This window comes from Medicago sativa, chromosome 1 (assembly GCF_051527215.1).
Source record: "Medicago sativa cultivar Bolivia chromosome 1, Bolivia_mono, whole genome shotgun sequence".
NCBI classification, from domain to species: domain Eukaryota; kingdom Viridiplantae; phylum Streptophyta; class Magnoliopsida; order Fabales; family Fabaceae; genus Medicago; species Medicago sativa.
In genome coordinates, this window is record NC_140749.1 from 61,098,232 (window position 1) to 61,170,320 (window position 72,089).

The window sequence follows — 72,089 nt, forward strand, 5'->3', positions numbered from 1 at the left end:
TTAGATAAGTTCCCAAGTGTTTTAACTTCTAGACTCATCTGAAAATCTCTATATAGCAGTTGAAATCAAGAACTCCAATCATTCTCTCCTTCAACTTCACTTAGAATATGATTTAGTGAAAAAGGAAAGAATAGAAAAGGTTACATCATTTTTTCACACTTAGAAAAAAAAAATGGAAGTCAGATGTATCTCACTATAATTTATGTGTGATCATCGTTAGAAATCATTTTCACCATCTTCCAATTGATCTCTTTCTCTCACAATGTATAAATGATCGGTGTCGCTGTGCCAAGGGTTGGCCACCACGGTCTCTCTCTCTTCAATGTTGTTGTTGTTGAAAACCCAAAGTTGTTCCCTATTCACAATGAAGAAGTTAACTATGAATAGTAATCAATGTTCATAAGGATCAATATATACATGGAAATGAGTAAATGAACAACCCTTGCAAAGCAAGAAATCAAAGAGAAGGCAATATGAACATGAAGTGGGGTAAAATGTAGCTAATTGATAAAAGAAAGTTTTATTTCTGAAAGCAATAATAAATTAAATCAACGTGACTTTGTAACAAAAAAAAAATATGTGATCAAGAGATGTAATGATCATTGCAGTTCAGAAAGGCACTAATTTAAAGGTATATTTGCGCACACCAAGTTAGTCAATGAAATATGGTAAGGAATGGCTATTAAATGTATTAGCATGTATAAAGCGTCGATATACACACGGAGACACTAACATGTGAACAGCGACAATTATTTGAGAAATAACACAATTAAATGTAATCATATGTATCTATATCATGTCGAATATGGGGACGTTTCGGACACCAGACACACATATGATGATAAGCGATGATGCTACATAAATTAGCATTGCAATTCACTAAATGAAAATTACATTCACTTCAACTGACATGAAGGACGACACGATAATATCTTCAATTCCCATGTGATCCCAACCTTCACCTCTTCAAGACTAATGCTTTGTTTGGTAACACAAATAAGCTAGCTTATAAACTTGTTTTTGATAGGATGAGACATGTTTAGTAAAAACTTTTTATATAAAAAAATTAACAGACACTAATAAAAACAAATAAGAACATAAAAAAAATGTAATCCAAACAAAAATATTTACATATTGAAAGAAGAGTAGTATATACCTTTCCTGAAATAGGGAAGAAAGAACAGGAAAGTTTTCTCATCTCTACGTTAGCATAGCACCGCCGCCATCTCCCGGTTAAAAACTTGTCCCCCACTGCACCGACTACTTTGTGACTTCTTCAAAGCCACCAAAATGTCTCGACTTCTCTATCAATAAAGTGGCTGATGAAAAATGTGGCCTTGATGCCCCACTCCTTTCCTATTTCTTCATCTTTTCTCTGTCTCTACAAAACCAAGTGTAAAAAAGATCACTTGGTAAGGATGAAATTGGAATGATAAAAATCGAAATCAAAGGTCCACATCCTTTTTTTAGTGTATGGATAAAGATATAGATTAAAATGACTTAATATGAAAAACTAATTCTCTCAAAAACATAAAATATGAAAAACATACTTGAAGGGAACGATATATGTCCATTGTAAATTAGAAAATATATGATTGTCAAATCTAAAAAAAGAAATATCATGAAGAATAAAAACTGCTAATTTTATACTTTGAATTATAACTGGTCATATTATAACTCAATGATGAGTATAGTGGTGACGAGAGAGAGAGAGAGAGAGGGAGGGAGGGAGGGAGAGGAAAATATTGTGAAAAAGGGGCAACGAGAAGTACGTCTAATTATGTTTTTTGTGTCGTTTGATCATGAGAACGTTGGTTGAATTGGTTATGTAGTCATGGTGACTTGCATTTTAAACGGTCATGGTTAATTTTTTTTGTTTGTTTTGTTATTCAGATATTTTCCCAACCGTTCACTATTCTAATGGCATGGGTGTTCAATTTCATTTCTTTTGTTGAATTCACATTCATGGATGGAGTAGATTGAATCACTAACCTTCAATTAATTTGAGGATTAAACACGGCCACCATCTAGAATAAATTTTTCAGCAAGTCCTTTATTAAGAGTTTATAGTTGGATTTACATCTTAAATTGGACAAAATTCATGTTACATGATTTCTATCTTGCCATTTTTTGTAATGGTCCGATCCGTTGTACGAATTTTTGTACCGAGGGTTCGAATCCAAACTTTGACAAAATTTTAAGCAAGAGTTAATAATTGGATACTTGGATTTACATCTTAAATTGCAAAGTCCCTTTTTTATTTGATTACCTTTTTGTATGTTTTATATATCACTGCAACTTATTCACAACAAAAATAGAGCGTGGAGATGTGAATTTTTATACTTATTCTTAAGTCAATAACAATAGTGCAAGGTATTGAAATTATTTATCAACTCTATTAATTTGATAGATAAAAAAAATTAATTTCAAAGAATTTCACAAATCATTATTCTTGACCAATACTGATAGTGTTCTTTACAAGTACGGAGAATGTAATCAATGGATAACAAAGACCCAGTTGAGAAAGACAATATGAAAGTCAAGAGTAAAGGAAAAGCGATGTGTTGTTAACATTTTCAGAAAAGAAGAGGCATGTGATACGTTGTGGTTACATGATCGGGATGCACATACAAAGAGTTTACGCTCTAAAGCACAGAAGGGCAGCAAAGCAACCGAAAAAACTAGCGGTAAGAGGTGTTTTCTACTGCACTAATTTTGCAATAATTATATCTGATTTTTGTTTAAAAAACTGTCAATTGCTACTTTGAGCTATTCTATCTTGATGGATTCTCATACTTATATTTGCTATCTTTTTTCAGTATCAACACACAACAAAATGTATAAGCATCTAACCTAAACTATAATAATATGAACAATTACTTTTTCACCAGTACTAATATGATTGTTCTTGCTTTTTACAAATATTTTTATTTTACAAATATTTTTCACCAGTACTCTCATACTTATATTTGCTACCACTTTTTGTTTCAATCATCTTTATTTTACAAATATTTTAATACTTTAATTCTAAAAGTAAATGTATATTGTGTCCAATTGCAACAATAATAGTCATGTATATACCCGAAAATGTAAATTTACTTGGGTGTAAGGTGGAAGGATTAATATTTCATTTGTTCATTCCAAGTCAAATAGAGCGACAATGTGTTTATCCTCTTAATGTGGTGGCTTTGTTTTAATCTAAGTGAATGTAGTGGGAAAACAAGAACAAGCATTAATTAAAGCAAATGAAGTAGCCTATAAAAAAGAAGAAATGAAGTGAAGTACGAGGACGAGAACGAACCCCTTCAAGAGTCTGAATGGTGCCAATCTTTTTAAGTTTATTGGTTGTTTGTTTTATTTGCAATCAAATTGTATTTCGTTCATGTCTAAGAGTACGATCACAATTCTAAGCAGTGATTGATGTAATCTATACCTATTAATAAAGCCACCAGACATGAATCAATGGGGGAAGTAGTTGTTTAAGCAACCTTGAAAAAGAAGGCACTAGATAGATCAAAGTACCAAGAGATGGTGCAAACAATATGGAAACAAAGCCACATAGTGGGATGAAAAGGCCAAGTAGTACAGGGATGAATATATACATGCTCAAGTATTATGACACACAATTTGGAATAGTCCCAAAATTATGGCTATTTTTGTTTGTTTAAGTCACTCGAGAAATTTGTAGCCTTCATGGTCTTTATCTGGTGTTGTTTACGGGTGTGTTTGGTAAAAATAAGCTATAAGCTAGCTGGTAGCTGATAAGCTAGTTGGTAGCTGAAAAGCTAGCTTATAGCTGGTGACTATTAGCTGATGACTTATAGCTGAAAAGCTAGCTTATTAAAATTAAAAGTGTTTGGTAAAATTAGCTGTTGAAGTGACTGATAAATATAAAATGACGTAAAAGGACGTGTTTGTTTAATTTTTAATATAATCACATATATAATTTTTATTACTTAACATATTTCTTTTTAAAGATTTAAATCTATTTCAAATTATTTTTATTTCTAAAATGATAAATGTATATATGAATTAATTCTCAAAAAAAAAAATATATGTGAATTAAATCGATATTTTTTATTAAATAAAACTTTTTTTTTATGAATTTTATTTAACTAAACTTCTTTCACTATTTATTGTAAATTTCATATAAAATTATTTATTATATGAACTATTAGTAACATGTCTTTGTTTTATATTCTTTAAAAAAAATGTCTTTGTTTTATAAAATTTCTGGGCGCAATATTGGACGATGCATAGTTGATTTTTAAGGAACGTGTTTTAAAGCTACTACTGGCCGAGGTTGCTATTATACTGATCCTCTTTGTCCAGGGCATGAGGATGCATGACAACATGGGTAAACGTGGACAGTTTGTACCACAAGAATGTGGGTGGTTTTTTAATTATAAAAAATAAAATAAAATAAATAAAAGGTTAAAATTGGAAGAAAATATAAAAAGCTAAAAGCTCAAAAGCTACTTGAAATAGCTTTTCAAAAAACGCTATAAGCTAGTGGAAAAAGCTTTTTACCAAACATATTTTATTTTATCAAAACAAGCTTATAAGCTAGTCCAACAAGCTATAAGCTAGCTTTTTTGTGTTACCAAACACAGCCGTAGTCATCACTACATCCTTTCTATACCTATTAATAAAGGCAAAACTATTTTTGGTGTAGCCTTTTTTTTAAATCCCAAAATGCCCTTACTTGATGGAAGTTATTGAAAAAAAAAAAAAAACAGCCTTACCCACTAATAATCAGACACACGGTGGCAATTGTTAAAGAAAATATCTACCTTACCCACTAATCAGACACCAAAAAATAACTTCCCTTCGGTTTTATTTTTGATATTTACAACTTACAAAAACTGTAATAGAGCACCAACAGTGCCATGTGTAGAGTATTTATTTCTCATCTTTTCTACTGGCCTTTGTTTTACGTTAGATTGTAGAGGAGAGTAAGGGAAAAAGTCTGATAATAATATGACAGAAAAGATGGAGAAGGCTGAAGGCTTCAATTTTTATCATTGCAACATGGTAATTTGCATTATTCTTTTCTCTAAAATTTATTTTCATTTTTCAAATATTTTATTGTTCCTCAAGCACTTTTTTATAATTCATCTGCTAATTATTTTTGAAAGACAAGGTGACTTTTCATCTGCTAATGTTTTTTTTTTTTGAAAGATTTCATCTGCTAATGTTAATACTTAACTAAGCATTGTTGTCATTGATATTAATTCATCTTATTTTTCACATGTTAGGTTAATAATTAATTCTAGAAATAAAATGTATTTCGGTGCATGAATTCTTCTATAATTTAAGTTTTTGGAGTAAAAAATTCTTTATGGATGATAATTTTACTTCCAAGTGGAATTGTCTGTTCTTTACATATGAATGTGATATTGACACTTGCTCAAAGGGTTTGCTCAAAATTTGTCATAAATCTACAACAATAGATAAAGGTAATGAGTGTTTTTTTGTTTGGCATTTTTTTCATGAAAAATTTACTCTTCTAACTTATGTGTTGCACTAGGGGGATTATGAGAATGGGTATTCGAAGGAAAAGTCTTTAGAAGAACATCGGGGAGATAATGATAGGTAAACATAATTATTAGGCATTGAATATGTTAGGGCATTGTTTATTAAACACATTTGTTTTCTTTATTATTTTGACATTTTTAATGGTATGTCTCTTCTCTGTACGTTCACAAGATTAATTTCCTCTAATCTCCTCTACATCTTTAAGAGATTGGTATCTTACATAACCAGGGCCGTCCCTAGGTAATTGGACCGCCTAATAAAATAAAAACATTTTTTTAAATAGCAATTATCCATTTTAATTGAAAATAAGATCGTTAAAGACTAAAAAAAGGTGTTTATTGTAACTAAAACATAAAAGATCAATATTCTAATCAATAATATAAAAATACAATTCAAGCGAATATCTTTATCAATCTTCTAGGTTATATTTTTCCTTAGTTTGTACAAAGCCAAAAATAAAAGGTTTATAATATTTTTTTTAGAGAATAATTATAATGTTTGTTCTTTCAAATAAAAAAAAAAAATATAATATTTGTTGTTAGAGTTTAACTATCTTATACAATAAGCATGGGCCAAAAATTACAAGAAGTGTTCTAACAAAATAAAAAGAAAAAAAAATTATATTATGTTTTCATTTGTGAATATATAATATGTTAAGAAGAATTTGGCTAAATTGAAGAGATTATAGATGAACTTCAAATCCATAAAAAAATAATGGCTAAGTCAAAGCCTTGTCATACTAAAAATATTAATTATAGAAGCAAAAAGGAAAGAAAAGGAAGAAAAATGAAATCTGAGTGTTGAACCCATGACCCAAGCATTACCAGATTGCAACTGTACCACTAGGCCGCTTCAGCTAACTTGAAACATAACTAACGCTTAATATATTTATTATTATTTACTTGGCTATAAATTTTTATATGAGGCCCATACCTTGGGGAGGCCCAGCTCCATTGAGCTGTTTGCACCCCCCAAGGGCCGGGCCTGTACATAACATACCTCTACCACCGGCACAATGGGTGACCACAATGGTGAGAGAAACACCATAGGGGCCTCATATATATATATATATATATATATATATATATATATATATATATATATATATATATATATATATATATATATATATATATATATATATATATATATATATATGAGACAGGATCCGTTGACACCAGGTGTAAGTCTAATGACTTACACCAAATCTCAACCATTAATTCCAATCAATCAAGTGGCTAATAGTTCACAATATATCCAATTAAAAAAACCCAAAAACTGTGGCACATGTGATCCGTCTCCTTCATCTTCTCTAATTTTATTCGCAGCCTACCAAACTTGTTCCCTTGAATAAATATTTTCCAGAACAACATCAGCTCACCGTCTTATAAGTCAATGGTAGAAATTCAATTTGAATTTATCTTATGATGATGCCAAATTAAAAAGAATTATCCCCAATTTTGGAAGAAGAAGAAAATCAAGATTTGAGGGTTATTTGTATCATCGTAACAAGAAATTGCAAGTCTCAGGTGTAATCAAACAAAAGGAATTTATTTCCATTAGTGTTGAGATTCAGAAATTAACACCTTAATCTATTTATAATTTTATCTCAATGATTGATGATTGATGGTTCAACACTAGTAATTGAGATTCAATAAACCACAAAAATTGCAGATCGTAAAAATAAATGAATTTAGGTAGAAGGTCTTTGAAAAAATAGCATGTAAAGAAAAACTATCTAAATGATCACATAAAATAAAGGGAATGGCTGACATCGATCAATGAACGATAACCTGAAAGAGATGAAGGAGACAGATTGTATGTGCCACTGTTTTTGGGGTTTTTTTAATTGGATATATTGTGAGTTATTAGCCACTTGATTGATTGGAATTAATGGTTGAGATTTGGTGTAAGTCATTAGACTTACACCTGGTGTCAACGGATCCTACCTCTATATGAGAATATATATATATATTGGAATAATTCTTCCTTTTTTGTTAGGAAAATGCTTTGTTTTACGATAGAAATTGTTGCACGAGAAACGACGAATGTTTTACTACCCTTGGATGTTAATATTTCCATTAACTAATTAAATTCTCTCTCCATGTTTTCCTTTCCACCCCTTGATTTCCACAATTGCCGGTCGTTGGCTTTCGTCTCGCACTAAATAGCACGTCTGTTTTTGTTATGCTGATGTATCTCATAGTTTGGTCCTCATTCTCTTCATTTGTTCCAAGGACCGGCATGTGGTTGAGGAGTCACATAGGCCATGAAGGTATCCTTCAATTATATTATTCACTTTTTCTATTTTACCAACTCATTATATCATAAATGTTTCTCTTTATTTTATTATTATTTTTATTTTCATTGTTTGTTTATGTATATCATGCATGCTTTAAATATTTTATTTGTTTTGTAAAATGGTTGTCAATCAGAGAAGGAGGGGGTACGTTATTCGCGGTTGACGTATATCTCACTATCAAAGATGAACGGAGGATGACATTTTAATGCTAAGGACATAACATTCAGTGGTTGGGGTAGAACACTTGACGCCATAATGGAAATGGACGATTGTCCGCATTTTGTAACCTTTGCGCTGGCTCATGGTCACAACAATAATGCTTGGTGAACGAGGCATTTACAATTAGGTTTTCATTCTTTTTCTCTCATGGACACAACAATAATGCTTGGTCTTTTTATTTACAATTAGATTTGTAAACTTTGTTGAAAGTATTTTGTGTAGTTTGTTGAGATATTTCTGTTACATAAAATATTAGAAATTCAATAAAAATTTAAAGAAAATATTGAGTGGATAAGATCAAAATGTTGAGATATTTATGTTAAATAAAATAGAGTTAATTAAGTTTTTAGTCCCTATAAATATTCACAGTTTTGTTTTTAGTCCCTATAAAATAAAATCAAACTTTTTAGTCCCTGTGACATTTTCCTTAAGCATTTTAGGGACCAAAAATGTTGATGAAAATTTTTTATAGGGACTAAAAATGCTAATGGAAAATTTTTATTGGGACTAAAAATGCTGATGGAAAATTTTATAAAGACTAAAAAGTGTGATTTTATTTTATAGGGACTAAAAACAAAATTTTGAATATTTACAGGGACAATTTACTTAATTAACCCAATAAAATATTGATTTTTTAAAAATAGAAAAAATAATAAAAATATCGAGAATGAATGTGGAAGTGACACGTGGCATAAAAAACCTTACTATATATATATATATATACTATTGATTTTAAAAAAAAATACATATAAAAGATATAATAATGAAATATTTAAATAGTTAAAATGGTAAATTTTGAAGAAAAAACCTTTAAAAAGTATATGAGAAGCTACAGAGATATAATCAGTAAGCGCCGTCAATATAAGAAAATTACTGTGCTCAGTGCTCACAAAAAAAAATATAATTTTAGTTTAATCGTCAAATTATCAAAAAATTTAAATTTAATCGAAATTATTTTTAAAATCGGATTTATCGTGATTGTTTGAGAAATAAAAGTTAAACTCTTATAAATTTTCTATGGAGATGGTGTTTCAAGCTTCAAATATTTTCTATAACAAAGTAGGTGAGAAAACAATCCTCAAATTTGATAAATATACATATATAATATTGTTGATGGAGCAAGAACTTAGCAAAGGGTTTGATCGATGTCTTTAATTTGATTTTCTTTTCTTAAGTGATTAACGTTGAAGAAAAAACTTTGTCCCTCATGTCTAAGTTCCTTAATTGCTCTAGCAGAGTGTTAAGTAAGGTTATTTTGGTTTTTGAGCTACTAGACTATGAAATGTATTAGAAAAAGATATATAAAGACAAATTGATAAATAGATATAAATATGGAAAATAGTTTTGTGTTTGATTGTATATGTCCTGTTACGATTTACCAAATAAGTATTTATAGGTAAAAATTATCCATATTAGTCAAACGACGTGGTCTACAATGTCCAACATTTGCTCGGCTAATTTTGTGGGTAATGCGTTGGTTTCCCTTATTAATGAGATTGTGGTACCCCACATTCGGCTCTTACTTTTATCCTTTATGACATGATCTATTGATAAGGTCATTGGTGTGTTACCCCACTTATGTGCTTCCTCTCTCACTTCCTTTGCAGGTAGTGGTGCTATAAATATTGAGTGTGAGTTTTAAGCATCATTGTCCAATCCAATTAAGCTTTGTCCTACTCTTCGTCTAACCTTCTATCGTTAAGAGGTTACCTCGCTTAAACTTTAACTGCCTAACAGGATAATCATTTTTAGATGTATTGAATGTATATATGTGTGTGTTTTTCCAAAAGTAACAATCACTATTTATCAAATATTTTTCAGTACAAATTTGCCCTTTTAAGCTACTAATTTATTTACCATTGCAGAGTCAACTAAAGCGATGATATTTTTAACCTATTTTTAATGATCAAGAGTTAATGCAAATTTTGACTCGAAGGTAAATAAAGTTTGTTGAATAATCATTTCGGTCAAAGATTGATTTTATATCATAACTGAAATTCAGAACCACTTAAACTAAACTATAGCACTTGGTTAACTTCATTATAGTAATATTTTTTGTTGACGTGAAATTCATGATAATATTGAAACAAGTTTAATAAGAACTCCTCTCAAAAAAGTTTAATAAGGAACTTTTATCTTCTTGTTTTTTTTAGGGGAAGGAACTTTTATCTTTTAATTAATTAATTATTTTAATTTTAATATATCGGTTTCCATTTCTATTGTGCATACGAATGACGGCATGCAAAATAAGTTCATGTGAAATTCACGAGAACAATCCATGAAAAAAGGAAGGTCGGTCACAACAAAGATGATAGGTTCACATTTTTCGTTGATATATGTATCATCATTCATTAAGGTAACAGGCATGCTCCAAGTTCCAACTTTTCATAATTTGAGTCTTCTTCTTTTGTCAAGTAGTAAATAAGAATCCTAACATCTACCTATTATACAATGCTCCTGAGCTAAACTCGCATGAACATGTTTTCAATCACTTCAAATATCATTTTATAACATTTTATTTTGCAAACTTTTGACTAATTGTTTGTAATCATGAGTTAATTATTTCAAAAACACCGGTAGATTAATTATTAATATGTTGCGAGAAGATGTTTATTATAATTAGTGATATGCTAGTAAAAGTCATTTCTTATTTACGTGAAATCAAGAAAATGAAATACATTTAATTACCATCTTACTACGTGTGAAAGTAAGTATTTTTGTTGAGTGGAGGAGGAGTGTAGTATATGTATATATAATACCAAACTCTTTTGCAATTTTGTATATAATAACTTCCTCTCATCTCAAACACTATGGCTCACCAAAAGCACCAAGTTACAGAAATGATATCACAAGATGCAGATGATGATAGAAGATTATATGAATGTGCTAGGAAGTATCAAATCATTGTGAAACAGGTATCAACCTATTGTTTGATGTTCAAGTGAAATGTCAACAATTAAATTGTAATCATTTTAGGCTAAAAAATTCAAAATTTCGTTCCTTACTATAACTTGTGATTCCACTGTATGGTTTCAGTTTGATGAACTAATAGGAATGATGGACAATTTCACCTCAATTCCCAATTGGCAAAAGGTAACTTTTTTATCATATTCAATCTAATGGCAATCTATAGTGTATGATCTTATTCAACTCTTACTATAAAAAATAAATAAATAAATAAATAATTAGACAAAAGAAAATTAAATTAAAAGTGAAGACTCATTTTGGTCTATATAAAAAATGTGAGATCCAATTTAATCTCCCAAAAAAAAATGATTTTTAAGAAAAATAATTTGGGACAAGGAACAACTTAGTCCTTGTCATAATTTTTTAAGAAGATAAGAACTAAGTTGTCTTGATTTAACTTTCTCAAAGTTGCTTTTATTATTTTTCTGAACGATCAAATTAGGTCTGATCACATTTTTTATTTTTGTCATAATCTAAAATAAGTCTCCACTCTAAAATTAATCTTCAAAGCCTGTGTCTTTAAGAATTTATCTTAATATTTTTTCTGTTAAACAAAAAATCTAATTTTCAATTAATTAGTATATTATACGTATATATCTTCATTCTGATATCTCACACTGTAAATAGAGTCCAAGAGATAATGCTTCTAATGCAAAAGCAGTTGGTTCCTCAAGCCAGCCAAAGAGCAATGAAGAAATTGTGAAGACACTAACAAGATTTTTACATGAATTGGGAGCTAACCCTACAGATTCTGAGTGCTCAAAAGGCACATAAGGTGTATGCATATGTGGTGTAAAGAATAAGAATAAGGAAAATATTAGCTAGTATCTATAAGGCATTGCCTAAATAATTAAAAGAAGTATCTGCTGTATATATAATGTGTGATTTCTATAAGAGGTGTTTGACTTGAATTTTCATGACAAATATTTTTTTTTTATGTATTCCTTAAATAATGTTATGAGAGTACTTGTTAGCATGACTATAGAACCGTCCAAAAAATTAACTGTTGAGGGTAAAAGCGTGACATGTGTTGACTGAATCCATCATGTGATAATTGGGACCATCATGCATAACAACATTTAACATTTCATTTGTTCAAAAAAACATTTAACATTTCATCATTATATTAATTAATAATAAAATTTAAAACAACTTGACCAAAATTTTTTTTTAAAACAATATTTAAAAAAATCGAGGTAAAACAATCAAATAAAACCAGATACAAAGTTTTAAAGTAGTCTTCATAAAACTGATTTGAACAAGGAGAAAAAAAAAAAAAAGAGTTTGAAACAATGTAGATAAAATCAAATAAAACCAAATACAATCAAATCGGAGACCAAATTATAGTTTTCCTCCCATTTTTGTCCCACAAGGTTCAAGAGATTATTCTCTATAGTTTTGGGGAAGGATGACAACAAAAAAGACATCAAAGGAAAATAATTTCTGATAAAAAAAACCATTCAAAACACCTTTAAATCAGATTTAATTTTTTAAAATCATAATTTTTCTAAAAATATTTAACTAAAAACATAAAACTCCTAAAAAAATTAAGAAAACAATGGGTCTATTTTAGTTGAGCTTATGAGCTATCACATTAGGTACAGAAACCTAATACATTTTCCAAGTTTTTATCTCAAGAAATGGTTTACGATTTAGTGATAAGTAATTTCTATGTCAATGGCCAATGGATATTTATTTTCAATCAGCAGTGGAACATATGATACCAACCACTAACCACCTATATTAATTTTGGTTTAAATTCACGATTGGACTAATAAACCACGTAATACAAATATTTTAAACCAAACAAAGACTTGAAACTTGAATTGGTGGGGTGCGTCAGCCAATGCTATAGTGCAACGCATAAGCGACACATGAGAGACCTAGTAGCAAGCTACTATGATGGCCTCTCCCCATTAAAAAAGTAATTTAATATCGTGTGACACATTAGGTCACATATCAGATATTAAACTGATAAAAACAGATACTACACTTGATCTTAGCCAAAAGGCCGAGAAAGGTATGATTTCAAAGACGGGTTCGCATCTGCTTTTATATTCAACACCCACTCACTTGTTCTCTAGACTTCTCGATGTGGGACTATTGTGCAACAACTATTGGAACTCGCTGGTTATTGTACTCATGGCCAACAGAGACAAAATTTCCAAGCAAAGGATACGTGATTTGAGCTTCCAACAAGGAGAAAAAACTGATTCATGAAGTGTAATATCACTACAGTTGGAGTTAAATATCAGAACTCAAACTATATAGTACCTTAACCGGAATCATCATACTGCTCTTAAGCCAGCCACAAATATTACTACAATTTTACTTTTGTTTAATGATGCTCGAAAAATTCACAATCAGGATTGTCTTATTAGCTGTGAGTCTTAATATATAGACAACAAATATCTTCACTCCTAAACATAATCATCTCATCAGAGTCAGTACCAAAGAGTCAAAGTGTTAATTAGAGGGATTTTAGTAAAAGGAATATTTGAGAAGTGCAAATTGTGCAAACCATTGGTTGCTCAAACTATAAAAACATATTCAAACCAACGTGTTGATCCCTTAAATCCTTCGCATGAACCTAAAGTCCATATATACACACATTCATGAAAATATATGAAAGCCTAAAGAAGAACCTCCAAAATATGTCAAAAACAAAAATTACATAACAGGGCAGGAAGACTACACACCACTTTTTTGTAACCATACTTTCATCAACTCTTCCAAGTTCTAGCATCCTTAAATTCAAGAAAAAGGGGATGCTGTGTATAATATTGCACAAATATTGATATGTAAAGTCACTATATGTTTCAGAAAAAAGAAATACAACGCTTATGTGTTGAATCGTGCTTTAGATCCAAATATCTTTAACAAAATCATGATTAGCGTCTCATGTATGCGTACTACTATGACTGACACCCAAAGCTTGGGAAATCATGGAAAAAATTATCCTGTTAGGAATTCAAATTTAAGATTTAACAAGACCAGTAAAGATAGAGCTGTATAGATTTATAGCCTGTACAATGTTGAAGCTTAATTGTGCGCCAGGGGTCTATGTTAAATGCATATATAATCAATTGTAAATTCTATTTATGTAGCTTGATTACATTGATCCAAATAATAGATATCTTACTATTGAGAGCTAAGAAGCAAGCTACACAAAAGCTTCACAAATGATATCAAGCATGCAATTTTCTTCTTGTGTTCGTCTTCATAACAGTTGCAAACAATCATGCACACGCGAGGAAGCAGATGAACTGGTTAGGAATCCTAACAGAAGATGGGCATGAGCAGCGTAGAGAGGGTTAACTTCTTGAGTTCGTCTGCATATCAGTCGCAGACAATCATACGTACATGAGGAAGCATATGAACTAGTTAGGAGCCCTGGCAGAAGATAGGCACGAACAGCGGAGAGAGGCAGGTGCAGGGGAGAGTGGAAGAGACAGATGAGAGTTAAAGAAGATGCATTACAGAAAGGAGAATGAAATCAGAGAGAGCGAAAGTTAAGACAAGAGACTACCGATAGAGCAGGGTCTCTGAATTTGAATTTCGAAATTTGAATTAAAGAGAATAAAAAATGAGTAAGTGTTGTGCTGAAGAAGCCATGTGTTGAGGTTGAAACATAGACACAATTCCTCTAACACTACCTTACAATTTCATATAGATGGATTAACATTTGCCAACCTAACCCCACAAATAATATAAAAGTACCAAACATGCTGCATGCTCCAGATTTTATATTATATGATATCATAACATTGACTAAAAATCCTGGATATATATTACCAGAGATATGCTGCATTTACAGGATACAAGCCTACAATACAATCAAGACATACAGAGGACGGCTGTGTCTGTTCTTTAACTAAGGTAAACAATGTAACCTAATAGACATCCCAGGAGATAAAGAAACAGCATACTTGTTTATAATAAATTGTACCTAAAAAATATAACGGGGGAGAGGGGATGATAAGTCTGACTCATGTATTTCCCAGGATGCCAGTGTCTCTAAGGTGAAAATTTGAGACCATGAACCATCCAATCAAAATTCTTCCATGGTTAAAAACTGATATACCACAAATATCTGAGCTTAGACATGGAACAGTTGAGGACAAAGTGACAAATAATTCACTCTGCGTCAATGCTTTCATGATTAGTTCAATTATTGTGAATTGCACTTCAGCTTTTCCTCTTCAAGCTGTCGTTTTAATGTTTCCACCCTTTCAAGTAAGATTGCATTCTCCTGGAATATAAAGTTGAAGGTCATTAGAACACACATAATGTTACGAAAACAAATTATCCATGCCAAAAGAATGCCAAAAATAATTTCCACCAAAATCAAAATGGTAGAAAATCAGAATTACAGATAAAGTAGTAGTATTGACTTGAGCAAAATCAGCGGGTTCGGCAATAAATTTAATTTTTAAAATTTGGGACTGATTATAAGTTGGATCTGCATTGTGTCTTTGACAAAATTAACAGTTCATAGTGTGGTTATCCTTTAACAATTTTATCCTTGTTTCCCTAAGATGGCTAGGGAATAGAAACACTATAATAGCGAAGCAGAATGAAGTTTGATTGATAATTTGTCAAAATTATGAAGACATACCTTTTGTAGTATTGCAAATTTATGGTTAATACCAGGAGCATCTTTGGCTATCTGAGACGAGTTCTGAAACTGCCACACAAAAGATTTTACAGGAAAGACAAAGGGGACAGCTTGTTCTTTTATTGTTAGAAAATGTAAATGTTGATTTCTATAAGTCAGTTTCATGATTTCATCATGTACCAATTTTATCTTGGTACAAATATATGAAACCCCATTCACACAGATTGTGAATTTGTGATTAAGGCGGCTAGGTGTGAAGTACTACGAACCACAATGGTATAATACTTGAACCTTAACCTTTCTAGTCATTCACTTTGGAAGGTAGAAAGTGAAAATCGTAAGAGAATACATACCACTTGAAGTTCCTTTAAGCACCCATTCACCCTATCCACCTCCTTATCATACTTTAGCCTCCACTCAGCAGATTCATCCATTGCCTCCCTATTAGCAATATCAAACTGTCTCCTACATATAGTTGAGTGGACCAAGCATCGTTATATTATAATCTATAGTAAACGATGGAAAAAACTAACACTATACTCTATGAATCACAGACACGGACACCACACAGGACACTGACACCGAACAGAACACTAACATGTATCCAGTGACTAATTTAAGAAAATTGAAGTTATTCAATGATATGTTGTTAATCTCAGATAGTGGCGTGTAGCACTGACCCCCAAAGATGCTCTAGCGGTATAGCGGATAGCAGGATGGGCACTATTGTGAAGACTAAAAAACAATGTACAAAGTAAACATAAATTCCAACAAGATATATAAATACTCAAAAATAGAAAAACACATAATATTAAAGGGACAATCATACTTAATAACTATAATCAACTTTGTCATTTCCCCCTCTCCAAAAAAAAAAAAAAATATTGTCATTTCCCATCAAAATAAGTTCTAAATGTAATCAAAATGGCATCCTAACAAAATCAAGTTCTAAATGTAATCAAGATGAACGAGGGCATGATGAAAGAGAGCGGCCATAATCAAACAATCAAACACGAGGCTTACAATATTAGGTCACTTAAATGGTTAAACCGCTACGGCATGGCAATTGCCCTGCTTTTCTACCACTATTCATTCGCAACCGCTAACACACACTACTCTTAAAGATGCTTTGCGGGCCTATGCTGTGACAGTGGGGACACTACACTACACCGCAATAGCGGCACTATAGTGCACTATTGACAACTTCAATTTGAATTTAACTAGATTTTTCGGCATCGTGTCAGTATCAAACAAAGGCAGTGGTGGACACCAGACAGACCTTCAATCTGAAATGTCAGTGTTACATTCATAGACTAAGGCAGTCATTATAATTATAATTATAATTGAAATACAAACTGAAGCATCCCATCAATCATAAAACGAAACTTTCTCTTATCAGTATTAATTCAAATCAGTAGAATTCTAAAGCATAATGATTTCAGCATAAAGATATGGGAACTCAAAAGATCACAATTGTGTGTCAAATCAATTTGTGTTTCAAATCAAATGTTGCAGAAGAGGAACGTACCTTATGAGCTCAGAATCATCGATTGAAATGTTGTAATCAATAGCCCAAAGTCTGAAATAAACAGCAATACCCATGAACATTAGAAAAGCCAAACCCACTAACGTTGATCTTCTTTTCACTACAACCATTCCCTTTCAATTTGATTCTTCTTCTTCTTCTTCTTCTTCTTCTTCTTCTTAATAACGTTGTTGTTGGGGGTTCTCAGTGACTGTGTCCGAAAGTCACATACATTAAAGTTTCAACTATGCTTCTTGTTGAATTTCGTTGATCTAACCTCTTTTTTCGTTTGGTAATTAATATTACTTGTGCTTCTTTAACTTCTGTGTTTGATTTGGTTGGGTAAACCATTCATTTACTATGATTATAACTGTATGGGTCATGTTAACTCGTGCCCCCAGGACATTGGTTAAGGAAGCCAAAAGAAGAAATTGCAAGTCAAAAAAGACACTTTTTAAACTTTTTATGCATTCATTACATAACTTTCAATGCAAGCATTGGTTAACATTTCCCTAACTTTATTCATTACGTCAGCCAGTGTAACCTGTCTAGGCTTTTTGGAGTTAAAATTGCTATTTTGCCCCTTTCATTACTCTTGTAAGAGACCATCCGGAGGGGAGGCATGGTAAACCAAATCATTATCTAAGGAGGTTTCAAGCTTGACCAAGAAATCCACGCATTGATTTTCCTTTCTGAAAGTGTGATAAACAATAATATTACTTTGTTCCATCAAACCATTCACGTCTTGAATCAAAACTACGTAAACATGAAAACTAAGAGTTGGGTCTTTGAGGAGGTTAACACAAAGTAAAGAGTCAAAGTAACAAATAAGCTCTTCAGTCCCCATTTTTTTTTTGCCAATAAGAGACCCTGATAAATAGGGAATGATTTGAGGATTTTGTTTTCTTCATAAAACAAAGTCCCACTCATTTAAGGAACTAAAAAAATTATATTAAAGGAGCGTTTCGAGGGTATGGATAAATTTTTCAAATTCAATATATGTTGTTATAATGCTTGCAAAGTTAAAAGTACATTAATCATATGTATTCATTTATCATTCACTACATAAACACTTTGGGCCATTTAATCATATGTACATCAATCATGTGTATCAAGAGTACATTTTTGGCCAAAAAAACTCACTTCATTCGATTCTTGATCTTCAACAAATCAACGTTAAAAAAATCGTATTCGTTGTTATATTTTTTCTACAACCCAACAAGTGTGAACATCTCTCATTTTATTTTATTTTTTTATGTCTTTCTTTTGAATTTTAGGGTTGTTTATGTTGTTGATGAAATATAAATTGTCTAGGTTTTTTTTATTGGAGTATTAGTATAACCAATGATTTATGAATTGTTTCATAAAAAAAATGAAATTCATGTTCTCTTGAACGATTCGTTTTAAAGTAAATCTCATCAACCATGTGAGTCAAATCATTTGGTTGATTATACTTTTGAAGGGAATAATAGTTATAATTTATGTTACATTATCATGTTTATATTTTCTTTTTGCCACACCATATTCTGAACATTATAGTCGAGTAATTGGAAAGTTGGGCTTCAATGTAAAAGCCCATTTAGATAACCCAAGCCCACAAAACCAAGCACGACCAAAACCCTAATTTATATTCCTCCTTCATCTTCGTTCCATTTCTTCCACCACCGCAAAACCCTACTTTCATTTCCACAACCAAAAAACCACACCCTCTTCCATAACCTCACAATGCCTCCAAAGCTCGACCCATCACAGATCGTCGAAGTCTACGTCCGCGTCACCGGTGGAGAAGTCGGCGCCGCCAGTTCCCTCGCTCCCAAGATCGGTCCCCTCGGTCTCTCTCCAAAGAAGATCGGAGAAGACATCGCCAAAGAAACCGCAAAAGACTGGAAGGGTCTCCGTGTCACAGTCAAGCTCACAGTCCAGAATCGTCAAGCGAAGGTTGCGGTTGTTCCCTCCGCGGCGGCGCTTGTGATCAAGGCGTTGAAGGAACCAGAGAGAGATAGGAAGAAGACGAAGAATATTAAGCATAATGGGAATATCTCACTTGATGATGTTATTGAGATTGCGAAGATTATGAAGCCGAGATCCATGGCGAAGGAGCTTGCGGGTACTGTGAAGGAGATTCTTGGAACTTGTGTTTCTGTTGGGTGTACTGTTGATGGGAAAGATCCCAAGGATTTGCAACAAGAGATTGATGATGGTGATGTTGAGATTCCTTTAGAATAATTTTTATGTTGTTTTGTTTCAGGAATTTGGTTTTGGTTTGTTTTGTATGTTTTATCTGGCAATTTTGCTGAATGAAGTGTTTTGGAATTCATAGAATGGAATTGAAAATGTTATCCTTTCGAAGTATGAATGATTGTTTTGGTTTTATAGTTTTCATGTAGGTGTGTGATTGTTTATTTGGTAAATTAGATATGAATCTGAGCTTGCTGCAACGTGAATTTAGATAAGATAGGGACAGTGACAATAATTTGAAGAATGAACCTTCTATCAGAAGTGTATGTGCTTCTGATGTTAGTGGACATTCAGGACACTGACAAGTGTTTAATGCTCTAGAAGTTAGGGACACTGACAATAATTTGAATAATGACATAATAATCAAACTTCTTGGTGCTGTATGGGTGTTGGCTACTGGTGCCGTTAAAACCTTCAATTCATGAAATTGAAAATTGTTTAATGCCCTATAAGTTTAAGGTCTTCTTCGACCTTGTGATACAATCACTGGCTTCGACAAAAACAAACTTGTGCTTAGGATATACTTGTTTCTGACCTGCAATGAAGAAGGCTTGGAACTTCTACTTATCGTTTTTTAAGTAATGAATTACCATAGAGTTTTTTTAAAGGAACTACAGCTGAACTTACAGCATATTATTATTGAGATTGTTAATATTTGCAAGTTACTCTGTTGATTTTTTGTTAAGGATTGTGACATTGCATGAAGTAATATAGCTGAGATTAGAAAAGTAATCTGACGTTTCATCAATATTTATAGCTGAGACTAGAAGAGTAACCTGACATTGGCTAGGGTTGATTATGTGTTGGATTGGATTTAACCACCTGTCTCGGTGAGCAGGGTTTGCAGTTGTATCAGCCTTGTTCTGGTTTATTTTTGACATCATCTTTTTGATCAAGATGCATTCTTTGATGTTTTTTCCTCCCCTTTGTTTTTTCAAGCATCAGAAACCTCCCCTTCCATTAATCGTTTGAAGAAAAAACGTTCTATTTTGATACTTCGTAACATTTTTTGTTTACAAATTTTATAACACATCCCCAACACGAAACCTTTTCATTCTTGCTATACATTATCTTCCTGGTCATTGCTATGCTATACATTCTCTTCTTGATCACTTTGTTGGTGTCCATGCTCGTCATGTTGTAACTGGTTGTCTGTCACTTGTCACTCGTCATTGCTTGTTGATTTTCACATTCTTGATTTTGCCGTTGCTTTTGTCAGTTTTTGCACCATCATTCTCCTTGTTTGTGTCGTCACTTCCGGATGTCCGTCGTTCTTGTTGCTTGTGTGCCGTTTGCGTCATTGCGATCCGCTGTTCTCACTTCTCATGGAGTTGGAAATTATTGCTACTATACATAGCTATTGTCATTGAAATGTAACTACGGTTTTGTTTATGCAGATTTTAGATATAATTGATTTATTGCTAGCTTTGGCTTAATTTAGATACCCAGTATACATGCATACTGGTTTATATTTGGGAGAACTAACTAGTGTTAGACTTGTAATATACAATACATATATTTACTGTTTAAAAAAGATGCATATATGGTCATTAGTAAATATATGTTGGCCAAACTTCAGTGGGTTATTTGTTCCAAAATTAACTGGTTATGCAGTTAGTTGTTCAAATTCCATTAGTTTATACAAGCTGCTATCAGTTGCTGTTATTAATTCCGAACTGGCTATTCGTTGATTTCGTTTGTATGTGAGTTTGAAGAAACCTTTTAGGTGACAAATTGAGTTGATCATATGCCAAAGTAGATAAGTATGCGGTAACATGTCGAAAAGCATGCTCGGAAGGCAATCAAGCTTGAAATAACAATACAAAGAAAAACAAAAGCTGGAAACCAGATAACTCCTCACATAAACAAGAATTCTAGAGTGCCAATACAACCACCTCATAACCTCCTAGACAAACCACGGCCAAAACTCCCAAAACAAAAGAAAGAACTCCAAAAAGGGAGAAAAACTAAACCCCAAACATGGGACAAAACTTCAAAAGAGCCGACCAATCAAACTGACCAAGGATTGGAAAAAATTAGCACCTTCGGATCTCACTTCATGCCACTAACGAACAACCAAAGAAAATGCAATAAACATCTTTTATTAATCTGAAATACAACGAAGAAACTTCTTTTATACGATCAACTTTCAACAATTAAACACTTCAGCGAACTACATTATAACTGACAACACCAAACTGCTCCTCTGGGATAAATTACACCAAGTAAAACTGAAAACATGAGCCTCATCTCGAGACCTAGAACAACAAGCCGTAGAGAAACAAAACAAAAGCTGCCCTCCACCACAAACTTAGAAGCTATTTAGAGCCAATATAAATTTAAAAGATCCAACGATGCTTAAAGACCAAGATGTCAATTCTAACTTGTTAAAACTAAAAAAATTACAATCTTTTATTCCCTTATCCATGGGCAATGGTTAACTATCTACTAAATATAAACAATTTTGTTATGCATGACTTAAATTCTCCTCTAATTTGAAGTACATATTCTCGTTATTCTCTCCTAGATTTTTCTCAAACTTGAGCGTTATGGCATTTGTTGATAGCCAGTTAGTCACCTTCTTTCACGCCAGAGTCATTGATGACATTCCTGTCCTACAAGTACTCATCACTTCACCATGCTATTGGAGGTTTCTTCTCCTGATTCTTGAGTTTATGTTCCTACTTGAACATGTATAATACGTTGTGTTTGATTTCCCAACTTGTTTTTTTGCTCACTTTTCTTCTTATATATACAAATCGGGTCACATACTTCTTAAGTAAATCTCTAAAATGTTTAATGAAAAAAATTTGGGTCTTAACTCTTAATCTTGGAAATGTTAAAATTAAGTAAAAAATGGAAATGTTAAAATTAAGTAAAAAAAAGTACAATACAAGAATGGGACGCCGACTGTGGGGATCGAACCCACGACCACGTGGTTAAAAGCCACGCGCTCTACCACTGAGCTAAGTCGGCTTGCTTTTGCAAGCAATTTGAGCTTAAACTATTTACAACCGTTCTTAATATTGGAAATGGAAGTTAAGCCATACGAACTATACCATTATTTCCTTAAAAAAAAAAAAACTATACTATTATAATTTATTTTCCCGTAAATTTTTTTTATTATTTATTTTAGATTTTCATTAAAAAAGACTTGATTGCAATTTTAGTCTCTATTATAAAAATTCGTCAGTTTGAGCTTGAGTCCACCCATATTTTTTTAATAAAAATTGGTGATATGAAATGTTTTAGAAGACATGGTATATGATCTATATGATCTGATGATGTGAAAAAAAAATCAACATCAATGAAATTGTAACAATTTTTTCCAAATCTTAATTTAAAATATTTCGTGTCATCATATTTTAGACCAAATATTTGATGAAGGAACCAAAATTGTCAAATTTAAAACCAATGGACCAATTCTACAAAGAGTAATGCTAGTTGTTACCAACACTTTAAACCGAAACTCACGAAGTGATGTAGTCCGTTGATTTTCAAAATCGCACGACCATGATTTTCGTAAATGAAGGACTTACTAGTCACTTACTCTTAAAGCTTATTAGGTCATGCTATTAGTTAACCTAATTTTTTCCCTCTAAATCCATGTCATTAATTGCTAATCAACTTAACCCTAAAAATATTTCCCTCCTTTTACATGTTAAATTTGAATTTCAAATTTTGACTTGACAATTGTTATTTTCCCAATACTCTACGTGCCTTTACTGATGCTTGGTAATAGCACCGTTACCATTAAAAGCACCTCATTTTCCCATGAATTTCTTTGCCTTATTCTCTGTCCCAATAGAAACATTTCCTATGCTATATAATTAATTCATTTGCCATATGAAAACCATTTTCCATTTCCAACTATCAGAATCACTCACCCATCTACACTCTCTCTCTATCCTAGAACACATTTTTCGTCTCTCTCCTTTCGCACTCTCTGCCCAAGAACCCTCAATTCTTCAAAATTCTCTCCTGCATAACAGATTTGAAATTGAAATTGATATTTGGGGTTCAAGTATTTAGGTTGCTCTCTCTTTTTAAAATTCGTTTTTATGGTTCTCTCTCCACGTCAATACCGCAGTTCTACAAGCTAGAATCGTTGATCTGGTTTGTGAGTTTCGTTCTCCCCGTTTTGATTTATGTGTGTTTTGGTTATGTGTCTAATTGTGTCACTTTTTATGTTTCTAGCAGTTTTAACACGATTTTTGAAGTGCTGAGAATAAAAGGCTCTGTCAGATTCTACATTGTGCCAGATTATACTTTCCATAGGTTTTTATTCACTTATTCTCCTATTTTTTCTGTTCATTTTTAGTTTTGATTCTATTTTGAATAGCAATTGATTTTTCATGCAGTAAAAGATGACAAACAATGAAGATCTCACAAGTTTGATCAATTGCTCTAGATTTCTGCGCCTTTTTATGAATCCAATAAGGGTTCTATTATAAGGTTTATGTATTTTTTTTTAATCTACTTAGATTTCTTTTCATCTGATTGCAATTCTATGATCATTACTTTAGTTGTGTGCTGATATTTGGCAACTTTCTAAAAAGTTTTTATTAAGAATTTAATTTTTCTTTATTGGAGCTTATCTTATTATTTTAGTGTTTCTTCATTTTTGCTTTTTCTATTAGAGAGGAAGTAGAAAACCAGTACAGTAGTGTCGTTTTGCTTTATTTCAGGCTTCATAAGTCAATGACCAGCAACATATTTCAGGTTTCCATTCAGCCCCAATTTGAAGATATATATCCCTCTGCATTAATGAGTATACCTTAGGTAATATACATGTTTGTGAGACTCACTGTGATTTCATTACGAAATTGATACAAATGAATATTCCTCAGTACTTTATGATAGAAATTAACCACATGTTTAGGCTTAACTCTAAAATCAAATATTCAAGGGTGTGATTGTTAATAGTTGTTACTTAGTATGCCATTTTTTATGATTGAGAAATATGTGTATTTAATCACTTAATGGATCATTCTTGAATTGTGGATGAGACTGATTATTTATTTTTTCTAAGTTTTTTGTTCTTTTCATCCTTGAAGTATCATCTCATTGAATGGTACCATAGCTCTAATAAACTCAATGACATTGACAATATATAGAATTTATCTTTTGTTCATTTTGCGCAAATTGGCTTTATGCAGATGTATGAGTGGTCATCTAATTCAGTGCTACTATTTTGTGCAATCTCATGTTTTGAAGATAGTGCAATTAACTTGCAAAGTCATTGTGCAGACTACAGAATATAAAGCTTGATATAATTTTACAACTCCAAGGAGATCAGTGTAACAATAGTTCTCATGTTTTGGTTTAGTTGTAGACAGTGGCGAAGCTAGCCAGTTTTCTACAATGGGGCCAAATATTTTTGTTGACAATTTTTATTGTTAACAAAAGTTTTTTTAGTAAATTCTCAAGAGATTTGAAGTGACAAAATAGGATGAAATACATCTATCAAACAAGTGAATATCATTAACTTTCTTATTTCTATTAGTTTTCAAGAAAAATAATTTGTGGTAGCGAAATCATATTTTTTTGGGGTAGCTAATTATCAAATGTAATAACTTATTCAAATAAAAAATATACTTTGGGGTAGCCAAAGCTGCCTCATACTCATACATAGCATCGCCCCTGGTTGTACATTTGAAGAAGGATATGATCAATATTCATAGTTTTTAAAGGATTTGGTTTTTTGGTTTTGGATTATGGTGTTGGAACCCACTGGTTATTGTCTGATCAATCCTGTTTTTGACGAACATGCGTGATGGATTCAAAGAAGAAAGAGGTGCCCGTGGAACCGAGATGCATGAGATGAAAATGTAATATGTGAGAATTTCACCAGGATTGAAGATGAAGATATGCCGGAACCGCGAAAAAGATTAACGCTTCTGAGATTACTCATTTTGGAATGGCAAAACACAGAGAAGCAGACAACAAATCTGGGTGTCCTCAGTGATCGAAAATCAAAACTGGTATATGAATCTCTCGGTTGTGTAGCCTTTGGTTCCCATCAGCTTTGGATAAAACGTTCTCCTCAATGACTGCAGTGGTGTCCACGACTCGAAATGTGAGCTATGTGTAGTCTTTGTGCTCGATTGTTGCTACCGCGCTCTCCTTGACTTCTTCAGGAAGGATGGTTAGTGGTTACTGATTTCTTTTCCCTTTCCTATTCTTCTTATTCCCCTTATGTTTCTTTTAGATTTCATTGTATCAGAACAGATGTAGGATTTTTATCATTCAATTCACTTCTTATGAAATTGGTGTTTTGATTTTAAATTGTTGCTTGCAATATGGAAAGTTAAAAAAAAAAAATTGAACGGATAAGTTTTACGTTGTTTTTAGGAGAAATAGATGGTGAATTATATTTGAAGGAACCATTTCATGGTTACATATTTATATATAATATGAAACATGAATGGACATAAATAACTCTTACGTTTTGTGCATTTTCTGTGCCTACTCTAACACTAATCTTTATCAGGTATCATTAGCTTTTCAAGTTTATTTCTACCATTGAATGTCAGATTCAGCCTTGAAACCTAACCTTGAATTATTTTGATGTTTTATTTATGTTACAAATTGAAATTAAACTAGGCCTTATTTATCCTGCTGAGAACTTTCCTTTTACCTATACAATAATTTTTGAAATGCATACAGAGATGTATATATCTATTATGAAATTAGCATTCAATAATACATCTTAAAATATGCTTTAGTGTATGCTTGGTTCAGTTTTGGAGTTGGCAAAATTGATTCTAGAGTTGTAGAATTGATTTTGTCATCTTTAGTTGTTCTCGAGGGGAGTTGTAGAACTGCTTCTGCAACTTTTGATGATGGGTTCATGAGGGTTAGTCTAAAAAGAAAGACTTTAAACATTAACACTCTAAATTCTGCAAGGATCAGCGAGGCTATTTATCATAATAATCATTTAGCAACAGATATAGTGTTTCTAAAGAATTATCTTGATGCACAATACTTTGGTGAGATTGGTATTGGGACACCTGCACAAATCTTCAAAGTGGTGTTTGATACTGGAAGTTCTAATATTTGGCTCCCATCTTCCAAATGCAGATTGTCCGTAAGATTCACAATGATCTGATCAAACACTACTCCTTCAGATATGCTTTTATTTTACCAAGCCTATTTCAAAATCAATATATGATTAATTTGAGTATAACTAAATGCAGATTGCTTGCCACATTCATTCCATGTATAGACAGTCCCCCAAATTGAGTGTCAAAGATTGGCTCCTAAAGTTATGTAGAACAAGTAGCAGGTGCTTCTTAGCATGTTTCTTCGGATACATTTGCTTAATCAAAAAGCGTCTCCAGCTCTTCAGAGTTTTCTATTTAATTTATCTTACGCATTAAACATAACTTTCAAACTAGATATTTCAGGTTGAGATGAATGGCTCACATACAATTGTGGGACTTCAAATGTAATTAGTATTGGTCTTACCAAAGGGATTAGGACTTCATATGAAGATTAGTCGATGTTATAAGCTACTGCAACAATTTTGGGAATCATAACAAAAGTGAATTTTAATAGAGTTTAAGCCATTTATGCAATGCTCCATAAATTGTTTATTTTTGGATGTCTATATTTGTTGGTTTTTGATGAAAAAATATGAAACTATTAGTTAACGAGAATTACCACACTTTTTTTTTTTTTTTTTTTTACATTGGAATTTAGTTTGTTTTAACAGAACTATGTATATAAGTATACTTTTTAGACTTGGTACCTATTAGATACTCTCATAGGAGAGAATAATTTTTGGGGTCTTATGAGACTCAAAGTCTCACTTAAGACCACAATCTTAAGTAGGGCTTACACTTTTTTGTTATTAAAAAATTGAAATGTAATGATATAAAGTTATTGATAGTTAATTAGTTCGTATTATTTAAGAAATTTGTGTGAGATGTCAGGTTAAGAGAGATTGAGTGCTTATTATGAGTGATGATTAATGGTAAGGTTAAATAATGTTTTTGGTTCCTATAAATATGTTAACTTTTCGTTTTAGTCTCTCTAAAACTTTCCTTTAATTTTTAATCCCTATAAAATTTTCAATCGCTACTTTTTGTATCTATTTTAAAGTTATTTTATGTATTTTTTAATGAAATTGCACAGAAATGTGTAGAATATTATAAAAACCTTACCCAAGAAAAATTAGAATATTTTAACAAAACATAAATTAAATATGAATTTTTAACTGTAAAAAATATACAAATTCATATTAAATTCATGTTTTGTTAAAAAATTCTAAATTTTTTTGGGAGAGATTCTTATAATATTATGAATTTTTCTGAAAAATTTTATTAAAAAATATGAATTCTACATATGAGTTTACTTTAAAGGAGGGACCAAAAGTGAAGATGAAATTTTTTTTGAGGAATTAAAAGTTGAAGAAATTTTTTAGAGGGACTAAAACGAAAAGTTGACATACTTATAGGGACAAAAAACATATTTAACTCTTAATGTTATACAAAATTCACCTATAACTTATTTAAAGTCAATTGAAATGTAGAATATAATTTATTGGTGTCTATTACAATTTGACCTCTGCGTCGCAGGGTCAAAAGTCTATTTTTAAGTAACTATTACATTTTACTAATATTACATTTTACTAATAGTGAATATATTACGGCTCATAAGACCCGTGCGGCGCACGGGTCATCAATCTAGTTTTTTAAAATATTAAAACAACACAAGGCATATTCTTGCGCGTTTCTTTTGTAAAGAATAGCAACACTCTTCTACAAAATGATGAAAATAAGAGGATTAAAATTGTAATAATGTATTAAAAAAAAAACTCTTGGATTGTAAAATTAAATAAGTCAAGTATCCCAAATAAACAATGCAAATATTTGTTGGCGAAGAGAAAAAGTAGGATTTTTTTTTTTGGTCACAAGGTAGGATTTGTTTTTTACAATGAAAAATGAGTTGTTGTAATGACCTTTCTTTTAGGTAATGTAGGTCCTTTTGAACGGCAAACCATGAATTTAGCATTGCACATTCAAGAATGTGTTTAATTATTCGCCCCACAAGTTAGGAAACTCTAAATTTTCATGGAAGCTTCTCAAGAATATGTCAAGAATCATTTTTGATCTCATTCACACGTGTAACATTTGCATCCAAATAATCTTAGTCCTCAGATATTTTCTCCTTTTAATTCGTGATATCATCTACTTATTCTTAGCATCTCCAAATTTTTTACACATATAAATACAATAAAAAGGCCTAATTAGTACTCATCAATCACAAATCTCCAAAACCATCATAATTCTTGGTTCAACATTTTTTCTATAGCAAAAACTCTTTGAAAGAACTCTCTTCTTTCTAGACATAGGAGGAGGAGAGATATTAACTAAGTTGTTTTTTCCATTACAAAGTTCTGGTATTCAACAAGCAAACAATTAATACTCTTATCATCATCAATGGCAAAAGGAATGAGGAATCTAAGTTGTTGGATGGAGGTTGCTCCTGCACCCATAATTTTCCCAACAAGGCCTTCTAATTCTCCTACTTTGGAGACAATCAAAGAAGCTGCTGAGGAATATGATAATATTCAAATTAAGCATAAATAATAAATTAACCTCGTGGAGTAACAAATGTTGCTAGAGATTTTGTTGGTGATTAAGTGGCGCCTGTTTTGAAGGTTCTATCATATGAAGAGGGTCCGTCCAATTGTGAAAGCAATTTCAAGTACTTTGGAACAACAATGTCTATGTTTGGATTTAGGGTGACTCAATGTAATTCTATCAATTCCACTATGATACCAAACATCATACATTGAATTGAATTTGTAAATATATTTATCATTCTTTTATTATTATTATTATTATTATTATTATTATTATTATTATTATTATTATTTAGGATGTATAAGTTTCTAAACAAAAAGAATGTAAAAGTAATAACCTATGCACTGCAGTCATTGTTATTCTTTCACAAACATAACTAATTTAGGTCTTGCTAATGGTATCTTAGAGGAATAAAAGTTTTAGCTAGAATACCTTTGAGGCATTGGTTGGTATTCTTCAACTGAATTAAATCTTTTTCTGCAATTCATAACAAATATTACTATATTGTAAACATTAACTAAACATATGTTTGATTCTACCATGGAGAGAATTAATTTTGATAGAATTAATTGGTTTTGGTCATAACCCTCGATTTGGATTGACCTCTCCGATAATTAAGAGTTTAGTCATGTCGTCCTTGTTTGTAGCCTAATTCAGTCCCGTCCCCTCGTTATATGTGTTTGAATATATGATTACAACAAGATGATTCATTCAAGCTATGATCCTAACTCTTTACGAAGCAATGCCATTGCCTTCAATAATTGTTGCAACGAAGAAAACCCTCAAATTTTGAAACCCTTAAAATTTGGTCTTGTTCTTCAATTTGATTGGATTTGCAACTGATCCCCCATCACAATTGAAGAGCAGCACGACCTAAAACCTTTAAACCCCAATCTAGGTGATGATAAATGAATTATTTTCTTTCACACTATGTGCAATTGAAACCCTTCAATTTACACAAATCTTGAACACTCACTGTACATAATAAACTTATTCTAAGTCTCTCATAAACTTCACTCACATAAAAGAGCTAAAGAGATTTCAATGGAACTTTGTGATGAATGAAATTTAGAGAGAAAAATGATTTTTAAACCTCAATGAATGAGTGAATTTCATATAGGAAGATGATTGAAAAAAATCATTTTGAAACAATGGAGTATTGCTTTGTGATTTTTTGTATTCCAATTTGGAGTTTTTGAATATTTTTTTCAAGTAACTTTGCTAGAATTCACCTTTTTCAAACACCTTTTTCAAAGTGAATAAGCGGTGTCTGGGGTTCGAACCTCAGCTCATGCATATAATAATGCATGTCCTGTCAACTGAGCTATGCTCACAGGGACGGGGTTTTTGAAATTTGAAACTTAAAATCACAATTTCAAGAAAATTACAATCCAAAATTCCCATTCATATGATATGGTTTTTGTTGTTAGTAGTGTAAGTGTTGTTTACTTGTTGTTTTTATGGGCTTCTATTTTTGGTCAAGATCATTGATCGAAATGTTTCAGCTCTTTGCTTATACGTTGCTAGTTTTTTTTTATATTTAATTTGCTAATTTTAATTGCTAATCATCTCTTAAATTTTTTTTTGAAGGAATCATCTCTTAATTTTATTTACAGCTATCGGTTTAACTTTAATATTGTCTTTTTAGTTCAACTTCAATGTTGCGAATGTAGCCAACTTAAAAAAAACTTCAATGTTGGAATTAGAAATAAGTTCTAAATTTTTAGGTTAGTTTGAAAGTTGTACGACTTGAAGTTATTTTGATGTCATACTTTTTTTTTAGAAATTATATTTGTACAATCATTTTATGATAATTTTTGCGATAAATTTATCTTTCATACTCACTTTTCCTTATTTTTTACTCTCTCTATTGATTTGATTTTTGTGTCAATATCTATTTTTCTTTTAAAATTCATGATTGTTCAAATAACACACTTTTTTATGTTATTATGATTTTTTTTAAGGTTTATGTTATTATGATGTTATCAATTAAAATACTCCCTCCGTTTTAAAATGAGTGTCGTTTTAGCCAATTGCACACAGATTAAGGGATGAAATAAAGTAGTCAAATGTTATAGCAATTTTACCAAATTATCCTAATCAACTATTGGTTTGTTTTTCATTAAAAAAAATACTTTGGAAGTAGTGTAACATAATATTAATTGAATGGTACAATTGAAAAGAAAAAATTATTATTGCATTGGACACTGAAAGTGACATTCATTTTGAAACAATGTTTTTTAGCTAAAACGACACTCATTTTAAAACGGAGGGAGTATAATTTTTTTCATGTTTCTAAAAAAAAAAACGTTTTCCATGTTAGTTACAAGGATGATTATTTTTTTAAGTTATTGATATTATTTAATATTTAAATAGAAAACTTCTTTTTTTTCAAAATTTGTTTTTTTTTTTTACAAGAGATCCATTTTTAATATTTAAATTGGACCACCAATTTAACTGATTTACGTCTCAATATGTATCATCTTGATTGATATATTTGATATCATTTTGTTTGGGACTAAATAAATATTTGATATCAATTTAACAATTGAAAAAGTCTCTTTTTTGTTAGGTACACTACTTCCTGCTTAACTATAATAATACTCACCTATTTATGATTATTATTTCGAGCAGCCCTTGATTAGTACTCCCTCCGTCCCAATTTATTTGACCCCTTGACTCATTTCACACAGATTAAGAAAAATGTATAAATAAAGGGGAAAGTGGAATATATTGTATTGGGAATGATAAAAGTAGTATTATTTAGTGTTATATTGTATTGGGAATGATGAAAGTTGTATTGAAAATTGAAATGGGTCAGTTATTTTGGGACACTTTTTTTTAGAAAATGGGTCAGTTATTCCGGGACGGAGGGAGTAATAGTAATAGTAAGTTACTCTGTCAAAAAAAAAAAATAGTAAGTTACTCTATTTGCCCTCTTGCATCACTTCCATAGTGGGTTTCCTTCTCATTTCCTCCACCCACGTCCCACCTACCACTTAAAACACGTTTGCATTAGTAATTAAGAGTCATGCTACGTGACAACCACTTTAATTTTATATAGTTGCAAAAATTTGTGATTAGCATATTTCCTCTAGTGTCGGTGATTAATGTCTTAGTGATGTTCATGTTTCCTTGAGTGGCCATGTCCCCAAAAAGCACCCGTGGCACAAAGGACACAACACAAAAATATTTTTAATTATTTATTTATGTGTGGTTTTAACTTACTCACGTGTAATTTAATACTCTTTACTAAAATTTATTTATTTTTTCATATATATTTTTGGTTCCACTCCCTTAGACATTGCTACTAGTAGTGGAAATTTCCTAGAGTCCAACCACAATCTAGTACACTCCAAAATTGACAAATATCTTCCTCGTGTGGTGTTCTCATTTGGTACTTATAAAAGGACAACCCGCACACACATCATTCAACAAACCACACACACTTTTCTTAAATTCATTCATCTATTTGCAATTAGAGAACTAATCAAACCTCTTATAAATTATTTGAGTTGGTTTTACTAGTTAATTAATTCAATTCCATGGCAAAGGAAATGAAGTTCTCTGCATCATTTGTTGAGTTTGCACCCAAACCCGTGGTTCCACTTAAAAAGGTTTCATGTGCTCCAGTGTTGGCAACTATTGCGGAAGAAAAAGAGGCTGAAGATCAATATAATTAACTAGCAACTATATTGTTTTGTTAAAGTAATGTTGTTCACTTTCATTTTCTTGTACAAAATTAGTGCAGTTCCACAATCGACCAAGTGTTTTTGTTGTCAATTTTGTGGTATGTTATTAAAGGTTTTGTTTGTTGATTGATTAATCTATTTGTATGACGACTATTAGTTTTGCAATCCAATTTTGGTTACATAATCTCTCATCATTCCATATGTCAAAAACAGCTTTTATAATTTTGTGTTCTATATGAACTAGCCTTTAGATAATTTTAAATCAGTAATAATACTTCTGTCGTAAACCCTTATTCTTAAGCCAGAGAAGAGGTAGAGAGATGTATTATACCATGCTAATAAGAGAGTGCTTGACAATCTGGTTGGAATCATATGAAATATCATGTACCAACACATGAGTTGTGACGATTGCCTTCTAAAAAGGTGAATATGTCGTTTCTTTATCTAAAAACATACTACCTTCCTTCAAGTATTATCTATACCTATAGTTTTAATCAAAATTTCATAAAAACTACCGTTAATAATTTATATGCATTAGCGTAATAAGAAGAGCAGACAGATAGACACGGAGATCCCGTCTAAATGCTAGCAAAAAAAAATATAAATTTATCCCACCTATTAAGACACCATAATTCCTTCAATTTTTGGTTGTAATATCGGGCAAGACTATTTCTGCTTCACTTATTTTTCTAAGTCTGTAACTCGTTCCCTTGCACCACTAAAACACTCATTCATTTTTTTTTAAGCAACAAAAATATATATTAAATAGAAAAAAGGATTTGTCAAAAAAAAAAAAAAGGAAGTACAAAAGTTGAGGGACATCAACCTGACCCAACAACCACACATCATTCCTAAGAGGGTAATACAGCGAGATTAACAAAAACTAGACCATCGACCCGTGCTCCGCACGGGTCGTACCAGCTAGGGGTGTTAAAATCCAAACCGATCTAAATTAAAACCGCAAACCGATAAAAAAAGCCGAAAAACCCCACAAAACTGAATATTATTGGATGTTTTTGGATGACATTTTGTGAAAACCGCATGGAAAACCAAATGCCTTGCAGAAAATTACACATCAATACAACCCAACAAGTCCAACGCGGGACTCAAAACCAGATTGCAAAATAAAATGGTGTGTAAAAAGCCACAATCACTACCGGACCAAACTAACTAGAGACACACCTGATTATAACGAAACCCATTGTTTCTTAGAATGGTGTATGAATCGAAAACACTCATTCATTTCTTTGCATTTTAATTTATTAAAATACATATTAATCCGTCCATTTAACTATCCCCCGGTCGAAAGTGAGAGACTATCTCCTTAGATATGAAAATCTATTTAATGGACTGGTATATCTCAATAAGTATTCTTGTATACGTATCGCTCAGAGATAGAACGCATGTTCACGTATTAAGAGATCCATTATCTATCAATCCCACACTATGATTATTGTTGATATATATAGGCTTAAATGCATTTTTTTCCTATATTTAAAAAAAAATTAATCACCCTTTTTAAAAATCGATTTTTTGGTTCTATATTTAACATTTTTTTTGAATTTTGGTCTCTTATCTTATTTGAGTCGTTTTTTATGACGTGGCATGTTCATTTACGGCGTAATTGAGCTTACTATGTCTCTTATCTTCATTTTTATTTTTTTTGAAAATAAGAGTAGCAAATTTAAACTTATATAATATTACTCATGTATTATTTTAAGTTTTTAACATATTAATAAAAATTTAACTTACTAATTGCTTGGTTACATTAGTAATTCGTCCCCAATTATGAGCAAAAATAAATCAAATAAAATTAATGTATTTAATTTAAATATTAAACTAAATACATTAACTTTCCATGAATCATTTTTGCGATGACAAAGAATAAAAAACTTTAACTTAAAAAATTTGGTCTAACACTAAAAAGATTTGTAGTCTCCGCTCCGACTCTAAGCCCTTCGAAAAATCTTTAAAGAGAGGTAAATTATAGTATATTTGTAAGTGTTCATTGAATCTTACCGTATTCCTATCTTAGACCATCTCCAATGGCTTATTGAATGAGGAGATTAAACATGTTGAAGCTATTGAAACCATTGGAGCATTGCTTGTTGAAGATGAGCTGGAGGAGTTGGGTGATGAAGAGCTTCAACATGTTGAAAGCAGACCCCGCATAGCCACACGTCGGCTTCTGGTTGGCTCAAACGGGAGAGTGTGATACACTGGCAGACATAAGCGCGTGTGGTGGTAGTGTTCTCAGAAAGAGAAATTTTTTTGGGTAATGGAGGGCCACGTGTTGCAACATGATTGGACCTTTGTATTTTTTATCTTTTTAATGTTTTGGACTCAATTATTTCATTGTAAATAATATTTTTATTTTTTTACCAAAATTCGTGATTTTTTTCTCTACAAATAGAGACTTGAATCATTTGATTTAGACACAGAAAAAAACCAAGTTTTTCACTCTCTTAATCTTATTATTAGTTTTTTTTTGAAGTTTTAGTCTTTACTTAGTGAAATGGATTCCAATAATAATCAATTCAACACCCAAAATTCTTTTGATCACTCATTTAGCTATCAAAATCACAACAATTATCAACACCCAAATCAATTTTCCAACCAAAAATTAAATAAGAATAAGAATAAGAAATAAAAGGTGGTGGGGTAGGGTGTTGAATGAAAACTATTGGAGTGGTAAAAATTGAATGAGTGTTGAATTAAGAGAGAGAAAATGATGTGGAGTGTTGGGAATTGAAAAAGTGGGTGTTGAAGGTTATTGAATTTTTTTTCCCATTGTACATGGTCTTAGACTAAATCCATCCCCTCATCTTAAAATTTATTTATAATTGTTTTTACTAAAAATAAAAAATTTTACCCTTAAAAAAATTGGTTTTACTTTTTACTAATAAAAAAAAAAAATCTTTGTCCCATATCCTTCGTCGTGTCCTGTCCGCATGTGGTTAACTTAACAACAACACATCAGAGATTTAAGAAGTTTTGTTTCGTTTTGTTTTGTTGGTGATCGATCTTTCTCTCCTATTTCCTCTGAATCCAATAATTCATTCCCCGATACGATAGGTACGCTTCTCTCTTTTTCAAATTCAAATCTACGTCCAATTCAACTCTTTTTCTTACTTACCTTTTCACTTTCATATTCAGATCCATCGTCGATCTTTGCTTCTCAATTTTCGCAGTGTAGTATTTTGCTTCTCTTGTTTCTAGATTGTATTTGATTTTATTAATTTCATCATTAACAATATCAAATCTTGTTCAATTCTCACATCAAAACTAGTAAGTAATAACCGTTGTCGATTAATAGTGTTGATTTTTGAAATTTGTGATTCTGATGGTTTTCTAGTAATTTCACTTTGATTAGATTAGATTAGATGATTAATTCAATTATGTGGTTAATTATGTTCATCAGATCAGATGGTTAATGAATACAATAAGGCTTTGCAACTCATTAACCATCAACTCAACACAATTAACCATGATCAAATAATAAAGTTCAAAATCATGGTTAATTAGTTAAGGCTGCGGCACCTTGTTATATTCATTAACCATAAACTGTACTACTTTAACCATATATTTGACTTGCATACACTTGTTGCCGAATTTTATGTTAAAGTTTTATTTGGATCAGCTTTATTGTCGTTTTAATTAATGTGCTGTTTTCATCTGTGCGAAATTCAATATAAATTACTTGTTTATGTTAGCTTTGAATTGGACAGGATTATACCCTTGGTACATTCAATTTGGTCTTGTTATTGATTTCAGATTTTGACTCGATATACAAGTTGTTAAAAAATGTTTTTTATTTTGTAAAGCTTTTATGTAGTTGTTGTTTCAAGTCTTTGTTTTCCGAATATTTATTTTGTGTATCTTTTTTTTTTTGTTTTCAGTGAATTAGAATATATGGAAATACCTGAGTGATTATACAGTTACATGCTTTATAGTTACTTTTTGTTGTTTCAGTTAACTGATTAAGTGTTTTTTCCACAGAATGGCATCCACATCCAACAGGGGTCAAGGAGGAATTCAGCAGTTGTTGGCAGCTGAACAAGAAGCACAACGGATTGTGAATGCTGCGAAAAATGGTATTTTGCTCTTTTCATTATTTATCATGTCCTGTGCCAATGTTCTTTGCCCTGCAATCATGATTTCATCCAATTTTGGGTCTTATTACGCTTCTTTATTCAGTCAATTTTATATGTCCAACTAAATCCCACTTTAGACTAGCTTTGAACTTCTAGGACTAGGAGGTTTTCAACTAAAAGTTTGTTTGCATTGGCTTATTTGATTTTATTTACTGTCATAAGTATTTGTGAGACTGCTTGGAGAGCGTATGATAAGTATTTGTGAGACTACTTGGGAGAACTTATGGAAACAACTTATGATATGTTCATAAGTTGTTTTCAAATTATTTCCATAAATTCTCTATAATAGTTTATGAAAAATAGCTTATGGTTTATATGAAAACAATTTGACTTTATATTATCTTTTGTTATCAAAATAGCTTTATATTTGAGGCCTGTTTGGATTGAATTATTTGAGCATATCTATTGGCCATTGGCATAAACACTTGTGACACTATTTGAAGAACTTATGAAAACAATTTATGACATGTTCATAAACAGGTTTTAGATTATTGTCATTAATTCTCCAGCATAGCTTATTAAAACAACTTATATATTACGAAAATAATTTGACTTTATTTTATCTTGTGTTATAGAAATAGCTTATTCATAAGCGCTTATGCTATAATCTGCAAAATAAGTTGTTCATTCAAACGGGGTCTTAGTCCTATATGATAAGTGCTTAATTAAGTTGTTTATCCAAACTGAGCTTAAAACAAGTATTTAGTTTAAATAGCTCTTATTCTTATAAGGCTGTTGGAATTTGCAGCGAAGCTAAATGAGGGCTTTCTAAAAAATTTACTGCAGAAGTGGATTTTAACTTATGAGAGAAGTTATTAGTTAGAAAGCTCAGAATCATAAGATCATCTCAACCTTTTCTTTTCTGTAATTGCTTGTAGAAAAACTCATCTCAACCTTAGGGTATCTTTGAATTGATGGAACATAGTGGGATGAAAAGGAATTAGAATAGAATGGAATGACATTATATTGTTTGGATTTTAAAGAAATGGAAGGATTGGATTGGAACCTGGTGGAATCTATTCCAATACATTCCATCATATCACTTCATTTTGCTTCCCCAAATTTGGGATGTATAGGATGGAATCATTCACTCTAGTTATTAGTTCCCTTATAACCTTATTATCCACCATGCAACCAATCTTGTGTTCTTCCTCTTTGGCTCTACAACAATGGCTGTCATACACACCTATTCTAAAACCAATCTTGTGTTCTTCCTCTCGGTTCTACAACAATGGCTGTCATATACACCTATTCTAAAACCTATCTTGCATTCTTCCTCTGTGGCCCTGCTTCAACGGCTGCTGTATTTTCCTCTTCTTCAATTGTTGTTTTATACAACTCGTTTCTTATTCTTTTTACCTTGGTTCAACAATAATAGTATAATAACATGAATAATGTTATATATATGAGCATACGCTTTCTAAATCAAAACGTTTGCAGCAAAGAATATAGTGGTACTACCAAAGCAAAACTTTTGTTTAGAGAAAATAATTAAAATTGTCAACAAAAAGAGCAATGTCTTAAGGTCTAAAAATACATAGTAGCTTGTGGAGACATTAGATAAAGTTACAATATATAAAGTGGGTAAATATTTTAATTCTACATCAAATAAGGGTTAACAAATAATTTTTTAATAATTCACTCAATTTTGTTCACTCTGCTCTGTTCCATCAAATGGTATGGATCGTTTGTTGCATTCTGCTCCGTTCAGTTCCACCCTACTATGTTCCATCAAATGCTATGGATGCTTTGTCCTATTCCATTCAAATAATGGTATGGATGCTTTGTTGCATTCTGGTCCATTCTATTTTGCTTATTTGAAAATATTTTGAGATACAGTCATTTTATGTCAATGGTTATATGTTCTCCTCGTTATTCTTTTTATATTGGTCTTTTAATTTTAGTAATACTTAGTTTTTTGATGTGCAATGAGCATGGGTTTATTTTTCTACTCATGCGTTTATACGTGATTGTTGTTCCATGCACATTTTAGCGAACGCTTATATTTATACAACTAATCAATGTTCTATTCTGGATTTCCACTACTAGAAAAATCGGCTAGGTTGAAACAAGCCAAAGAAGAGGCTGAAAAGGAGATTGCTGCATACCGGGCTAAGCTTGAGGCCGAGTTTCAAAAGAAAGTGTCGGATGTAAGTGTATTATTTGATAAATACAACTCTTATACTACCGCTTTATCTTATTCTATGATACGAATTCTCCAACTTACATGCATGTTTTCCTATGAATACAGAGTAGCGGTGATTCTGGCGCTAATGTCAAGCGACTTGACCAAGAAACTGAAGAAAAAATCCATCACCTGAAAACAGAGGCTGATAGAATTTCGGATGATGTCGTTGCCATGCTCCTTAAGCATGTAACAACTGTGAAAAAGTAGGAACCTTCGATGATTTGTTGATGCAGCTGAGCGGACCCCTAAATTATGTTGATTGTGGTATCCCAAAATTATTTTTGGATCTAGATATTTTGGTGCGGATGATATTGTTGTTATTATTTAAAACCTTGCTGCGATGTATTCAAATAAATAATTTCGTGTTTGTTCAAATAAACAGTTCAAAATTTAAAGACATTTCTATTTGTGATGCTGTTTTAACAAATGTGTGATGACTAAAATGTAAGGTTTATTTCTTCCTAAACAAGCCCCTCTCGTTATTTCTTAATGTAAGTACAGGAGGAGTTGTGTATCTGCTTCGTTAAACAAGCCCCTTTCCAAACCCTGAATTCCATTATATTCGATCCATTGAATTTTTCGGTTACATGAAATCCAGACCTTTACTTTAACAGGAGAACCAGGGCGCATAGGAAAGCCTCCATCCCAATCACTAGAAGTGTTACATTAAATAATCATACAATGGTGAGTATTTTTTATTTTAGTAAAATACAATGGTGAGTATTATCTCCTATTAAAAAAATACAGAGCTTCATTATTAATTTTTTACTATATTTCTGGTCTTGGCCTATTTATAGTATGTGTTTGGTTTCACTTTGACATTGACCATGCCATTCTCACATCTCGAGATGGAATCTGCAGTGATTATGTGAGAAGCTCCAAATTCCCGTGTCAACTAAATTCATGCATTTGCCGCGAATTTTGTTTTTCTAAACATACACAGTCTTTGTTTGGAGTTTTTTTTGCGTCGCCATACATCTTGACCGTGAATTTATAGAAGCTAAAACTTGGAGAATTTGTTGAACGTGCGGCAATACCGTGATTGGTCAATATGCGAAACACACGTTAAAGGCGGAGATGCAGCTCATGATGTTTATCTGCAGCTCATGATGTTTATATGGGATAAACGCAGCGGTTTACCAAATTTAGAAAAAAGCCAAAAGGAGCTCTGATCTTATCATGCACATACATCAGCCAATCATTTTTAAAATAGCTTAAAATGATTTATAAATCAAGAATCACATCTTTTGAAGGTATCAAATTGAATTTGAGAATCAAAATTATTAAGATAATGGAAGCATATAATAGGCTACTGAACAATGTTGTTACACGATCAAAATGTTGAATCAATAAAACAAGTTTTATGAGTTGTTTTATGTACATTCCGTTATGTATTCTAAACGACATCTCACTGTTTATGTTCTGATTTGTGAACAGACTGTTATTTAACCTGCTGAACAAGCTAATAGTTTTCTGCGTTGCTTTATAAGTTTAAAGTTTTCTGAGTTCTAAGTAGTACCTTAGAATAAACGCAGAAAGGTGTTCAGATCACAAGTAAGGTGAGATCAACCTCACTTATAAACTCTCTTTAGACTTTATCTTATACAATGTGAACTCTTAACAAAAACCAATGAATTTTCAAAGACTTATAAATACCACGACATACGGATAATTCATGTCCCAAACAATGATATGTTAATTGTGTCACGAGGGGTATTCCCTATAGTAGTGTCAATATGAGAAATGTGAGTAATTGAGTCACTCACACTCTTTTGCCATTCACTTCCTGCCCTACATGTCTATCCAACTGCTTACCAATTGTCACATTTTGTACTCTTTCCTATAAGGGAAGAGAAAATATAGAGAGGATCAATCTAAGCTAATAAGTTCAATTTCGTTTCATACTCCAGAGACAAGACATGTGCTATCTAACACTACATCAATTCCCATGAATTAACAAATCATAAAAGGGCCCTTATTTCTCCTCACCAACTCAAACTCCATCTTTTTTATTTTCGGCTTGAAAATATTATATTGTACATACCATGATTATCTATATTCATAAGAGTAGGAGGGGCTCATAGAGACATGAATCTATATATAAGATATTAATTAGATTCAGGAGGTGGCAGTACATGCATGATGATTTCTTTCCACCATTGCTATTATTAGCTTGAGACAAGCAAACTGAAAGGAGTGAGATGTGTCTCACCATATACCCTTTGTCATTCCCAAATGTGGAGTCAAATAAGAGCTTCACTTTATTGCAATACAACACAAAAATGTCAATTTTAAATGAGAAGTTGCTATTTGGATTGACTTGGTGATTGGTTAAATATTAAAGAGTAAACTTCTTCAGTGGATGATGGTTTTATTTCTATATCATTAACTTAACACTAGTCAAAATGCATCTGCAGTCTTTTATTTAATTATCCTAGATTAATTGTTTGAGTAAAAAGAAAAAAGTGCATTTTACTTGCACTGTGATTAAGTTCAACATTAAAAACATGGTTTGGATGAATATCTTTGATAGGAACAACAAAACTTTCAAAAATAAACTCAACATATAAGATTACCTTAAAATATGTGTAAAAAAAAAAAAAAACCCTAAAATAGAAATACCTAAAGAAATTGTTTATTGGGATTTTTGTGCATGTGCAGCGTACAAATGTGCATTTAATCCCGATTTTTTCTACATTACCCTCCGATGAATTAAGGATAATTTACCCCTTTCAAAGAAAAATTCCATTTTCTTAATCTTTATTCTTAAAATTAGTTATTAATTTCATCTCAAAAACATCAAACTTCTTCATCTCATACATTCAACATATGATCTCCATATCGTTCGTGTTCCATATTCGAGTCTTACTTTTAATTAGGGATAAATTACCCCCAATTCATCAAGCAGTAATGTATGCCTCACCAAATTGTTTTTTTCTTACAATCAATTGTCATTTTCATCTCAAGAACATCAAACTTCTTCATATCTTTCATTTAACATGTGATTTCCACATCTTTCTCTATAAAATTGAGTACTACTTATCAATAGGGGTAAATGACCCCCAATTCATCGAGGGGTAACATAGACCTCACCATCTATCCCACACATTTACAACGAGGGCAATATATTACTCACAATACTAACACTTGAAGAACTTCCACTCCAACTCATGTCACATTTGAAGTTGAGGAAGAAGTCTTCGCTGTGTTTAACGACAAAGTATGAATAAATTATAGAAATAAAAAATAAGTACCAAAATTTACTTATACAATTTGATTTTGAAAAAGTGAAGCAAAATCAAATTCGAGCAGTTTTTTTTTTTTAAAAAAAATTTCAAACCTATTCAATAATATTTGATTTTGTGTGATTTTTAATTTTATTGGATTTGGTTGGATTTGAAGACCCCTATACACAGACCATGCGTTTTTGCATACGATTCGGTTAATGATCCAAATATTTTTATTCATGAAACACTATGTTGTCTAAGGTAGGTTTTTCTTTTAGAATTTTGCTCTCCATCCTGCACTTTTCGCTCGCGCCCTGCAACTATTCCGAAAATACCCCTGCGCTAGTTAACTAGCGCAAGTGTAAAAAATCGGGACTTAAATTTTACACTTGCGTGACTTAAGTCACGCTGCATGAGTTAACTCACGCAGAAATTAACACTTACGTGAGTTAACTCATGCAGAAATTAATACTTAGGTGAGTTAACTCACTCGGTATTGTTTTTCATAAAAATTAGAATCGCCTTCTTCTCTATTCCTCTTATCTGTTCCTCAAGTACAACACACCATAAAAACAACAACACAACACAAATTCATCATCTTGTTAATCAATTTGTACATTGTATTCATCCCAAACTCAGAATTTTTTATATTAAAAGATCTTAGAAATTCATTAAAAAACAACACAACAACAACACGACCCAGATTATTGTTATTTCTTATTTTCCTTATTTCATCGCAGCAGCAACTCAAAATTCATTGGTTAGATTGCTTTAGTTTTACAAATTAAACTAACCAAAGGGAGATATTTACGTACTCTCTTCATGTCCCTTTATCCTAATTTGGTTTTTACTTAAGGTTTTTACTTAAATGTGCTTTATAAATTCATACATTCAGTTTTAAATCATAAGATTCATGTGTTTCATCCTGAGATTTCTTTTGCTTTGTACTTCGAATCTGCCTTTTTTAACAGAAAGAATAGGGATATTGAAGATAAACAGAAAGAAACTATTCTTTCTCATCACAGTGAAAGGCTGCGTGAGTTATGAAAAACAATACGGCGTGAGTTAACTCACGTAAGTATTAATTTCTGCGTGAGTTAACTCAAGTAAGTGTTAATTTCTGCGTGAGTTAACTCATGCAGCATGACTTAAGTCACGCAAGTGTAAAATTTAAGTCCCATTTTTTTACACTTGCGCTAGTTAACTAGCGCAGGGGTATTTTCGAAATGGTTGCAGGGCGCGAGCGAAAAGTGCAGGGTGAAGCGCAAAATTCTTTCTTTTAAGTCCAAAACAGAGTGATAAGTTCCATCCAGAAACTCACACAGTTCAAATTTTATAAAAGAAAGATAATTGGTTCGAACCTATAACCTCGAAAATGTTCAGTCTAACTATCTTGGTACTGTTGGTTGAATCCGGTATTATAAGTTATAATCAAAGTTTTTTATTTATTTGAATATATAAAGATAAATGTGAGAATGAGATAATATTCGAGATGAGTGTTGGAATAAGTCATTTTCGGATATTTAATTGGGCTCAACTATGGTGATAAGAAGATGATGCTATGTTTTAAGGGGTTTTGATCGGTTGGAAGGGGTTATGATGAGAAGTGGAGGACATATGATTATATTTGGTTTTCGTGGTCAATCATGAGGAACTGTTGAGGATTGACTTCGATCTAGGCGTTGACTTTGTTTTTGGTGGTTAATGTTCTTATTGGTGTTTGTGGTAGGCGTTTATTTATGTGGTGTCTGTTTATGTGGTGTGTGTATTGACGTTTTTATGGTTTTTTTTTAGGTGTTTGGTCTATATATGACGCATTTGTTTTGTAGTTTATGTTTGTCGGTCCATGTTCAACTTATACAAAAGCTTGATTATTAATAAATTTTGCCGTTGGAAGAAAAAAAAGTATTGAGGATCCATTGGATTAACCAATGTATATTTTGCTATTACATGTGAGATAGTATTATAATGTCATTTGATCATTCAGTCGGTTCTACCAAATAGAAATAAGATTTGGTTGATATTGTTTTTTACTAAAGGCTGCTTGGTTGTTGCTTTAGAGAGATAACATAAACTAATTAACATAATTGTTGATATAAATAAATAATATTACATGTAGCTATCAATTTTTTTTTTAAATAAGTATTACATGTAACTATCATGAAAATAAGTATTACATCCATTTTTTAAAAAAAAAAATATTACATCCTCACCTAACTTATGATCAGTTTGTCAAAAAAATTTGCACACAAAATTGATTCTCAACTCAATTTAAAATAAATCTAAACCAAATCATCCACTTATACCAAATATTTTTAATTAAAAATTTCCCATATCACAATCAACAAGTATAAAATCAATCCTTTAACAAACAAAAAAAAGTAGGCTAAAGTGCAACTTTGGCCCCCTATCTTTCAAAAAGTTGCGATTTTGGCCAAATATTTTTAATTAGAATTTTAATTAGAATTTTCATTAGTATTTTTCGAAATTTCGAAATTTTCATTAGTATATATGTCGAGCTTAGGTTTTTTCAGTGTATAAATACACAAAAATTCCCGGAAAAAATACTAATGAAAATTTCGAAATTTCGAAAAATAAACAAAAAACCTAAGCTCGGTTTATAAATACACATATTTTTTCCCTTATTCTCGGTTTATAAATACACAAAAATACACTGAAATTTTTTTGGAAATAAATACACTGAAAAAACTTAAGCTAGGTTTATAAATACACATGATTAATCTTTTTAATTTTTTTGAAAATTTTGAAATTTTTTTATTAATTTTTCATTTTTCCAAAATTTTTTAATCTTTTTTATTTTTTTCAGAATTTTTCATTTTATTAGATTATTTTATTTTTTAATCATTTTTTATTTTTATTAATTTTTCGAGAATTTTTACATTTTTTTCGTATTTTTTCAGATTTTTTTTTATTTTTCTAGAATTTTTAAATTTTTTCCATATTTTTTCATTTTTATTAATTTTCAATTTTCCAGAATTTTTTAATATTTTCAGAATTTTTTTCAATTTTTTTATTAATTTTATAATTTTCCTGATTTTTTAAATGTTTTTAATTATATTTTTCATTTATTTAATTAAAAAATGATTTTTTTTATTTATTTTTAATTTAATAATTACCCATGTGGCATGCCACATGGGCGTTGACCGGTCAAAATTGACTAAAAGGACCAAATATGCAAAGGAACTAAAACATAGGGGACCAAAATTGTAGTTTTCAAACTTAGGGGGCCAAAATCGCAACTTTTTGAAAGATAGGGGGCCAAAGTAAGTATCATATCAATCTTAATCATATTAAATTACTCTATTTTTTTTTTAGTCTATCTATAAACCAGCCCAGCCACTAGTATCTTTTTCCAATCGTACAACATGCTATTGTATAAGGAAAAATGCTAATTGTTTATCAACAAGTTGGCAGCTGCTTCCTTCAAAAAAGTTGGCAGCTGCTGAAGATCTTACAAAGGGTCCACAAAAATTTGTACCATGGGAACCAATTGGACTCATTGTTTTTGTGCACTTGAAGACAGGGACCCTTCTTATTTGGGTTTGACCAATATAAAACATGTATAGTTGATGGTGGTGCACATGCAGAAGCAGTAGAACAAGACCATAGCAACCCCCCTAATTAGTAGAAATAGTGGCTGTACCCTACAGAACCAAGGGACCCTCCTAGTTTCAAGTTCAAACATGTCTATTTGACCTCTTTGTTGTATTTATCATTTATTATTATCAAGAGTTTTTTTTTTAATTTGTTTTTAAATGGAAGAGTATTTTTTAATTGTTTGACAGACAATCAAATTGGAGAGTCCAGACAGCTCTGACATATCATTCACGTGATCCAATCAGCGGTTTGGAAATTCTAGGTCATTCCATCCAGAAATTCTTAATTAATTGCGAAGTTAAATTTCTTGATTTTTGTTGTTGCTATCTACTCCCTCCGTTTTTAAATATAAGCAAAATTGACTTTTTAGGTTCATTCATTTAATGATGAATGTGGTCCATATTAATGGACCACATTCATCATTATATGAATGAACCTAAAAAGTCAATTTTGCTTATATTTAAAAACGGAGGGAGTATGAATCAAAGCAGTAACAAATACCACATACGACTATGTTTTAGAGGACTTTTCGGTTGTCTCCAACCCTTATGCCACATCATTTAAATTTTACACTTGATTTAAGCGTCAAAGTATTTGCATGTACATGTCACTTTATATCATAGTATTCGGTGCAAAACCTACATCTCACCATAGATCAACATCTATGCGAGAAAATCTTGTGTGGTCCTGGTCCACACAAGTGGTCTTTGGTCACACAAAGAAAAAAAAAGAGAAGAGAGAGAAGAAAGAAGAGAGAGAAAATGGAGAAGAGAGAAGAGAAGAGAGAGAAGGAAAAAACTTGTGTGTGTGACCAAACCAAAAATTCTTGGTCCTGGTCCACACAAGTGTTTCTCCATCTATGCTATAAAATGCGGCAAAAATCCACATTCATGGAGTATTCTTCCTATGAATGACTCTAATTTTCTTATCCAAACTCAATTTTTTTAGTGAAGATAACTGACTGGGGACTATTGTGTTTAAGTAGATTGACACAAACCCGATACCATCTCCATCATGAATTATAAGTTTCACATCATTACTTATCAAATTATCCCTCATTATAAACCTTTCACCCACCTCAATCATATATTGACTTAAGCGCCAAAGTGTTTGCAGATACAAGACAATCATGCATCATTAGAGGTGGGAATAAGTTAGACCGAGCTAGGATTCGTAAGGCCTGAGTCTGAGTTGTCAAAATTTTTAAGGCCTGAGCATGACCTTATGAAAATCAGATATGACATGCTAACCTGTTTAAAAACTCATTTCATATGAACATCTTTAAATAAGTAATGTGATATAAATTTAAATAGACTAGCGAATTTATAGATCAATAAGATTAAACTCTTTTTTGATATTTAATATGAATTTTTAGAGAACTTGACTATATATATTATATCATATTTCAATTCTAGTTTATAATAATATATTCAAAAGTGCAAAAAATGAATGTATGCTAATAAGCTTAAATTACTGAATAGATTAAGAAATCTATAATTTAATTCAATGTAAAAATTATAATATAATAATAAATGATATTATTTATATGGCTTAATAGCAGTTTTAGCCCCCTAACTTTTTCAAAGTTGCGATTTTGGCCCCCTGAGAAAAAAAAACTACAAAACCGTCCTCTAAGTTTTGCACTTGTGGCAGTTTTGGCCCCCAAGGCCAATTTTGACTCGGTCTACGTTGACGTGGCACCCTAAGTGAGGTGCTACGAGTTATTTTTTTATTTTTGCCTTAGGGGGCCAAAACTGCTACAGTTGCAAAATTAGGGGGCGGTTTTGTAGTTTTTTTTCTTAGGGGGCCAAAATCGACATTTCGTGAAAGTTAGGAGGCGAAAACTGCTATTAAGCCTATTTATATTTACTTAAGTAGACCGCCTTAATATGTCTAAGAAACTTTTTTAATGGCTAGTGGTATGATCTTTTAAACTAACTATGCTTTTAAGAAAGCCTAAGCCTTCTCTATTTAAGAAAAAAACTTGACCTGACCTGTTGTAGACTAGATTGTAGGCCCATGTAGGTTGGTCTAAATTATTCCCATCCCTATACATAATCTTTGCCATATATTTTGGCCAAAAACCTCTATCTGTGGAGTATTCATCCCATAGGCGGTGCCAACATTCTAATCAAAACTAAGATTTATAAGTGAAGAAAACCCAATAGCACCTGATCATTCTAAACCCGTAACTCACCTCAATAAGTTTCAATGTCTATACATCCCTACTATCAAACATCATCTACGCCAGGGATTCCGACCAAAAACCTCCATCATAAAGCATTATTTCTTCTGATCTACCATCATTATGAAATCCTTTATCTCTATTGATTAATTTGAGTTCTGATCAGAACGAACTCCACAAAAAATATATGAGTTAGGATCAACAATCTACTTAAGTATTATATATTAATCTTACATCAAAACGTAATCTCTTAATCAATTAATTTACATATTAATCGATTAACACCTTCTATTGATTCATAAGAGCAATTGTCTGCAGCGATTATCATTTTTTTTTAAGGAAAATACTAACAAGTTTTATAAAGGTATTTAGCCACACTGAAAAATATAATCCTGCCGTCCTTTTTGATGGCTTCTGTTGTATAAATTTCCCATTTGTTTAAAACAAACAATAATATGCCCATTCATAAATTTTGAACAGGACAAAGTACTTTACAAATCCACATGAGCAACCAAAAAGGAAAAGATGAAAGAAGCCAAATTGAGTGCGGGGAATATTGAATATGCAAGGTGTTTCTCATGTATAGTCACCTTTTGGCTGCTAAAGCCAAATGAAACAAACTTACAAAAAGCCTCTTGTTTAACTTTACACGCAAGTTCGATTGAAAGTATAAAACCACCTTTCAATTTTTAATGTCATAAGAGTGAGTATTTTAATTATTTATAACATGAGGTAACTTTCATTGGCTAAAATTGAACTATATTCTCCTTAAACATTTAGATATATATTTTATAGAATTTTGCTCTCCACCCAGCACTTTTCGCTCGCGCCCTCCAACCATTCCGAAAATACCCCTGCGCTAGTTAACTAGAGCAAGTGTAAAAAAGTGTTCAAAAAACATGACTTAAATTTTACACTTGCGTGACTTAAGTCACGCTGCATGAGTTAACTCACGCAGAAATTAACACTTACGTGATTTAACTCACGCAGCAATTAACACTTACGTGAGTTAACTCACATAGGAATTGTTTTTCTTGCCTTCTTCTCTATTCCTCTTCTCTGTTCCTGATCTTCTTCTCAGGACTTAAATTGTTTTTATGGTGTCTTCTTCTCATTTCTCTTCTTCGCAGGAATTGCAGGACAGTTCGTAACTTCAAAGAAAGGGCTTATGGCATTGGAAGACGACATCTTGATAGGGGGATGCCAATATAATTCTTCTTCAAAGAAAGGATTCGTACCAATAGAAGGCATACACCAATAAGAAGAGAAATGAACTATGACCTGCAAATATTTTATGCACAAAATAAGAGCTATTATACCTATTCTAATAATCTTTACATTCGTCCTTTTTTTTGTTGAAAAGATCTTTACATTCATCCTTAATTATATGTGAAGCTGAAGCCGGTAACCAATCAATTGTTATAACTCTACATCCAAAATGAGAAGAAGACACCATAAAAACAATTTAAGTCCTGAGAAGAAGATGAGGAACAGAGAAGAGGAATAGAGAAGAAGGCAAGAAAAACAATTCCTACGTGAGTTAACTCACGTAAGTGTTAATTTCTGCGTGAGTTAACACATGCAGCGTGACTTAAGTCACGCAAGTGTAAAATTTAAGTTCTGTTTTTTGAACATTTTTTTACACTTGCGCTAGTTAACTAGCGCAGGGGTATTTTCGGAATGGTTGCAGGGCGCGAGCGAAAAGTGCTGGGTGGAGAGCAAAATTCTATTTTATATGTGGTGGAGAGTTTGGAGAAGTGTAAGGAGAAACAAAAGCCTAATGATCAAGTATCACTACAAGAGACCTATATACCATATTCAATATTTCGGTTATTTATAATCCATGTGAGACTATCATACACATTGCAATATCAACAACCTCCTTCAAATCGAATCAGAGTCTATTACCATTTGATGAAGAGTTCAAAAACAATACACCGCATCTCTATTCAAAATTATAAGATATTGATTGATAATGGAAATCACCTCATAAATGTGTTTTTTTTTTTTTTTTGAGAGATAAATGTGTTTATATATGTCCAGTATTTTTACAGTGAATGTGGGGATTATAGTATACATTTAAATAACAACAATATGATTGTTAAAGTTCAACGAATTGTCAAATGTCTTTCAAGAAAACAAAAGAACAAATTGTCAAACGTAAAATTATTAGCACTTTTTTTCACTAAAGTAATAATTCATACATCACTCAATCACTCACCAGTCACCATATATGCTACTAAAAAATGCCGCCCTTCGATTATTTAAATTCCATAATAAAAAATTGAGAAATTTTAACAAAAATTTCAAGGACATTCTTTAAGAATTTTAAACGATATGTTTTTATAAAAATTTATATCTTCAAATCATTAAAAATTGAATTTCTTTTAAGGAATAAATTTTTAATTTTCAATCTTTAATTAGTGTCCTTGGACAGTCATTAGTAATACCTAGGGATGGGAATAGGCTAGGTCGAGCTAGGCTTTGCAAGACCTAAGTCTGGCCTGCCATATTTTTTTAAAGCCTAAGCCTGCCTTGTGGCCTGCCATATGCCTACTTTTTAGGCCTGAGCCTGACCTTCTGAAAGCCTGATACGGCCTGCTAACCTGTTTAAAAGTCTATATCTTATGAACATCTTTAAATAAGCAATGTGATCTAAGTTTAAATGTACTAGCGAACTAATAGTTCAATTAGATTAAACTCTCTTTTGATAATCAACACGAGGTTTTGGGGAATTTGATTATATATTGTATCATATTTATATTTTAGTTTATAATAATACATTTATATATGCAAAAAATTAATGTATACTAATAAAGCTTAAATTATTGAAAAAGTTTACATATTTATATTTTAATTCAAAGTACAAAATATAATATAATAATAAATAATATTATTCATATTACTTAAATAGGCCGACCTAATAGGCTTAAGAGGCTTTTTGAGAGGTCTGTGGCCTGACCTTTTAAGCTAAATAGACTTGAAAAAACGCTTAGGCCTTCTCTATTTAAGAAAAAAGTCTGGTCTGACCTGACCTGTAGTAGGCTAGGCCGTAGGCCCCTGTAGGCCAGCATGGCCTATTACATCCCTAGTAATACCTACAATTTTTTAGTTTTGCATTTGACTTTCTAAGTACCGCTATTGTTGGCTTTTACCCTCTATTTTTTTATAGTGATTTTGGTCCTTTATGTTTTTATCTTTTGTAAATTGGTATCTTATCTCTATTTTCTCCGAAGTTAATGTCACTTATTGACGCGACACTCAACTCAACTCTTATATAATTAATGTGATATTTTTTTTAAATTTAGAACATTAATAAGAATGAAAACGTTTGAAATCTTAATTACAAAATTTTATTTACTCTCACGTGTAGTTGATAATTTGGTTTTTTAATTTAAAAAAAAAAACCATACCAATTAAAAGAGTTAGATAAAAAAAACATTAAGCATAAACTTTGAGGAAACTGAGAAGAAACTATCATATTACAACGGAAAAGAACATAAAAATCAAAATGGCTTAATTTTTTTTCCCAATATCGTATTATCGCGATGTTTGAAGGTCAATGTACAATTAAACCTTAATCAATATCTTAGGCATGGAAGAGCTTTAAAAATTTTAAGAGTTTGCCGTTCATTTAAATCTCATAAGACTCAAAGAATTAGTCTCTACAGTTACGTGCGTGGAAGATACTCAGTTTATATAAAAAAAATTACAATTAAACCTAATATAGAAAGAAAAAAAAGTAAACACCTAAGAAAAGTCATTGACATAATTGACTATATATTAATTCAACTTGATATAAATTCTGTTACGTTGATTGCACTAAACGCATTCAAGTACAAGTGCATAATTACGTAGAAAGTATAGTAAGTAACACACCAAAGAAGTCACATAGATGAGATGAGATGAGATGAGATCCCTTTGTCCTTTTATAAAGTGCCCACAAGTGCAATAGATTATGAAGTTGGCTGTCTTGTTCATTCCCTAGTGGACAGTCACACTCACCCACGCCACTTTCTTCTCCCTTAACGCTTTCGGGCCCCATATCTTTCCTACATATAAAATCTCTTAGATTCTTACTTGACTTACATTGAACCTTTTCATATATTATTCAGATAAAAACAACATTTAAATATTCAATTTTACTTATTACTTTATTATCATCTTTTCTTTCATTCTTTTAAGAGAAATGATATTTTGACAACCACTTTTTGACAACTTTTGGACAACTTTCTCTCTCATACTCACATGATGTTGTTATTCTCTCTCTTCCTTTTTCTCTCTCCATTGTTTTTGACCAATAAGAAGTGAGAAAAACAAGGTTGTCAACAAAGTTGTCATGAAATGGATGTCAAAATATCACTACTCTTCTTTTAAATATGAAAAGAGAAAATTATTAACAACTCTTATATTAAAACACCTTTAAATTTTACACACTTATTCACCACTTTATTATCTTTCTATGACATTAACAACCTATCACATTTATCACGTAAATTTATCACTATTTTCTTTTTCTAAGGTGTCAAAATATTTTGATTGTTAGTCAATCTTTTTCCAAAAATTAACGATAGCAATCATTTACAACTGTCTTAAAAAAATTCGAACCTTGTTCCTTAAAATTTAAAAGTCAAATTTAATAAGTAAGTTGACCTATATATGTACAAGCTTTTCTTATTACAATTGGTGTATAATATTAGTTACAACTTTTTTTTTTTCAAGCCTAAATTACCTAATAATAAAACAAAAGGAAAAAGATTGATGGACACTCAAAATCATATGACATCTTGAGAAAGAAAAAGATAGAAAGAGTGATGCGGTGTGATAGGAAGAGAAAACTAAAAATTAATTAAAACGAGGTGTTAAAATGTATATATGGAAAATTATATATATCATTATTTTATCCCTAAAAAAAATCATTACTTTAGAACAAATATGGAATACATTATTATTTCCATATGGAATACATTTATTATTGTTTTAACCATAATTTTGGACTTTAGTAGAAACCATAACAATTTAACTATCAAATCTGTTAAGTAAAACCATGAAATCATAAAATTAAGAGCCATGCTATTTATCCTGAAGGATTTTATCCCGATAGTGTCCCGAATTGATTTTCACCATTAATTCTGCAATTAATACAATAAATGGATGGACAGGATACAAGGTGATTTGGTGATGCGGTTACTTTTACACCATCGTGATTACGTCGGGAACACATCTCTCGGGACAAATAGCATTAATCTAAAATTAATCTATAAAATTGAGGACTATCAATCAATTCAATAAATTTTGATGACTAATTTAGATCATAAAAGACAAATAAAAGATCTCAACAAATTTGTTAGAATATGTGCTAAATGTGATAAACAATCAAACAACTTAACATTTCTTATCGTAGAAGTGATAAGTGTCATGATAAAATTGTGCTAAGTATGATAAACAACCAAACAACTTAATATTTCTTATCGAAGAAGTGATGAGTGTCATGATAAATAAAAAAAATTGGATAAAATATGTGCTTAGTGTGATAAACAACCAACCAAATAAATATTTCCTTTTCAATACACAATTCAACATTTATTTTTTTATTACTACAAATAAAATCAAGGTAGATTCAATCATTTTAAATAAGGCTCATTTTCAAATTTAATTTTTTACTAGATAAAATCAACGTTGTTTCTATCATTTTAAATAAGACTTATTTTCAAAGGGCAAAGTTATTATGCATAAGCCATTTCCTTATGCACCCTCCATAAACACTTCACAACCATCAGATTTCATCCAAAGAATCAGACAACAACATCATGTTGGATCTCATCTTCGCTGTTCGATTCGCCATCATCGTCACTGTCCGTGGAGGATCATGCAACTCCTCCGATTTCTGTTTCTTCTCCGAAAATCTCAACCTCACCGCCCCCTCTCATCTCTCCACCACCTCCGGCGATTCTGTTTCCAATTCTGTTTCCAACTCCTCCGATTCTGTTTCCAACTCCTCGATTCTGTTTTCCAACTGCTCCGATTCTGTTTCCAACTCCTCCGATTCTGTTTTCCTGCGGTTCTATTTCCAATTTCACCGGCGAAGCTCATTGTACGTATATAGAGTACTGATTTCCGACGGTTCTGTTTTCAATTGCACCCTGCTGGATCAAAGAAAACCATTAAGTACATCTAATGGTTTTGGAGTACAACTCACAGAAACCATTTCTTTCCTCCTCCTCCAATTGTGTCAGTCCAAAACTGAATGATGACAATGGCTCTAGGTCCTTAGTTTTTTTCACCTGCTGGAAACCATTAAGTACATCTAATGGTTTTGGAGTACAACTCACAGAAACCATTTCCACAACAAATGGTTTTTGCATAATTTTATACAAAACATACTATAATAAGGACATTTGTGACTGTCATTGAACCAAATCAACACTCTGAAATCATCATTGAACTAAAATGATGATTTCCGCGGTTGTAGTGTTGTTTCGTTTTGTTTCGTTTGATTTCGCTTGGGGGTGTAGGGAAGCAATTATGTTGGGCTGGAATTTATGCACGGTGTATAAGGATTTCCTTATGCATGATAACCGCACCCATTTTCAAAGTGTGAAAACTTATATTGATTGAATCTAATAAAAGAATGAATTGAGTGTTTGAACAACTTCAAATCTTTTAAGTTAAAATTATCAAAGTAAGAACATTGGTAGGCACACGTAATGCCTAAGACATGGATACAACCAAATCTACCAAAGGCATGAAGTAAGTAAGTGTCTGTTTGAAAAGCTACCAAAATACGGCAGTATCACACGACATCTCGCATCTATAATTTGTTTCTTCGATAATTTCACTGTCATTCTACATAGGGATGTGAGACAGAAAACAAAACACATTAGGTGGATCATAATACCTCTACACATTTATAAATCCTCAGATTGTTAAATTTTCGTAACACAAATGGTGATTTTTTATTTTATTTTTAATATTCTGTAGATTCTCTTAAACTAAGGTGTTTCTATTTGAAACATATTGGACATTAAACATATGCTAAGGAAGCTTCTACTAACATAAATGAGGCATCTCACTATCTCTCGGATTACCACATTATCAACTAGTCATACTCTTGTCAAAAAAAAAAAAAAAACTAGTCATACTATTTACTCGTTGTATTGAACAAATTATATTATTAATGAAATAATATAAGTATCAATTTATTATCTTTTTTTTAAAAAATAAAAAAAATTACTACACGATTAATAGATTTATTTGTAAGGACTTGATATTTCTGGTCTATAGAGAAGGAAAAAACAACAAAAATTATCAAGAAAATAGTTATAAACAGATTCCTTTCAAAACAAGTCATAAACAAATTGAATGGACAATGAGTTTCATACAAATAACCTATTTATTTACATTGAAAAAGACATTATTCATCTATTTAATAAACAGTCAATTATAAATAAAATTGACTTCTTAAAACTCTTTTTGTCCAACTTTTCTAAACAATTTTATTTTTTTTGTTGTTAGTCAACACTTGTGATTTTAGATTGAATTTTTATGAAAAGTCAAAACTAATATTTCCTATATTTCCTTTGTTGTTAGTCCCAACTTTTATTTCCTATTTTCAATTTTTAGGAACAAATTAATTCTACTACAATGAGTCAAAGGCTAATTTATTATGATTCAGAAAAGTCAAAACTAATTTAAGTAATTTTTTCATTTTAAAATTCTAAATTGAACAATAAGAAAATTATGATTTATAGTAGCAGTAAAATTGAAGATTGATAACAGTAAACCAGTTATATTCGTTAGTACGAAGTAATTAAACTTTGTTAGGTACTTTTAAGGCAGTTAAATTTAACGGTCAAATTGGGAAATTTAAGGTAAAAAAGGTGGCAAAACGAAACCCACGTTGTTTCATCGTCATCATCAAACACTCACAAACACAAACACACTATTCTCACTTCTTCTTCTTCTTCTTCTTCATCACAAAACCCACAAACACAACCTCTTCTCTTCCTTAAACATCCATGACACTACAACCACATCTCTCTCCTCAAAAACCCAAAACCAAACATGCAAATTCCATTTAAACCACTCTTATTCATTCTTTTCTTCTTTTTCTTTCATGGTACAAATTCTTTTGGAACCATGGGACCAATCTCTGCTTCATTCGGAGAATACGAGTTATTCTGTTCCATCGATGCAAGTGGAAAACAAGACGTTATTTGTTGGGGAAAAAACACTACTTCACCACAAACTCCTTCTTCTTCCTCGTATGTTAGTAACATACCTGCCATGTCAGCACTTTCTGGCGGTGAAGGTTTTCTATGCGGCATTTTAGCCAACACTTCCCAAGTTTTTTGTTGGGCTGCAACTTCTAAGCAAAACGCAGATCCCGTTTTGGTTCCACCGGCTTACAGGACCACCGCTTACTCTCACGTTGCAGCAGGGCAGAATCATGTCTGTGCTGTTAGAGGATCTTATTATTCGGATCGCGATTCAGGAACGGTGGATTGCTGGGAAATTGCGAAAAGAAGTAAGAATGGTACTTTAATGGCGGTGATCAATGAGTCTTTTGATGATCAATCTGTTACTAATCTTGAAATGAAGCGGATTGTTTCCGGTGAAGGGTTTACTTGTGGTGAGGTTAGAGATGGAGGGTTGGTTTGTTGGGGGCCTAATTCGGAGAATTTGAAAGTTTCAAATGTTTCTGATAGTTTTGCTGTTTTGGCAGCAGGGAGGACCGCGGTATGCGGTGTTTTGAATGTTTCCGGTGATTTGAGATGTTGGGGTGATATAGAACCTCCGTTGAAAACGGAGGTTCATTTTGTTTCTCTTTCTGGCGGGGCGCGTCATTTTTGCGGTGTTCGAGAGGATAGCCATGAGGTTGAATGTTGGGGTAATTTGAATTCATCTTTGGTTCCTAAAGGTAATGGCTTTATGGCAATTGCTTCTTCTGATTATACTACTTGTGGTATAAGGGAAGATGATCTTCTTTTAGATTGTTGGTTGGTCAACGCTTCAAAGCCTGATTTTGACCCACCTTTAGAGCTTTCAAGTCCTGGTCTTTGTAGGTCAAGTTCTTGTGAAGCTAATGAATTTGATTTCAATGTTAGTGTTCTTAATCAACCAGATTTGACAAGTTTATGTGTTAGACAAGATTTGAGGATTTGTTCACCTTGTGGGTACAATTGTTCACAAGGTTTCTTTTTGTCTAGTCCTTGTACTCAAAATTCTGATAGAGTTTGCACACCTTGTTCTCTTTGTCAGAACAGTTCTTGTTTGAGTGTTTGTAAACTTCATTCTTCAAATGGGTTTTGGCATTGGCATCATATTCGTAGATGGGTTCTCATAGTTGGATCTTCTGTTTTGTGTTTGTTGTTGATTTTGACTTGTGGGTGCATTCTTCGATGTTCGATGGGTTCAAGGAAAAAACATGGCACAAAGAAACAATCCAAGTCTTGTATTGGTAAACATGAACAAGAGAATGATGATGAGGTCAATGGTAATGGTAATGGCCTTCTTCACTCGGCTTCTTCGGCTGCATCTTGTCCTGGTTTGCCTCAGGTTTTCAGGCTTTCGGAGTTGAAAGACGCTACTAATGGTTTCAAGGAGTTTAATGAGCTTGGGAGAGGAAGTTATGGGTTTGTTTACAAAGCTGCTTTGGCTGATGGGAGGACTGTTGCTGTCAAGAGAGCGAACGCTGCGACTATAATTCACACCAACAATCGCGACTTTGAAATGGAGTTGGAAATTTTGTGCAAAATTCGGCATGTTAATATCGTTAACTTGTTGGGTTATTGTGCTGAGATGGGTGAGAGGTTACTTGTTTATGAGTATATGTCTCATGGAACACTTTCTGATCACATTCACGGCGGTCTTTCTCCTCTCAATTGGAGCTTAAGGCTTAAGATAGCTATGCAAACTGCAAAGGGTATTGAGTACCTTCACAAAGAACTATTGCCTCCAATTGTTCATAAGGATCTCAAGAGTTCCAACATTCTTTTGGATTCAGAGTGGGGGGCTAGAGTTTCAGACTTTGGACTTCTTACTTCGAGTGATAAAGATCTTATCAGCGATTTGGAAAGCGATGTTTACAGCTTTGGGATTGTGTTGTTGGAGATTCTAAGTGGAAGGAAGGCTTATGATAGAGATTTTGATCCACCTAATGTTGTTGAGTGGGCAGTGCCTTTGATCAAACAAGGTAAGGCAGCAGCCGTAATTGATCGCAATGTCGCTCTTCCAAGAAATGTCGAGCCTTTGCTCAAGCTTGGCGATATAGCAGAGCTTGCCGTGAGAGAGAATCCGAGTGAGCGTCCTTCTATGTCGGATATAGCATCTTGGTTGGAGCAAATTGTGAAGGATGGATTGATCCTATAACACTGATCAATTCATTGCTTGTTTTGATCCTGTGAGTAACGCTCTTCTTCGGTTGTAAATTGTTTTTTTGAGTCTGTTGTAGATTGCTTAATTATCATTTGAATTTCTTTGGTTTCATTTTTCATAAACTTCACAAAGTGAAGAACATTGCATTGTTGCACAATACAAAATTGTTTATTTGTACATTGTTGATCTAAAATTCTTTCTTCTGATATAAGCCTGAGATCATCTTAAGGATACAGATACAGTTATTTTCATGTGTATCAGTGGCAAAAATAAAATTCACAACATGAATTTCTTTGGTGATTCAATAAATCTTTAACCTTGTTCTTGCATAAAACCACTATTCTAATCATGTGTTAGTTGATAACTGTTGTTTCCTAGAACTTTTAGAAGTAACCTTTATATCATTTACCTTGTCATATTTACTGTGTTTGATGTTAAACACAGTACAAATGTTAAACAGTTATTACACACAGCATTTTTCTTATCTTAGCCGTCTAGTTTCGAGGGGAAGGGATTCTGGTAATCTGGAGTTTGGTGTTCTTATCTTAGCCCTCTAGTTTCAAGGGGAAGGGATTTTGGTAATCTAGAGTTTGGTACCTGGCTATGGTCCAATGATTCGCTTCCTTAACGATAAAAATAATATGTCATGCTTCCATAATATTCTAGTTTTTACTTGATTTAATTTTCAACTATTATTAACACAAAATTGTCAATTAAACTTACAATACTCATGCTATGATGAGAATCTACAAAAAAAAAAAAAAAAGTCAACTCTTCTTTGGATCCACAAAGGTGAGTATTTTAGTAGCATGTTGCTCTTTATAGCAGTGTTGTGCTATTGAGAGGTAACAGTCTCAAACTTTTGTCACCATAATAACGACCAAATCATCAGTTTTAAGTTATTGCTATTGGTTATCTCCATGAACTAGAATCTTTGTTTCATCTTGAAGTAAAAATTCAAAGACTTTTCTTTCTAATAGGATCTTGCACATTATTATGATGAATATTGTCCACATATAATTAATGAGACTTTCAACATGTGAATGCATGTGGTCTTTTCTGTTGAAATAATAACTTATTCAGTTCATCTTTTTATATGTGATAATCTTATTAAAATCGATTTTAGCAAGTGTATTAAATCGTGAAGGTATTATAATGTTCCTAAAGATGGCTGAATTTTCAATATGAGTTACCTTTCTACAAATTACTATCAAGATAAAGACAAACTCATATTGCAGTAATAACTCTAGTAAAATCAATTGCACAATAGACATTTTTTTTTTTTGAATAAAGCACAATAGACATTTATTAAACACGATAAACTTTAAATTGTAACCAACGTTAATTGTTTCAACGATATCCTTCATGTGTGTTGCACAAATTCTACTAGTTAAATAAACAAACAAGAAAAAAAAAAGACAAAAGCAGATTAAAATAAAAAATAAATAAAACATAGTAACATACTTCAAGTTTAAATATCAATCCCACCGAAATGGTGGAATAACCCATAGTGAAGGTGGCATCCTTGTGAACCAATGTTGGTTACGGCAATGTTCACTAAAGCTTCCATCTTTCACATTAAAGATTTTTATATGAAATGGTCCATTAGGGTAAGAAATTGGATCCTCTTCGTAAAAATCATCAGTGTAATAAATTGAATCCTTTTGTAGATAATTAGCAAAATACGAAGCCGACATAGATACAGAATCACTATCACTCAAAAATAAAACATTGTCTCCCAAACTATCAAGTCTTAACATATGTATAAGCTTACCTTTTAAGATCCAATTCCAACTTATACACTTCAAATCTTTTGGGAATAGGCCAGGCCGGCCTACAGGGGCCTACGACCTAGCCTACGATAGGTCAGGCCAGGCCAGGCCAGGTTTTTTTCTTAAATAGATAAGGCCTAGGCTTTTTTTTAAGCCTATATAGCTTAAAAGGTCAGGCCACAAGCCTCTCAAAAAGCCTCTTATGCCTATTAGGCCGGCCTATTTAAGTAATATGAATTATATTATTTATTATTATATTATATTTTGTACTTTGAATTAAAATATAAATTTGTAAACTTTTTCAATAATTTAAGCTTTATTAGTATACATTAATTTTTTGCACATATAAATGTTTTATTATAAACTAGAATAGAAATATGATACAATATATAGTTAAATTTTCTAAAACCTCGTGTTGATTATCAAAAAAGAGTTTAATCTAATTGAACTATTAGTTCGCTAGTCCATTTAAACTTATATTACATTGCTTATTTAAAGATATTCATAAGATATAGGCTTTTAAACATGCTAGTAGGCCGTATCAGACTTTCAGAAGGCCAGACTCAGGCCTAAAAGTAGGCATATGACAGGCCGCAGACCAGACTTAGGCTTTAAAAAAATATGGCAGGTCAAGCTTAGGCCTTGTAAAGCCTAGCTCGGCCTAACCTATTATCATCCCTATCTGCAACCTTCTCCTTGCATAAAACCAATAGTCTAATGTGTTTTTTTTCCTTGATTTGATAATCATGTATTAATTGATAATTTTTTTTTAATTTTACGTTATGTCTTACTTTTAGAAGTACTACTGATATGATTTACCTTGTCATATTTACCGGTAAATTTCGAAACTCTATTTTCACAAGTTTATCGCTTGCAAACTTGTTTCTTTTCAATCTAGGTTTAGCGCTTGCTAGCCTATGCTTCCGACTGCGTCAGTTGGTATTTCCCAACGTGATCATCCATGAGTGATCAACCGGTGACGAGGGCAGAGTTTGCCGACATACTCGCGACTCTTACCACATCCATCTATGCTTTGACTGCAACATTGGCCATGTTAACAACTCAGGTGAATAACCACACCAACAACAACAACAAAAACAAAAGAAAAAAAAAATCAAAACATGGGATGTGGACCAATTAGGGTTCCACGTGGTGGAAACAATTGAATTATTGAAGATTCGAGTTCATCCAAGGTGGATGTCATAAATAGTAAAATTACCTCGTTAAAAGAATCTGCAACCATTAAAGTGGATCAATTAGTTCTACCTCCGCTGTCATCAAAGACACCTCCTAGACCGCAGGCGGTGTTTCATCACCACCGGCAACGCAGCCTCCAATTCCAACATTTTTAACATCGACGGTGAAAACCCATGTTGCAGTGTATACATCCGAGTCTCCATCTCCTTCTGACTCCGTTCGTTTGAAAAGTTTTAGTCTGCAAAATTCACGGTGGTTCGTCGAAGATCCATGGAGGCAGAAAGAAACAACACTATACCGACGATCTACTCCACGCGCTAATTTTGAATCCCACACGTTTCTAACGCGAGTTCCACACCATCAACCCATCCAATTGGTACACACCACATGTCCGTTTTTCACTATTTCAGTCAACTTCACCATCAGCCCACTCCACTAATTCTAACTGCCACGCTATACATAAGGTGTTGCTAGTTCCAAAAGTAACCCCAAACTTGAACTTTTAACATGATGAAAACACATACACAATGCAACTCCACATCAATTTAGGTTAACATACCTAAGGTTTTTAGGCTTGTAATATGGCTTGTCACCGAAACTAGGGTCTAACCTATAAGCTCAACTTGGCTTCAAAACAGGATAATACAATATAACAAAATGTTGGCTTCATAAGGCTCAAGCTACAAGCAATTTGCCTTAGTGTGTAAAAAACATAATCAATTAATAGAAAATAAAAATCGCAAGCCCTAGAAATAATATTTGCATGGAACACTCATATTTGTGAAAATTGAAAAACAAAATTTAGGCTTAACCTTACAAGTTGAGGTTTCAGGAAGTCATGGCTACCTAAGCATTCCATATGTCGTACACTTCCTCGTTGAAAATCCATGCAAGCATCCACCTTTTTTGAACTTTTTACATACCATTAGTGAAAAATTTGTTACTAGAATGGTAAAACTCACGAAAAAGCAAGTTTATTAATCATAAACAAGATCAGATGCAGTACAAAAGATATGGCATAATTCAATTCTACACATTTACACATTATGAGTCTGACTCAACACAAGGGAAATGACAGAAATTAAGAAATCAAACTACATAACAAAATAACATATAATTTTGGGCTAGACAAAGTTCCTAAATCACTGGTAATCTGTTGGTCTAGGTGGATCACTCGTAAGATTATGAAAGAACTTTTTTGTCTGCTCCGTCTCTTCATCCCGACCTTTGTAAAATTCATCCCTTAATTATTGCTCTCTGTCAGCCGCTCTTTGTAACACCCTATTTCTATTAAGCGGTAAAACGCACGAATACATCAGAAATATTCTAGAAATAGATGCTACGTCTCCAATAAACCACAAATCATACATGCATAAAGATCATGTTACACAACATAGCAGCGGAACAACATATAATTCATAAACATCTCTGGATCTCCAAACTAAATACAAATGTATCCTCCAAATCTCAAATAACAGAATACCTCAACAACTCCAAAACACAAAGTCAAATAAGCAACATGCAAAGACTATCCTAGATCAGAGCCCTAATCTAGACAATTGCATGGAAAAGAGGAACTCCATTCCTCGGCATCAACAAGCAACAACTAAGCATCCTGCACTCCATCTACCCGTCCATACAGAAAGGTAGGTGGTAAACCACTGAGGGTTAGCATTACAGCATCATAATCCACGAAAAACATTTATTATGAACATTGGAAATGAAAGGATATATTCAAGAATAACAATTCATACATATTATTCATAAGTAATCTCAACATATACATACTATCATTCCAAGTTCATCTCCACAAGTGTATCATACACATATATCCAACTCACCTTGTCAATTAACAATTAACAATCAATAATCCAATCCACAATTACAGTTAGCAGAACAATCATCACACACATTGCAAATGCAATTCAATCCACCAACAGTTTATGCAATGATTCTAGACTCATCTAGATGCATGTGGTACCAAATCACCTCAAGGTCGTCACCTTCGATGCAACAAAAACATCGTACTCACCTCAATTGGATATAAAATCCGCCACCATCAGTCTTGGATATAAAATCCACCACCATCAGTCATGAATGCATGAACATACGACTCAACTACAAATGCATATGTTCACACAAACAATAATCACCTCACCATCACCAATACATGTATATATGCAATCATCAATAATTCACCACCAATATATCATATATACAATCACCAACAACATTCAAAAATCACACAACATAAAGTTGTCACATAATTACACCACCAATCATCTTCACATACCATATAACAATTTTCCATAAAGGATTCACAATCAATTGGTTCTCAAAAGTCATCTTTAGCCAAGTTCGTCTCTCCAAGACATAACTTAAAATTAATTGAACAATTAACTCAAAACCAAGTAAACAAGCTCAATAGCCTATGCCTTGTATTCTCACAGTCCACATGTGTGTGCAGTAGAGGTTACGTAAGCATTTCATCGGCCAAATACGATGAATTCATAAAAATCACAAAGTTCGTCTCCATCACAGCTTAAATAAAACGTTTCAAGAGTAATTTCCCCATAACTTGCAAATCAAAAATCGTATTCAAGTCAAACCAACGCCCTTAGAAAGATAAAAATATTATCTACAATTTTCATGTTTGCACCAAAAACCATTTCAAAACAAAAACGAGTGTAAGGACACGAAAACGCAAAAACAGGGAACACTGTCCTGTGACAACTCGCCACAGCGAGTAGGGCTACTCGCCACTGCGAGTTAGCAGTTACTCGCTGTTGCGAGTGAGCTTGCTCGCAGCTGCGAGTTATGACAGTTCAGTCTCGGGAAAAAGAGCCATTTTCACTCCAAAACCCCAATTTTGACTTCCCAATGCCCAAATTTGATCCCAAAGTTTGTCTAAACATTTCAAAACATGAAAAGACACTCAATTCCATATAAAATTTGCCCCAAAACATTCTCTTAACAAAAATCATCATTTGACCCATTTTTCATCAAATATTCAAAAACAACACAAAGTCATATCAAACTCTCCAATTATGATTACCCAATGTTTTAATCATCAACAACAACATCTATGAACAACAACAGCAGCTAAACATCATGAATTCACCAACAATTCATCACAACAACATCTCATATCACCATTTTTGAACAAAATGCAAAGTATACATATAACCACCACTTAAGCATGTAATTTCATCACTAACAACTCAATTAACATTCAAATTACATACTCAAACATTGCATCAAAACATGAACATGAATTTAAAAGCAATTAGGTTCAATTCAACAATTTCACAAAAATGGGTAAAGAGAAAAAGATGTGAATTATGGTTGAAATCTAATCCTCTTACCTCTAACACCAAGATTCTCTAACCCAAGCTTCAATTTTGCTCCTAGATGTTGAATCCCCTCTTTGCCTTCTAACCCTTGTTGTTGTCTCTAGTCTCTATCTCTTCTCTTCTCAAATGAAATGAAATGAATAATGTTTGTAAAACCTAGTTTTACCAACAACTAGAGTTTATATACATGCTCTACTCAATTGGGCTTATCTCTTAAACCTTAATGGGCCTAACCCATTTCTATTCTAACACCCAAAATGTCACTACTCACTTAATGGTAATTTATAACACTAACGGTCACTTAATGGTAATTAAAATAATTACTACCCCCTCTCTAGTAACTTGGTAAAATAATACTCTTACTAAGCACTAAAATAATCCTCATCCAAAATTACAAAATTACCCCTGCTCTCAAAATGACCAAAATGCCCCCTAAGTCCAAAATGACTAAAATACCCTTCTACACCGAATTCTACAATTCCCAACCAAAAATACACACAGAGGCAAATAATCACATAAGAGCACATATATCACACATAAATAAATAATAAAATAAAAACTAGCGAAAATCGGGCTGTTACAACTCTCCCCCACTAAAAAGAATTTTCGCCCTCGAAAATTACCTGAAGGAAACAACTCTGGATACGCAACCCTCATCCTACTCTCCGATTCCCAAGTGGCACTCTCACCGGTCAGTCCAACCCAAATCATTTTAACCAAAACGACTTCCTTGCCACGCAAACGCTTCACTTCACGATCCTCAATCCTAACTGGCCAAGTCTCAACGGTTAAATTATCCCTTACTTCCAAATCATCCACTTGAATCACATGAGACGCATCATACACATACTTCCTTAACTGAGACACATGAAACACATCATGAAGATTCGACAAAGATGGCGGTAACGCAATCCTATACGCTACAACCCCTACCTTCTCAACAATCTCAAAAGGTCCAACAAAACGAGGAGTCAACTTCCGACACTTCAAAGCACGTCCAACACCAGTTACAGGATTCACTCTCAAAAACACATGATCGCCAACCTGAAACTCAAGGTCTTTCCTCCTCTTATCATGATAACTCTTCTGCCTACTCTGAGACGCTCTCATCTTCTCCTGAATCATCTTAACCTTCTTGGTCGTCTCTTGCATAACTCCCGGTCCTAACAAAGCACTTTCTCCTGACTCATACCAACACAAAGGAGTTCTACACCTCCGACCATACAAAGCCTTAAACGGTGCCATTCCGATACTAGAATGAAAACTGTTGTTGTAGGTAAACTCAATCAACGGTAAACATTCAATCCAACTGACACCTTGCTCCAACACACAAGCTCTCAACAAATCTTCCAAACTCTGAATAGTCCTCTCCGTCTGTCCATCAGTCTGGGGATGATACGCAGAACTCAACCTCAACTTAGTCCCCAAAGCAGCTTGCAAACTCTCCCAAAACTTAGAAGTAAACCTCGGATCCCGATCCGACACAATACTAAAAGGAACACCATGCAATCTAACAATCTGCTCAATGTAGATTTCAGCCAACTTCGCCACAGACATACCGGTCTTAAAAGGAACAAAATGTGCTGACTTCGTCAACCGATCAACGATCACCCAAATAGAATCAAAACCCTTAGCAGTCTTCGGCAACGCTCCAACAAAGTCCATTGATATACTATCCCACTTCCATTTTGGCACAAACAACGATTGCATCAAACTGACGGCTTCTGATGTTCAATCTTAGACTTCTGACACACCAAACAAGCATACACAAACTCTGCAACATCCTTCTTCATTCCAGGCCACCAAAACAACCTCTTCAAATCCTGATACATCTTAGTCGCTCCTGGATGAATACTCAAACTACTCCCGTGACCCTCTTCCAAAATCTGCCTCTTAAGTTCAAGAACTCTTGGTACACAAACATGATCACGAAACATCAAAACACCGTGCTCATCCAATCTGAAATCTCCACCCTTACCTTGGTTAACCAATACTACTCGATCAACAAGTTCCAAATCTTCCTTCTGACCATTCTTGATCTCCTCCAAAATATTACTTGTCAGCTTCAACATTCCCAACCTCACACCATCCGGTGTCAACTCACTAACCAAACTCAAATCCCGAAACTGCTCAATCAACTCCAACTCTTTCACCATCAAAGCAGACATATGCAATGACTTCCTACTTAAAGCATCAGCAACAACATTGGCCTTTCCAAGATGATAGCTCAACTGGAAATCAAAATCCTTAAGTCCAACCATCTCCTCTGCCTCATATTCAACTCCTTCTGGTCAAACAAGTATTTCAAACTCTTATGATCACTGAACACCTCAAACTTAGAACCATACAGATAATGCCTCCAAATCTTCAGCACATACACAACGGCCGCTAATTCCAAATCATGAGTCGGATAGTTCTTCTCATGCACTTTCAACTGCCTTAAAGCATAAGCCACAACCTGACGATTCTGCATAAGCACACCACCAAGACCCATCTTAGAAGCATCACAATACACAACAAACGATTCCTTCAGATTCGGCAAAATCAACACTGGAGCTGACGTCAACCTCTTCTTCAACTCTTGGAAACTTTTCTCAAACTTAGCATCCCAAACATAAGCTTGCCCTTTCCGAGTCAACTGCGTCAATGGCAACGCCAACTTAGAGAATCCCTCAATGAACCTCCGATAATAACCTGCCAATCCAAGAAAGCTTCTAACTTTAAAAACAGACTTAGGTGATTCCCACTTCAACACTGCATCAACCTTCGACGGATCCACGACAATGCCACCTTTAGAAGTCACATGACCAAGGAAACTCACTTCCCGCAACCAAAACTCACACTTCGACAACTTAGCAAACAACCTCTTCTCTTTCAAAACTCCCAACACAATCCTCAAATGCTCGGCATGCTCTTCTTCAAACTTAGAATACACCAAAATATCATCTATGAACACCACCACAAAACGATCCAGAAAAGGATGAAATATTCTATTCATGTATTCCATGAAGACACCTGGCGCATTAGATACTCCAAATGGCATCACAGAATACTCATAGTGTCCATACTTCGTTCTGAACGCAGTTTTGGATCTTCCGCCTTTACTCTAATATGATGATATCCTGACCTCAAATCAATCTTGCTAAACACTTCTGCACCAACCAACTGATCCATCAAATCATCAATCCTCGGAAGCGGATACCGATTCTTGATTGTCACCTTGTTCAACTGCCGATAATCCACACACAACCTCATACTTCCATCTTTCTTCTTAATCAATAACACAGGAGCTCCCCATGGCGAAACACTTGGCCTGATAAACTGTTTCTCAAGCAACTCTTCCAACTGCTTCTTCAACTCACCCAACTCTAATGCAGACATCCGATACGGCGCAATCGAAATAGGACTCGTTCCAGGCACCAAATCAATTGCAAACTCAACTTCCCTCTCCGGCGGTAATTCAGTAATGTCGTTCGGAAAAACTTCTGGAAACTCTTGCACTACCGGCAAATCACCAACTCCTTTCTCACCACTCTCCTTCAAGGAAGCAAACATCATGAACACACTAGCTTCACCGTCCAAAGACTTCTTCACTTGCTCCGCGGTCAAGAACCTCCCACCTTCCTCAACTACCGGCTTAGAAAAAGTTACACTCTTGGTCAAACAATTAATGTTAACACCAAAAGTCAACATCCAATCCATACCAAAAATCACGTTCATATGCTTCAACGGAAGACACACAAGATCCAAGTCAAAATCAACATTGCCAAAACTAACAGGACACTTAGCACACACTAAAGAAGTAGTCACTGAACCACTAGCTGGGGTATCGATAACCATCCCACGAGACAACGGAGTCACAACCAAACCCAAACGCTCAACACAACTAACCGCGATAAAAGAATGAGTAGCACCAGTATCAATAATTGCAATCAAATGAGTACTACTGATAAAACACATACCTCGGATGAGATTATCCGGATGCTCCACCTCTTCCGCATTCAATGCAAACACCTTGCCTGCAGCCTTCCTCAGTTTGGTACACCTAGTACTGATATGCCCCTTCTCATCACAATTGTAGCAAGTGATCTCCTTCTTGCACTCAACAGCCTTGTGACCTGCTTCTCCACACTTGTAGCACTTCTCACTACCCCTGCAATCATTAGCAAAATGGCCCAATGTGCCACACTTGTAGCACCTCACCTCAGCAACATTCACCTTAGAGCCTCCACCAGATTCCTTCTTCTTGCCTTTGTCTTTATTGTACGGCTTCCCAAATCCATAACTTCTTCCTTTCTTCTCATTCTGAGCCTTGTAGTGATTAACCTTAGCTCTTCCAGCATCATCAAACATGCGACACTTATGCACCAAAGTATCAAAGTCTTGGATCTCCTGAACACACATATACTGGTAGATGTCGGGCCTCAAGCCGCTCTCGAACTTCACACACTTGGAAACCATAGCATCCTCCGCATTGATGTACGGACAAAACCTCGAAAGCTCCTCAAACTTCGCCGCATATTCAGCTACCGAACGGTTCTCTTGCTTTAAGTTCAAGAATTCCACTTCCTTCTTGGTGCTCAAATCCTCAGGAAAGTACTTCCTCAAAAACTCAGTCTTGAATAGGGATGGCAATACGGGTCAGCCCGCCCCGTTTAGGTCCAGCCCACTATTAGCCCGCCAAAAACGGGTTGGGGCGGAGCGGGCCAACTTGAGGGGGTGGGCTCAAACTCACACCCCGCCCCGCCTGAAGGCGGACTAGCGGACTGGCGGGCTGGCCCATCTATTTTTTTAAATATTTTTTTGTCGATTGTTATTAACAAATACATTGCTATTATAAAAACAATAAATTCAATATAAAGACTCTAACATTAAACATATCTCAAAATAAATCCACCATACATTCAACATAAAACAAATTACAAAATAAATTCAACAACATGAAATAAGTATCAATATAATGCAGTGGTGAATCAGTTTTTTTTAGAGGTAGTGGACTAGTGGTGAATCAATTATCACTTATCACTATCAGAGAGAGTGGGACAATTTGAGGTTGGGTTGGTATCATTTGGCCCAATTATTTATGGGGTGTGTAAATTAAAAATTCGGTCCCAAGTAGTAAAAAAAGAATGTTTAATAAGCCCGCGGGCCAGCCCGCCCCACCCCGCTATGACCCGCTTTTTCAGCGGGCTTAACAGGGGCGGGCCAACTAGAGAGATGGGCTCAAAATCTCACCCCAGCCCGCCTAAAATTGCGGGTTAAACGGGCTAGCCCGACGGGCCAGACCCGTTTTGCCACCCCTAGTCTTGAACCTAGCCCAAGTCACAGCTCCACCAGCCTCAAGTCTTCCCTTAGCATTGGTCCACCAATACTCAGCCTCCTCAGCAAGCATGTGAGTAGCCAACCTGACCTTCTGGTCCTCACTAGTCACCATAGCACGAAAGATCTTCTCCATGTCTTGCACCCACTTCTGAGCTCCATCCGGGTCATACCTACCCTTGAACGTCGACGGACTATTTCACAAGAAACGATCCAACCTCCGCTCTTTCGCCTCACCAGGATCACGATGACCAGCTGCCGCCTGCTCATTAACCTGAGCCAACACCTAAGTTATCGAAGTCAAAGCCTGAGCAATCGCTCCATCATCTTTACCATCGGCCATCTCACTTCTACACAAAACCAACTAACAGATAAGAACAACAGCACAACAACACAAGAACAAGTACCGAAGGTAACTCATTACCATTCGCATACTAACAGGGTAAATCAACAAACACTAATCTACTAGTCTAGACAAGACTGACCACGGCTCTGATACCAACTTGTAACACCCTATTTCTATTAAGCAGTAAAACGCGCGAATACATCAGAAATATTCTAGAAATAGATGCTACGTCTCCAATAAACCACAAATCATACATGCATAAAGATCATGTTACACAACATAGCAGCGGAATAACATATAATTCATAAACATCTCTGGATCTCCAAACTAAATACAAATGTATCCTCCAAATCTCAAATAACAGAATACCTCAACAACTCCAAAATACAAAGTCAAATAAACAACATGCAAAGACTATCCTAGATCAGAGCCCTAATCTAGACACTTGCATGAAAAAGAGGAACTCCACTCCTCGGCATCAACAAGCAACAACTAAGCATCCTGCACTCCATCTACCCGTCCATACAGAAAGGTAGGTGGTAAACCACTGAGGGTTAGCATTACATCATCATAATCCACGAAAAACATTTATTATGAACATTGGAAATGAAAGGATATATTCAAGAATAACAATTCATTGATGAGTCATAGATTAGTATATTTTAATGCTTTATTTAGTTTAGTTTTAAATAAGATTTGATTTGATTTTATTGCATTTTATTTTCTTTTAGAATATTTTACTTTAAATTGCTTTTTATTTTATTTTAGGAACGAATATATGGTGGAAGGTGTCTTGGAGCAAAAAAAAGAGGACTAGAGCAAATACAGTGCGAAAATACGAAGATATGGAACAAAAATATGTTCCCACCAAGTCAGAAGCTTGGCACGGCCAGTGCCAACATGTGGCACGGCCGTGCCACCTCCAGAAGTCTCTTTTGCTGCTTTTTCTTCGGGCCTAAGTTACCCTGTTGCAGCTTTACTGTTTTACCCTTTTAGTTGCTTAGTTTCTAAGTCGATTGTAAAGCTATAAATAGAGTAGCTCTCCACCATAAACATTCACCTTTTACTTTGTTTATTTCAAGTATTATTTCAATAAAAAGTATTTATTTCCTTTTTACTTTCTTTGCAATTTATTTTACTGTTTATCTCTCTTCTTCCCCCATGTCTACGATGAACATGAGTGAGTAGACTTCTTCGTCTTGGGATTGTTGGGGAGTCTAATGACCCAATCCTAAACAAAACAAGCCTAAACCCTAATTTCTATGTAACCCTAATTTCTAATCTAGATTCACCGTCTTAACGTGGATTAACAATTATCAAACTGTGGAAGCGAAAGCGGAGGGTTTGATAATCGTTAATCCATCATCCCAAACATCAATTCATAAAGCGAGAGCGGAGTCTTGATGTTGGAACAAGTGAATCTAGACAATAATTGCAAAACAGTGAAATAGTCTTTGTAATTATTGAGACAAAGAGTAGTTTCAATCCTCTATGCATCTTATAGTAATCATGTCAGCGAAATAGGCTTGGTTGCTAGAAGTAAACTCTCACCGGACTTTCATCGAAAAGGTGAGGGGCTAAGGGAAACCGGTCTTTAGAAATTAGTGTGTAAACCATGAAATTAGATGTTTAGGTCTTGTCTAGTGAAGGATTTGTCATTA

At 33.0% G+C, this 72,089-nt stretch overlaps 4 protein-coding genes, 2 long non-coding RNA genes, 2 other non-coding genes and 1 pseudogene across 17 annotated transcripts; 6 read left to right on the top strand and 3 right to left on the bottom strand.

Annotated features, from left to right (window-relative positions):
- The first annotated feature begins 7,545 nt into the window (after nucleotides 1-7,545).
- LOC146956039 (uncharacterized) lies at nucleotides 7,546-8,355 on the top strand. The gene is made up of 2 exons (XR_015018740.1): nucleotides 7,546-7,813; nucleotides 7,974-8,355. It is a non-coding gene; the product is annotated as an uncharacterized LOC146956039 (long non-coding RNA).
- A 1,895-nt stretch (nucleotides 8,356-10,250) lies between these two features.
- Nucleotides 10,251-11,942, top strand: LOC146956040 (uncharacterized). 2 transcript variants are annotated; one of them, XM_085725887.1, is made up of 4 exons: nucleotides 10,251-10,415; nucleotides 10,885-10,974; nucleotides 11,096-11,152; nucleotides 11,654-11,942. In XM_085725887.1, exons 1-4 carry the CDS (start codon nucleotides 10,338-10,340, stop codon nucleotides 11,798-11,800), a joined length of 372 nt encoding a protein of 123 aa, XP_085582013.1. In that variant the 5' UTR covers nucleotides 10,251-10,337; the 3' UTR covers nucleotides 11,801-11,942. The 2 variants fall into 2 exon arrangements, with proteins under 2 accessions (XP_085582013.1, XP_085582016.1); XM_085725890.1 differs by lacking the exon at nucleotides 10,251-10,415 and having other exon boundaries at nucleotides 10,729-10,974.
- Nucleotides 11,943-12,855: 913 nt separating this feature from the next.
- On the bottom strand, nucleotides 12,856-13,050 carry LOC146956041 (U2 spliceosomal RNA). The gene has a single exon (XR_015025085.1). It is a non-coding gene; the product is annotated as a U2 spliceosomal RNA (small nuclear RNA).
- Nucleotides 13,051-14,737: 1,687 nt separating this feature from the next.
- LOC146956042 (acyl-CoA-binding domain protein) lies at nucleotides 14,738-17,509 on the bottom strand. Its single transcript, XM_085725895.1, has 4 exons — nucleotides 17,173-17,509; nucleotides 15,998-16,109; nucleotides 15,645-15,713; nucleotides 14,738-15,278 (listed from the first exon to the last, which is right to left on the bottom strand). Exons 1-4 carry the CDS (start codon nucleotides 17,298-17,300, stop codon nucleotides 15,198-15,200), a joined length of 390 nt encoding a protein of 129 aa, XP_085582021.1. The 5' UTR covers nucleotides 17,301-17,509; the 3' UTR covers nucleotides 14,738-15,197.
- A 1,320-nt stretch (nucleotides 17,510-18,829) lies between these two features.
- Nucleotides 18,830-19,521, top strand: LOC146956043 (large ribosomal subunit protein uL11 pseudogene; annotated as a pseudogene). Its single transcript, XR_015018760.1, has one exon. The product of XR_015018760.1 is annotated as a large ribosomal subunit protein uL11 pseudogene (transcript).
- Nucleotides 19,522-22,311: 2,790 nt separating this feature from the next.
- TRNAK-UUU (transfer RNA lysine (anticodon UUU)) lies at nucleotides 22,312-22,383 on the bottom strand. Its single transcript has one exon. It is a non-coding gene; the product is annotated as a tRNA-Lys (tRNA).
- Nucleotides 22,384-23,056: 673 nt separating this feature from the next.
- Nucleotides 23,057-26,987, top strand: LOC146956045 (uncharacterized). 7 transcript variants are annotated; one of them, XR_015018776.1, is made up of 3 exons: nucleotides 23,073-23,685; nucleotides 23,769-23,862; nucleotides 24,130-26,987. It is a non-coding gene; the product is annotated as an uncharacterized LOC146956045 (long non-coding RNA). The 7 variants fall into 7 exon arrangements; XR_015018770.1 differs by having other exon boundaries at nucleotides 23,073-23,527; nucleotides 23,605-23,685; nucleotides 23,769-26,987; XR_015018777.1 differs by having other exon boundaries at nucleotides 23,073-23,523; nucleotides 23,605-23,685; nucleotides 23,769-26,987.
- An 8,716-nt stretch (nucleotides 26,988-35,703) lies between these two features.
- LOC146956046 (V-type proton ATPase subunit G-like) lies at nucleotides 35,704-39,433 on the top strand. 2 transcript variants are annotated; one of them, XM_085725947.1, is made up of 4 exons: nucleotides 35,704-35,980; nucleotides 36,692-36,786; nucleotides 38,896-38,996; nucleotides 39,098-39,433. In XM_085725947.1, exons 2-4 carry the CDS (start codon nucleotides 36,693-36,695, stop codon nucleotides 39,239-39,241), a joined length of 339 nt encoding a protein of 112 aa, XP_085582073.1. In that variant the 5' UTR covers nucleotides 35,704-35,980; nucleotide 36,692; the 3' UTR covers nucleotides 39,242-39,433. The 2 variants fall into 2 exon arrangements, with proteins under 2 accessions (XP_085582073.1, XP_085582065.1); XM_085725939.1 differs by having other exon boundaries at nucleotides 35,704-35,767.
- A 16,533-nt stretch (nucleotides 39,434-55,966) lies between these two features.
- Nucleotides 55,967-58,618, top strand: CCR1 (CRINKLY4 related 1). Its single transcript, XM_085725956.1, has one exon. The coding sequence runs from the start codon at nucleotides 56,129-56,131 to the stop codon at nucleotides 58,433-58,435; it is 2,307 nt and encodes a 768-aa protein (XP_085582082.1). The 5' UTR covers nucleotides 55,967-56,128; the 3' UTR covers nucleotides 58,436-58,618.
- Nucleotides 58,619-72,089: the final 13,471 nt, after the last annotated feature.

Excerpts from the sequence above, each read along its gene's own strand:
- LOC146956040 (XM_085725887.1), top strand. The coding sequence starts at position 10,338 with ATGAAAAAAGGAAGGTCGGTCACAACAAAGATGATAGGTTCACATTTT. Across the intron at positions 10,416-10,884 it reads ATGTATCATCATTCATTAAG|CACCAAGTTACAGAAATGAT; the intron begins GTAACAGGCATG and ends GCTCACCAAAAG. Across the intron at positions 11,153-11,653 it reads CAATTCCCAATTGGCAAAAG|AGTCCAAGAGATAATGCTTC; the intron begins GTAACTTTTTTA and ends CACTGTAAATAG.
- LOC146956042 (XM_085725895.1), bottom strand. The coding sequence starts at position 17,300 with ATGGTTGTAGTGAAAAGAAGATCAACGTTAGTGGGTTTGGCTTTTCTA. Across the intron at positions 16,110-17,172 it reads GATGATTCTGAGCTCATAAG|GAGACAGTTTGATATTGCTA; the intron begins GTACGTTCCTCT and ends AACTATATGTAG. Across the intron at positions 15,714-15,997 it reads GCTTAAAGGAACTTCAAGTG|TTTCAGAACTCGTCTCAGAT; the intron begins GTATGTATTCTC and ends TTTGTGTGGCAG.
- LOC146956046 (XM_085725947.1), top strand. The coding sequence starts at position 36,693 with ATGGCATCCACATCCAACAGGGGTCAAGGAGGAATTCAGCAGTTGTTG. Across the intron at positions 36,787-38,895 it reads TGTGAATGCTGCGAAAAATG|AAAAATCGGCTAGGTTGAAA; the intron begins GTATTTTGCTCT and ends TTCCACTACTAG. Across the intron at positions 38,997-39,097 it reads TTCAAAAGAAAGTGTCGGAT|AGTAGCGGTGATTCTGGCGC; the intron begins GTAAGTGTATTA and ends CTATGAATACAG.
- CCR1 (XM_085725956.1), top strand. The coding sequence starts at position 56,129 with ATGCAAATTCCATTTAAACCACTCTTATTCATTCTTTTCTTCTTTTTC.